Source organism: Mirounga leonina, unplaced genomic scaffold, assembly GCF_011800145.1.
Source record: "Mirounga leonina isolate KUSES-001 unplaced genomic scaffold, KU_Mleo_1.0 Mir_173, whole genome shotgun sequence".
NCBI classification, from domain to species: Eukaryota; Metazoa; Chordata; class Mammalia; order Carnivora; family Phocidae; genus Mirounga; species Mirounga leonina.
In genome coordinates this window covers 28,534,378-28,606,466 of record NW_023270447.1, presented here as the reverse complement: position 1 = coordinate 28,606,466, position 72,089 = coordinate 28,534,378, and positions in this window count along the sequence as shown.

Below are 72,089 nucleotides of genomic sequence, written 5' to 3'. Positions count from 1 at the left end.
CTGCTTCATGGATTGGGTTAAAGATTTTGATCTTTATCCAAAGATCATCAGAAAGTAACCAGCAAATTTTAATTCTCTGTGGAGAGTGAGGGACAGTGTAAATACAAGGAAATGACACATGTTCAGAATGCTTTATAGAAAGCTTACTTTGTCTAAAATGGGAAAGGGTTTGGAAGATGGGATATGGGGAGATCACATGGTAGAACATTACAGTAGTCATAATGAGAGATAATGGTAGTGTTTATTAAGGTGGTCATGCTAAAGATAGGGGAAAGTGGTCAATTTAGAGATATTCTAATATTTAGCGATATTCCATTTTAGGATTTGGAGAAGAATTAGAAATGAGAGTGAGGGAGAGTTAGGTGATAAGAAAGGCTCATATATTTCTTTTTTTAAAGTTTTTATTTTACTTCCAGTTAGTTGACGTATAGTGTAATATTAAATTCTGCAATATAGTGATTCAGCACTTTCATACAACACCCTCATTCACACATCTCATCACAAGTGCACTCCTTAATCCCCATCACAAGTGCTCATCACAAGTGCACTCCTTAATCCCCATCACCTATTTCACCTATTCTCCCACCCAACTCCCCTCTGGTAACCATCAGTACATTCTCTACAGTTAAGAGTCTGTTTCTTGGTTTGCCTCTGTTTCTTTTTTTCCATATGCTCATTAGTTTTGTTTCTTAAATTCCACATATGAGTGAAGTAATATGGTCTTTGTCTTCCTCTGACTCACTTTTTTTGTTTAGGATTATACTCTCTAGCTCCATCCATGCTTTGCAAATGGCAAGATTTCATTCTTTTTTATGGCTGAGTAATATTCCTGTGCGTGTGTGTGTATACATACATGCATCATCTTTATCCATTCATCTCTCAATGGACACTTGGGCTGTTTCCATAATTTGGCTATTGTTGATAATGCTGCTATAAACATTGGGGTGTATGTATCCCTTTGAATTAGTATTTTTGTGTCCTTGGGCAAATACTCAGCAGTGCAATTGCTGGATCATAGGGTAATTCTATTTTTACCTTTTTGAAGAACCTCCATACTGTTTTCCAGAGTGGTTGTACTGGTTTGCATTCACACCGACAGCATAAGAGTGTTCCCCTCTCCCCGCCTCCTCGCCAACATCTGTTGTTTCCTGTGTTGTTAATTTTAGCCATTTTGACTGGTATGAGGTGATATCTCATTGTAGTTTGGGTTTGTATTTTCCTGATGATGAGTAATGTTGAACATCTTTTCATGTGTCTGTTAGTTCATAGATTTCTGAGTAAAAAACAACTGGATGAATGATGGTGCCATTTCCCAGGGTAAAAAATACAGGAAGATGACCAGTTTTGGTGTGGTATGATGGTGGGGGTAATAGTTCTTCTTGATCTACTGCTTGATTTGCCACTGAGTCATAGAATTGAAGGAGACAATGATGTTGATGAAAAACTAAAAGGACCTACCTCAGACTAAGACTTGAGGAACACCGCTATTTCAGCTGTTGGGAGAATATGGCAAAAATGCAAAGGAAATAGTATTAGAATTTAAAGAAGAGGAAAGAAAACCTGGATAGGGTGATGTGATAGAATCCAGGGAAAGATAATGTTTCAAGAAGTTGTACCAAAGGCTGCCAATATGCTGAGGCAGATGAGAGATGGTAAATGTCCTTGGGTTAAGTAACCTACAAGTTCTTGGAAACTTTAGTTGAAGTTGTTTTGATGAAGTGCTAAGTGGAACTCAGATAATAGTATGTTGACTTGTAAATGGGACGCGAGGCAATGAAAATAATGAGGAATGAGAATCCATTTAAAATTTTGGCTATGAAGAGAAAAAACAGAATGTTAACTGGAGGTGCACATTCCTCTAAACTTTGCCAAATCATAATGAAATATCAAATAATAGAGTATTTATAGGTATCATAACTTAACATGTAACACTGATAGGAATGATTTTAATAGGTAATTTTAATAATATTTAAATGTAAACAACAGGAGAATGAGGAATATCATTTTCAGTTTTGTATCCCCATTTTTGTCCAACAGAGTTAGCTGCAGCAAAGTAGGCACTAAACATTCGTGTGATTGAATGAAGCTCAGCATTCTGCTTATGTTTTAAAGAGTAGACAGAACATTTTAGAAGTTCCTGCCTTCCAGTAGTTTTGAATTACTTCTAATTAGAAATTATTTTATCACTATCCTATGTGCTTTTTTTTAGAAAGTTCCCAAATGACTTCTAAAAACAAAATATAAATTATCCCTTAGCGATTCTTATTATTGTTATTTGAAAAGAGAAAATGTTCAAAGTGATCTCTGCAAAGTAGTTATCATAAATAAAATGTACATGATTGGGGCAAAGAAATTTGCAAGAGTTTGGGGCTAAGTAACTAAATGAGTATTCATGTAATCCATAACATGCTTTAAAACATTCATAAATATATATTTTCCGATAAACTTGAACTTACAAGTAAACAAAATGATTCTTTTTAAAAACTTATAAATATGTATAGCTACCATAAAAATGTACAAATCTGTGTAATATATAAAAACTGCTTAAATAATCCACAGTATTTACTGGAGAGCCCAGAACAGCACCACAGTCACTAATACTACTATACAACATGGTGACAGTTTACAGGGCCAGTGCTGAACAAATCAAATATTCAGAGGCTCACTTAAGAAAATAAGATGGTCCCCAAGACTCGCTAAAGGCCTAGTAAAGGGAATTATGGATAGGTAGATTAACATACGAACATAGTAATTAACATCTTTAGATCATCTTATAAAAATATAAAAAACAGGGCGCCTGGGTAGCTCAGTCGTTAAGCGTCCGAGGGTCCTGGGATCGAGCCCCGCGTTGGGCTCCCTGCTCGGCGGGGAGCCTGCTTCTCCCTCTCCCACTCCCCCTGCTTGTGTTCCCTCTCTCGCTGTGTCTCTGTCAAATAAATAAAATCTTTAAATATATATATATATATATATATATATATATATATATAAAACAAAAGACCTAACGCAGCCCTCCATAGTGTAGCTCCTTCATACTCCCCGATTTTAGAATGAAATGTTGATAACCACCTGGGTGGAAATGCATGGTATTACCTTGTTCATGTTCAGAAAAATAATAACAGTTGTAATAATAACGATAATTCCCTGAGCTCTTCATTTCCCCCCCCCTACTTCTTCACATCAAACACTGATACAGAGTTCCATGTCTGGGACAATGTGAATATTTAAAACACATTTTAAAGATGAACTAAAGCTAAATTTTAAAAGATATCAGATATGACATTTCTATGAAATACAACTCCAAAGGAAAAGGAGTTGTATTTTTGTTTGCACATTTTACCCAGAAATAAAACTATACTTTTGGATTATAGTTAATACCTTTGTACATTATTTTACTCCAATATCTCTTAAGAGGCTTCAAATATTTTCTAATTAATCAATTAGTTAATATAAGGCCAGTAGATATCTTCCGGGTATATGATGGCTAAAGATGCTGAAACGTTAGGCATTTGAAATCTGCTTGATGAGTCCTTGACTCAATTCAAGTATCATTTATTAAAAATCTTAACCTGTGCATGGCTATCTTTCTGAAGATTTGAAAGATTCTTTTGAATGATACAAGTGGCACTTGCCCTCAAGGGTCACCCAAATTTTAGAATAGTAAAGACGTGTGTAAAATTGGCTAATATGAGAAAACTATATTACGTACAATGAGGGAATAAAAGAAAGATTAATTCTTACCAATAAATGTCCTATGAAAGAGCTATGATTATTGAACATGTACTCTATGCCAGAAGTAGGCAGTAGGTGTTCAATAGCATCCATTAGTCTCATTTGCTAGAAATTGGTGCATTAATAATACAGTTGAAGATATAGTTCCATATTTAACACTTTGTGAAATCCTTGATAAAATGTCTCAATAAATATTTGTATCAATGCATAAATATGTTATAGTAACAATATTAAATAATGATTATTATTAAAAATATTTTTAATCACAATGCAAATTTCCTATCTTGCGATATAAACGATACCACAAAAGCCTAACTTAACTGAACACAATAATGATTACTCTCTTTAATTTGGCCTACATATTACATAAAATTTACCTAGGTTAATTGGGATGAAAAATGAATATGATGAACATATATTATAAAATAGTTTATCGCTATTTTGTAGATTGCTTTTGACAAAGGCTTAGTTTTTTTTTGTTTTGTTTTGTTTTGTTTTGTTTTATGGAGAAGATGGGTTTGTAGAAAGGACCTGATATATTCAAAATGTAATTGAATGTCATCACAGTTAATCATTTCAGGTATATTAGGAAGGAGGAAGATCACCAAAGGGTAGAATCACTGTTAAGGTTGTGTTCACAGAGTCGACCATCAATGACCTCTCTTCCTCTATTCCTCCTAAGACAGGAACTGTCTCCAGGTCTCCTTTGACCTCGATGAGATTTCAAAGGAGTGGAAGGGGCACCGCGAGGGTGATCAAAGAAATGAGTGTGCATAAATTCCAACCGTACTGTAATGGAAATGCACGTGTGGATTCTGTTAGAGCTCTTCTCATGATCTCACTTTATTTTTCATAATTACTCTCACTCTTGTTTTATGTTTCCAGATCCCTTTGTGTGGTTATCTGTGTGTCCATTATTGTTTTTTTTTTGTTTGTTTGTTTTTAAGATTTATTTATTTATTTATTTATTTGAGAGAGAGAGAATGAGAGAGAGCAAGCACATGAGAGGGGGGAGGGTCAGAGCGAGAAGCAGACTCCCCGCTGAGCAGGGAGCCCGATGCGGGACTCGATCCAGGGACTCCAGGATCATGACCTGAGCCAAAGGCAGTCGCTTAACCAACTGAGCCACCCAGGCGCCCCCATTATTGTTTTAATAAGTACATCTTAGGAGGCGGTATTCATAATTGGAATTTGTTGGATAATCACCCCTCTTCTTTATTAACTTCTGTACTTCATAATTCTCTTAATAACTCATCTCACATCCTGCTGCCCAAAAGGTCAAGAGCTGCTTGCCATTTAGAAGTATCTTAACTCTTTCTGGTCACTAGAAAAAAGCAATTTATTAAACGGATTCTGGGTACTTGACATGAGTTAATGCAGTTTGAAAGAAGAGATTTGTTTCTATCTCACTCAAAGGATCAGGTCAAATAGCCTTTCTCCCTTCCATTTCCTACAATTGCTGAAGATATAATTTGGACTCAGTTTTAGACTAAATCCGTGGATGGGGAGGGATGGGAGTCTGTCCAAGCCCAGCTAGCACTACATTTAGTGCTTATGTTTTATGAGGCACAGGGTTATAACATCCTGCTCCTAAGGTTAAGCTCTCAAGATGGGGGAAAACTTTCTCAATCAGAGACCTGAGACTTAAAACTCTTTCCCCACTCAGAGGCATCTCATCCTCAGTATGAAAGCATTTAGAAGGAAATGCAGAAGTTATTTTCACACTTAAGAACCCCTCAGTCAGACAAAGAGCTAGTCGAAGGTCACTCTTTTTGCTTCGCTCTTTTTAGAATTTCCCGTATGTGAAATGGTCAGAAATTTATCCCCTTCCTCTCCTGTTTTCTTACTTTAATAGATCTCTGGGTTTTTTAGTGACATTTCTAAGTACCAATATCTCCACCAAGCAAAAATTGAATTCCTATGTAATTATACTGCTATGCAATTATAAATTCCATAGTAACCACCAATACAAATTTTTTTTATCTTGTAAATGTCTAAATCATTTATGTTGTTTACACTCACTTTCTTCCCCTACGTCCTTTCTGTGATTTCTTGGTTTGTCCATTAATTAAATTATTCATCCTCAATTCTCGTATATGATAGTGCAGGTGTCACGGCAAGGTAATGTTTGAAATTTTTGTCTAAGTCGCCTAAGATGGAGCAGGTGAGTTGCTCCAGCTCAGCATTACACGAATGAAAAAGAGCAGAGGCTTGGACCCAACAGGGAAGTGAAGCAGAGGTGAGTTAACTGTAATCAGGACAAACCAAAGAATTGCTCATGGTTTCAGGAATGGGCTCTTAAGCCAAAATCCTGTAGGGATCTCTGAGTCAGAGTGGAAAAAAAAAACCAAAAAACCAAAACAAAACCATGATGTCTTGTGTATCAGTTGTCAGCACTGAAGCAATGAATTTTGCCAAGTGAGAATTCTCCTCTCTTGTACCAGTCTTACACACAGTCGAAACCAAAAAATTCAGAGGAAAATAACAGTTGGAATGCAGGGCCACATGAAGTGGGAAGGAGGATTGGGCACATTACAGGAATAGCTTTAGGAATAGTTCGACTAGGCCTAACTTCATGTTACCAACATTGGGGGCTGCCTGCTGGAAACAGCTCTTTTCCTCTGCACATATTTCTGCCCTCCACCTGAGTCAGGTGTTCTCAATTACCAGTTCGGCAGGCAGAGCACGCTGGGATTGCTTCTTGCATTCACAGACACGATCTTCAACCTTTGAGCTTGTGGCCAAAACGGAAGTCAAGCAAACAGACAAAATCCTGTCTCAGTGATAAAGGTGCTTTCTTATGAAGGGACTGGATATCAGCCCCCTCACTCAACCAGCTTCCCTCAGTTCCTACGGGTCTGCATGACAGATCAATAAGGGTGAGAAATGGGACTGTAGCAAGATCACGGGCTGCATTTGGGGTTTCACTATCCATTTGATTGATTAACTCCAGGGATAATTATATGATGGCAAACTTCCATAATGATTACCCTGTGCTAATCTCTTCATTTATTTTATTTCAATTAATTTTCACAACAACCCTGGGTCACCTCAATTATATCCCTTTTTATATGGAGGGGAAAAAGTAAAGCACAGAGGGTTTAAGTGTGCAAAAAGTATTTCCCGAATACATGACTGAATACATTCAGTCAATATGAATATTTGTTGGAACACCTTGAAGTAGTCTCTGTCTTCATGGAAATCGTGTCTTATTCCATAGAAAGTAAAGATGTGTGGGAAGGAAGAAGTGAACATTGCATTCTGGAGGCTGACGCAGGACTCAAAGGAGAGCAGGTAACAAGGGCAAATTTGAGTTGTGAAATCAGTTGCAGTGAGAACAAGCAAGATTCGAGTCTGGGGAAGTCAGAGGAAAAAGGGTGGGGGGTGCATTTTAAAGCATGAGATAGATGAGCTCTGGTTCTCTTGAATGGATGTTTGATCTCTGCCCTGTTTTATAACACCAGCTGCCTGTGGGTGGCCCCAGGGTTTAGTGTGACCAGAAGGGGCCCTGAAGACTTTGAGTAAATTCTTTCTGGAAGAGAGGTCAGGACCAAAGATCTTGAGAATAATTCCCGTAAATGAAGTGGGGATTTTGTTATTGTTGCTGTTGTTGTTTGTTTGCATTTGGAATAATCCACCTTGTCCTGAAGGTAGATTATTCTGAAATTCATACCTTTCGGGTTCTTGTCTGTTTTTCACTTTGGCTTATTTTATTTTATTTTTTTTTCCTTACTCTCTTTTCATGTGCCAAGAACTGGCTTGTAAATTAGAACTTGGTTAGTTATTTTGCTAACTAGTGATGACTCCTAGATACTTATTTAAAATTTAAAAAAATTAAGAAAAGGAAAAGAAATTCCAGCCCTGTCTTGATGACTAGCCGCTGGGCCCTACCAATATTTACCTACCATTTTAAAATCATTGGACTGAAGAGCATCTGCTATTTTCTCTAATTTTAGTCCTGACATTTATATTCTATTGTAGAATGATTTCTAGGATAACTTTTGTGATTTATATCCCATGTCTGCCTAATGCAGTCACATCATTCAAGTAATGCAGTGCTTTTTAACACCTAGCATGTGTGCAATTTGGTTACCTGGAAAAAATGAAAGATGGAAATGGTTTCAGTTACCCAGCACTGGCCATGCTTCCTTCTTTGATATAAGCATTAAGATCCTCATGATCATAGGATTATTCTGCTCCAGGTCCACAAGGTCATGTGGGCCTGGAGTTGTTGACCCTGGAGAGCCTCAGATCTTCACATTTCTTGTCTCAGGGAGAGACAGACTTGTAGGTCTGTACCACAGGACATGAATCTAACATGACAAATGGAAATGAAACCACAGAGCTCAGATTTTTTTATGTTTTTCTCCTCTTCTCCTCCACTCCCACCTTCTATCCACCAAAGAAAACCTGCTCACACTACTATCAGATTAGAACTGGAATAGAGACTCCTATTTTGCATTAGCTTAATTTCTTCCCATAGTTCTAGTAGAGTAAGGGGATTTCACTGTTGGCTCTAACTTACTACTTTGTCTTACTAAGGGAGACACAGTTATTCTACCTACAGTATAGTTATGTTTTGTTTCATGACATATTTTAGACAAATCATACTCAAACATAGCACCCTGATTAAATCAATGCAAATTTCTGCTTCTATACTGAAGGCTAAAAATTCCTACTATTTGAGTGTTGACATTTTTCTTTTCAGTTTGCTCATCTTTAAAATGGGGGTCAAAATGGGACCTACTTCAAAAGGTTTTGGGGAGAATTCAATAAATTTATATATATACATCATTTAGAAAAGTCTGGCACATGGTAGGTTTTAGGTATTATTATTGTTGCTGTTGTTTCCTCATACCAATTCCCAAAGTTACAGATAAATGAAAAGAGCTTTCAGAAAATACCCTGAACAGTTACTGGTATCTCCTTTATGCATTTCTGCATAGAATTTGTTTTTATAGCACAAATCTTGGACTCAGAAGAACCTGGGTTAGTGTCCCACCTCTGTTACTCACCAGGTGAGTGATCTTGGGTAGATTATTATCTTCTCTGAACTTCAGGATTTTTTGTATATAAAATGAGTATATGTATCTGTAATTAAATGGCTTGTTGGAAAGAGTGCATGCAGCACTGAGTACAGGTAGTAAGTTGTGAATATATGGTAGCTGTTATTACCCCACAAAGATTCTTCAGGTAAAATTGAGTTATTCCCTGAATATTTCAACTGTCCAAGTCTAGAAAAGTTTAGTTAAATATACAAATCCCTAGGACTACAATGGAGCAGGCTCTGGTGTAAATGCAGACTTGAGATGATTTTTTTTTGTTTTTTCTTATTCAAATGGTAGTTGTTGCTTCCATGATATACCCTCAGTGTTATCACAACCTCAGGGATAACTCATAGCCCTCATAGAGTCGGACCATCATAGATTCAGGATGTAAGCTTGGAGTGACAATGAAAAAGGTCAACTTCCTTTGATATGGCATCTTTAAAATCCACCTACTAGCAAAGTAAGAAGGGTTCCCCTCTCCATTTGTCTGTCTCTCTTTCTTCTCTCTCATATGTGTATACATACATACTCAGTCATGCACGCACACACACACACACACTTAGGTATGCTGTGCTTTTTCCACTATGATTTTATAGAAATATTGGATAGCTTTGGATTCTTCTCTGCAAAATACATTAAGTTAAAATGTAAAGAAGGGATTCATTTAAAGACAGAGAAATATTAGGGATCTGCTGAGAATGACCTCTTTTGGAATAGAGATGGGAATGATCAATACTACAAGGAAATAGTTTCTTTCTGATTATGATGTATAAATGTGAATGCACGAAAAATTATGTAAATCTTTGGACACTTTAATAAGAAATGGTAATATTTTACAAACATTAGGAATAATAGTGACATTTTGCTCTCAATCATATTTAGAATAAGACCTATTCCAGTAAATGTATGCTTCAGAGTCAGTCTAGGGCATCACTCTAAAAGGCTTTTTGCTTCACTTGAGGGAGGCAGAGTAAGTTGACCATTTACACATTCATCATTGTATATGGCACATATTAATTTAAAACCATTGGTTTGAACACTCAGAAAAAATAATACAAAAATTAATCTCTGTTAATATTTTCCCCTCTCTTTTTGCTTTAAGAAGACTCAGTGTTTCCTCATGATTTTTAACCTCTAAGTTAATTTTCTTTAATTTGGGATTATAAATGAAAATCCACCCTCCCAGGTAAAAAGTGTGAACAATACAGTAGAAAGCATAGACAAAAACTCAGGTCCTCAAAGCCATTTACAATGCTTGAGTTAAACTCACTGTTCTCCCAGAAAAATCAGAGCAAGAGATGAATGTGCTGAGATGTGGAGGAATAAACATATTTTAACAGGGCAGAGAGGAGAAGGGTAGACATGAGGGTTGTTTGTTGTAGTAGTTGTTGTTTGATGTTTATTACCTGAGGTACCTCTCATTTTGGAGCAAATAATAGTTTAATTTAAAGCAATTTAGGCATAAAGAATGTCACTTACCATGTCACATTGTCCCGAGTATATCTGTTTTTTAAACACAAAGAATGTGGAAAATACCATTCTAACTCTACAAAAAGGTAATTAGTGATCTGTTGATAATTTTAGAAATACCTCTATATTCAGTTTTCTATACTTATAAGACCCGAATAAAACAAATGATTTTGAATAAGAAGTATACTTTGGGTGACATTTTACCATCATTGGTTATCATAAGATTTGCATATTAGCTTACTCATTATATCCCGCTCCATTTGCTTATGCAAAATTTTCCTGTTTCTCTATTCTTCAAGTACTTGAATTTTTAGACATACACTGTTTCCTGTATATGGAATAGGAAAGCCATAAAAAAGCACAAAACATGGGGAGTAACTCTTGAGTGTGTTAAAAAATATATTGTGTGTCTTTTATGTTCTTGACAGTTGATATTCATCATGGGGAAGCAAAGTTTAATTCCATAAATTTTTGTCATTCAGTCAAAGTGCGTCAAAATGAAAGAACGATAAATTTCTCATTGTTGAACTAATCCAGTAGTTCTCAATGTTGACAAATTTGGCCCCTAGGGGACATTTGTCAGTTCTGGAGACATTTTTGTTTGTCACAACTGGCAGAGGGGATGGGCAATGATACTGGTATCTAATTGGTAGAGGCCAGAGATATGGCTCCCACACTGAAAAAATTAATTGGTTCAAAATATCAGTAGTGCCAAGGATAAGAAACCTGATTCAGTCAAACCCAATTTAATCTGTAGGAGGAAAGAAGGAGAAAACTAAGTAGGACCCAGGAAAAAATGGCTCAAATCAGATCTGGGGGCATTTCTGGGTATAATATAAAGTAAAATCAATATATTGATTTCATTTTCTATAGTATACATCCAGCTCCTTATTATCTGCAATGGAAATTTTAATTATCTTTTGCATTTGAATTTCTTTTAGATTCTTTACATATCTGTCTCCACATTAATCTCTTTCCTTCTTGAATTTTATAGGGAATTGCATTATATGTTTCATACCCCCTCCAAAGAAAACAGAGGATGTTTCTGAATTAGTATTACTTGTAGAGAAATGATAGTAAGTGACATTCTCAGAGTGTTCAAAGCATTAGACCAGGGGAAGGTAATAGAAAATAGATGTCTTGATCTCTGTCCCTGGTTCTTGGCACAAAACTCCTAAAACCCTTGTGGTTTCCTAAGTGATAAGGGCACTAGGGTCATCTTTTGTCCTGAAGAGATGACTCTGGGTGGGCTCCTGGATGGCTCCTGGATGGGGCTTGTCACCAGAAAGCTCAAGCCATGATTAGAAGCTTGGAATATCTAGGCCCCTCCCCGCTTCTCCAGAGAGGGGAGAGGGCTAGAAATGGAATAAATAATTGATTGTGCCTCTGTGAGAAGACCTCCAGAAAAATCCCAACGTTTGAGGTTTGGTAAGCTTCCAGGTTGATGAATACATCCACATACTAGGAAGGTGACTTGCCCAAATCCACAGGGGCAGAAGCTCCTACTTTTGGGACCTCCAGACCTCGCCCTATGTACCTTTTAATTGGTCATTTTGTATATTTTTCCATATTCTGTAATAAACTGATAAATATAAGTGGTCCTCTGAGTTCCGTGAGCCTCTTTAGCAAATTAATAGAACCCAAGGAGGCACACATGGGAACGTGCAATTTGTAGCCAAATCAGACAGAATTGTGGGTAACCCGGGGATCTAGTACTTTTGATTGGCATCTGATGTGGGAGGCAGTTTTATGGGATTGAACGTTTAATTTGTGGGACTTGACACTATCTACAAGGTTTCTCCCCTAACAACTAGTGAGCATGTGCTTTGAAGCCAGATAGACCTCAAAGAAATGTTGTTCCTGCCATTTATAATTGCTTGGCTTTGGGGAAGCAATTTACCTTCCTCCTATCTGTAAAATGGGACTAATAACATCTACTTTATAGGATCACACAAGTTAAGGAATATAAAATGTATTACATATTGTTTAGAACATAAGCACCCAATAAATGGCTTTTTAAATTTTAGTGTATTTATATGTGTACTTATCCACCCCTCCCCACCACCATCCCATAGACATATTTACTCATCCTTAAATAAATATAGCCATAACTAAGTTTAGCAGTTGCCAGGGGATACTATATAGGTTAAGTGTACTTACTATATACTTAACTGTCCACTTGGGTCTTGACTGCTTCTTCTATCTCAGTTCTAAATCTCTGCTCCTTCTCTGCTAAAATAACATAGATTCTTACTTCAAAACACCACCAAACTGTATTTTTTTCTTTCTCAACCACTTCGCTGGTATGAATCAGTAAAATTCTCTGATGTGTTTTAGAAGCATTTTAGCTGATAGCTATACATAAACTCAGATTGGGAATAAATTACCTTCAAATGGGAAAGGCATGGTATTTCCATTAAGATACTGGAGAATTATTTTTTCAAATACAGTTCTCCAAAAAGAAATGTTTACCACCTAAAATGTGTTCCAGAGTTAACAGATCAAATTATTTTTTTTCAATTTGAATCGGTAAGATTTCCTGAATGTAACATACATAATAAAAATCATGCATACATACATAATAAAACATACATGAACATACATAATAAAATCAGAAAAAATAAATGTATAAGAAAATACGCTAATTATAAATAAAACTGACCCAGAGAAATGGAAATGTATATGTTTGCATTGCATTTGTTTGTATTCATACAACCTAAATGGGATAATTAAGCAATCAACTTTAAATAACTTGACCATTTAACCACATTGTGCGGATATTGTGAGAGTCTCTTTGATTTAAAATGTTTAGATAATCAATTAAATTACATGTATAGAAAACAAAGCCAAAACAGTAATTAATTAATAATACTTAGAATTCGCATTTGAATAAGAGTTCATCATATTGTTACTCACAAATATTTTTTTCATATAAGAAGAGTTTTTGATCATCATATTTTAAACTATTCCCAAATTCTTAATCCAATAAGTACCAGCGGAGAGATTTTTTTGTGATACTCATGGAACAGAGTGACACTTGAAATTTTACCAGTTGGTACCATGTGGACACCAACCAATGAGTCAGTGGTACCGAATGTGGCTGTTACAAAGAATGGAGCAGAATGGACACCAGTGTTGGGAATCCAGTAGAACCACATTAGTGCATACAGGCTGCACATCAGCCCTGTTAATGGATTAAAAAAAAATAGGGCTATTAATATGCATATTCATATTTTGCCTAGCCTACCATTCTCAAAAATATTAGGAGTGTAATAAAGTTCATTAGTTTCTGTTGATACATGTTTCGTAGAGCCAGAAGAAAAAAAAAAGTTAAATGTCAAAGTAGCGAAGTTTATTGTATGTAGGAATGTAGTAAAATTTCAGAGCTTAACCAACACATTTTTTCTTATCTAATTATCATTATTATTTTTTAATTGGAAGTTACACAAATGTCAGACATTAAATCTAAGACAAATGTCAAATGGAATCCCACACCTGTACGGTAACATCCCAGGCATCTACGTGTATTTTCGCTGATCATTAGCAATTAGTAGCATTTCTCTGTCCATGCAATTGTTCTACTGATCTTTTTTTGGGGGGGAAGGGGAAGTTTTCTTTTCTTTCTTTTTTTTTTTTTTATCATGTTATGTTAATCACCATACATTACATCATTAGTTTTTTTTTGTTTTTTTAAGATTTTATTTATTTATTTGAGAGAGAGAGAATGAGAGACAGAGAGCATGAGAGGGAGGAGGGTCAGAGGGAGAAGCAGACTCCCCGCCGAGCAGGGAGCCCGATGCGGGACTCGATCCCGGGACTCCAGGATCACGACCTGAGCCGAAGGCAGTCGCCCAACCAACTGAGCCACCCAGGCGCCCCACATCATTAGTTTTTGATGTAGTGTTCCATGATTCATTGTTTGCATATAACACCCAGTGCTCCATTCAGTACATGCCCTCTTTAATACCCATCACCAGGCTAACCCATCCCCCACCCCCCTCCCCTCTAGAACCCTCAGTTTGTTTCTCAGAGTCCATAGTCTCTCATGGTTCATCTCCCCCTGATCTTTCCCAGGTGATTTTTCAGTACCCTTGATGCATTGGCTTGGAGTTAAAATGCTATTGGCTTTTCATCTTGCAACCATTACATTAGGGTTTAGCCTGACTGAGCTCATTAAAATCGCCGCTGCACACCTGGGCTGTGTTTACCCATGTGAGTAAAGTGGAGCACAGAGCAGCCACTCATAATTCAGGCCCATGACACTCTTCTGACTGAAATATTTAAATAGTTGAGACTAAGTGTTTTCTCTGCTTGAATTACAAGGATTACTTTAGTTTTCCACTTGAGTTTAAGTGAAGCAGTCTGAGCCCATCTGATCATGTTGGATGATCTATCTGAGTGGGAATCATTTCCTAAGGCTGTCACCAAAGAAGGAAACCAGGTAGTTCTTTCTTAGTTCTTAGCACATCGCTGTATTGAATCCCCTTTGACCATCAGTCAGATAAGGAAAAGGAGTCTTACCTAGGTTCAGTACTTCACCCTATTAGGATGACAGAGGGGAGCCTGGAATTCTAACCTAAGGCCTCCTGATCCCAGAGCGCATGGTCCCAAGAAGACCCTACATTGCTTTTAGGACCAATGCTAAAGAAGCCAGGAAGTTGAGATCGCTTAAGATCATAAGGTCTTCTCGCTCCCATTGGTCTATGATTGCAACAAAAGCATGTTTCCCAGGTATAGTGTGATCTAAGCACACAACCCGACACAGAGCTTTTGCTACCATCTCCAGGAACAGACTCAGCCTGAAAATGTCATAATCAGTTACTTGTGATTAGTGCAATGTGTCACAGCAGTATAATGAAGTGCCCAACAGAGACAGATGTCTAGAACAAATGCTTTCAATAAATAGTACCCATAATTAAATTATCAGACAAAATCAATGATATAAAAATGTCTTTAAAACATAATTGCATTCCCTTCTATTTGCATTCTACCTGGACTGCCGAGCCCACAGCCATGTCCACGCATGCCCGTCTCACTGTGGCTTATACTTGCCAATGCCTCTCAAATAGATGCTTTGGAGGTGTAACTATTTGGGCACCAACAAAGTGTAATAGCAATATGTATATTTAAGTGGTAAAATATTAAATTAGTTTTTTTTTCCTTTTCTCAAGACTTTTATACATGCTGGAGAGTAGGTGATTTTTCACCTCATTATCAAGTGTGTGTAGGTGTGTATGTGTATGTATGTTTTTCTCCTAGTATAGATTTTAATAACGATAATTAACTTTAATAAAGCCCGTTACATGCCAGGCGCTGAGTCTAAACACCTCAGATATAATAACCATGTATCCCCCATACAACTCTATGAGGTATTAATATCTACATTTTACAGCCAAGGAAACGAAGCTAGGAGAGGATAAGTAACATGCCCAAGGTCCCTCACCTAGGAAATGGCAGAGCCAGGACTGGAACTCAGATAATCTGGCTGCACATATATCGATTAAGAGTTTTACATGGTACTATTAAAATGTAGTTAGAGAAACTTAAATTTATCCTTCGAACTTAATCTTCATTGTCTACTTCTGAGGAATTTTAGTTTACAAATGAACTTTAAGGAGAATGAAAAGACAAAAATTAATTTTGTCTAATTTCAGTTACAAGTGATTTTTTTAACTTCTGAAAAATGAGAAAATCCAAGTTATATCATTTATTAAAATGAAATGACTTTTAATAAACATTTGCCCATAATCATATTAATGTTTACATATGTTTAAGGAATACGTTTAAAGAAGTTTACATGTAGCATCTAAATTCAGTTCATAAGATGATGCAAAAAAAAAAAAGAAAAAGCCGTAAATAGCAGTTGTAGACTGTGTAAGCCACACATGATATACCACTTATACTCTGGCTCCAGATCTTCTATGAAGATACTTGTTTGGCAGCAGTAAGATAGTTTCAGTCAGTCACTTAGTAAATCTATGGTAAGTTTAAAAATAATTTCTAGGATGTCATCTAACGATAGTTTTCAAATTTTCAGATATCCATAGATCAGTTACCAGAAAAAAGTTTTGTTGTTTTTTTTTTTTTCCTAAAATGTGAACTCCAGCAACCTTAACTGCCTACGCCATTAATTTGGAAATGTCGTGGTTGTAATTACCTGTTTCACATCTGAATGTGGCCTCTATTTCCAAAAACTTGGGGAAGTGCTGTTGTGTCCTGTAATTCGGTCAAAGATGGGAGATTGTGGTATCTGGCTCTGCTCCTCCATCTCGGGGATTTCTGATGGATCCGATATTCCTGCATATGGATATAACATGCATGTTATTATATGTTTATTATATGTTTATATAATGTTGGTTTGATTTTGTTATGGGAAAAATTTATACATATATATGTATATATATAGCTACTACTAATCAGCTAGAACTGGCATGTGACTCGGAGCCTACTTGTCATCCCTATATATTACAAAATAAAAATAAAATAATAGAGTTAGATAATGGCAAAAAAAAAAAAAAAAAGGCTAGGCTCTAACAGTACCAGCAGATGAGTAACTGCTTGAAGCTGCAAGGTTCTTAATGTTTTGCTTTTTGAAAAGCTGAAAGTCCGGGTTTCTCATAAGAACTCAGCCATGTAGGATAGCGATGCAATTAAATTTGATCATATATGAACACTTGCAAATGTCTGCTTTGAATTAGGATTTTCTGTTTGCTCAACTTAGATTGCTAATTGCAAGTCTCTTGAAGGCAGAGACCACGTTCTTCATAATTGTCCTCCTCTACATGTTATTATTTGCAATTAATAATTAAAAATAATTGAATAATTGGTTCTGTAATCATTAATATATTCTTTATCAGTTTTAAAGTGTTTTATTTTCTATAAAGGTCTTTGCTGAGATCTGAATAAATATGTGTGCACATCTGGCTTACAAATGAACTAGTATCAATAGCAACTAAAGCCCCCTGAGCCTGACCTTCCCCCCTAATGACATCTACAGCAGATGTCCAACTTTGCATATAAATTTAATCTATTACCAGACAGTCCCATTTTCAGTCTTTAGATAATCGAATCTAGTTTAATGTCAAAATTTCAATCTCTCATCTTTTTCCCCCCCCGTGGCTTGATGGTGATTTCTATTTTTAATGGTGTAGCTAGTCGAGAAATCTATTACAGAGGAAGTTTGATAATCACTTTAATGACTGACATGTGATAGGGTAATAATTGATTGATTCAGGTAAAATATACTGAAACATGCTGTATATAACCCAAGAATTTATATTTTATTTTCAACATGTTACTACCATGTGCTCTCATTTTTCTTGGCTCCTTTTGGTTTAGTTTTTTTAAAAAAATGTATTTTACAGAAGAAGCCCCTTTTACTAGCTCTAACAATTCAGCATCTAACTTCCACATTTCCATAACTTCAATAACACTAGAGTCATACCTCAAAATTATTACTTTTATCTTTACTTTCTCTCTAAAGAATTTCTGAGAATCAGTTATCTGAAGCAGATGGGATATGACGAAGATCTCTTTGGTGACTGAGTTTGTTCTGTAAGCTTGCGACTTTTTCTTCCCTCTCCTTTTTCTTTTCTTTCTTTTTTTTTTTTTTCTAATTTAATTTGAGAGGTTATTCTTTCTGGTCATTGAAACTATGATGAGAAGAAATGAGGAAATAACTCATTATGGTCATTATTGTAAACATTTGAGTTGGGTCCCCCTTCTATTTCCCCTGCATTGTTCTTCCAAATCTCTTTTCTTGACATGATTATGTATTCCTTCACAAGGCTCAAAATATAACAATTCTTTCTGGGGAAAAAAAAAATCCTTGTAGGGAAAAAATGGAGGAAAATTGATGGGTTTTTCTACCTTTTTGAGGTCAGTGTTCTCATAGTTCCGGCTACCCATTGATATTTTGCAATAAGGGAAGCCCTGCCTTAGAGAATTGTCATGAATCACCGGACTCACTTCAGGTTTAAATTCTCCCTTCCTCCACAGCTCAACCTTCAACCCTTCCCCAAACCCCCTATCCTTACAACTCAGGCCTCACCCAGATTAAGAAAAATACCAGTGGAGAAGGAAATTGCTTTTTTCCCTCTTCCTTCTCTCCCACCTCTCCTGATTGGGCATTTTCTTGGTCCAATAAGGGCAATCTTTTGCTGTGGGTGTTGCTGTAACCTGGAAATGCAATGCTTGGAGTGGCCAATTCCCAAATGTTAGTGTTTTCCTCCACAGAAACTTTGATTCATTTTTTTTTTCAAGGATCAGCCCTACTCTTCTCCTTTGGAGGGCTTCTCAATGCCTACTCAGCTAAGTGACATAGTCCCTTGCTATATATCACGTCATCAGCTCTTTCTCTAACTATATGTATCACACAGACTCCTTATGCTGAGGACAGTCTTGTTGGTTGGTTCTTTTCAAGATTCCTCACTTGTGCCCATCTTCCTTGGTTTCTATAGTATCCTAGGAAACCTGTACCCTTTTGTATATGTGCAGTTGACTTTCACTGCCAACCATCTGTCATCAGTGGTAAATACCACAATCTTCCCTCCCTTTGCTTTTGGCAGTCCTGTGTCAATCACTGGTCTCTGTGATACCCAAGTTCTCCTCCTATGACTCAAAGTGGGAAGTGGAGGAGTCTCTCTCCTCATACCACAAAAGAGCATGGAGATCCATGCAGCTCTCTGTTACATCTCTTCACTCTCAGTCTTCTCTTTCCTGATAAATCTGGTCTTCATTTCATAAGGTGAAAGGGCATAAGACACTATGGTGACAAATTAGTTTGGACTCTTTCTTAACATCATAGAGGACAATAAGAATTGTTTTTTTTTTTTTTTTCCTTTTTGAATATGCAGGCATTTGAAATTGATTGTTTTCAGTTTTGAGACCTGAGCTAAAATACCAAATCAAGAAAAAGACCTGTTTGGCATCCTGTCATACAAGCAATGAAAGGAAGTCCAAAGAAGTGTAAAAACGTTAATACTAATGAGAGTGTCCTAGATTGGCACTACTTTTCTGGTTCCAGAAAGGAATTGGCAAACCATAGTCCAATCCTCATTCAAGTGTATAAGGAATTGGATGATAAGTTTTAAAAAAAGATAAGAAGTACGGATGGAAAATGAGAGACAACAAATACCTGATCCATGTTAATTCTCTAGATCAAACTTGTAACACCCATGGGTTTGCATTCACTTTATCCAGTCACACAAAGATGAAAACATTAGGTCTAAGATGGTTAAGTAAGTTGCCAAAATCTAACGAAATTTCTTTAGTAAGTAATCTAAAATCTAAATCAAAAATCTTCCTTAGTAACTTTTCTTCTACTCTAATATAGGTAGAATTCTAACCAGAATGAGCCTTACCTGGCAATTATGTGCAACCTGATCATATTATTAATATGTTTGTTGTGGGAGCTGTAGTTAATTGTAGGAAGCATAATCATCTTTAATAATAAGGCATCAATGATGGAGTACCACAGTGTTTTCTGTGTGACTGGGATTGGTGACTAGTGTGCATCATGATGCGAGCCAATCGGGAAGGTGAGGCCACAAAGAGAGAATAGGGACTTTAGTTTTGGGTGACATAATATCAAGAGCATTCCAAAATAGTGCCTCAGGATTTTGAGAATTTAAAGGCAAAGTGTTTTTCTGAGACATAAGCACAGCAAGTTAGATATGTTGAAGAATACTAGATATGTTGTCATTACTGCATATGGATATAACATGCATGCTATTATATGTTTATTATATGTTTATATAATGTTGGTTTGGTTTTGTTATGGGAAAAATTTATACATATATATGTGTATATATATATAACTTTTAATTATGGAAATATATATATATTTTTTCCATATATATAACTTTTAATTATGGAAAAATATATATTTATATATATATTCTCCATATATATACATATATAACTTTTAATTATGGGAAACTTAAGCATATACGCACTAAACAGAAGAGTATAACAAACCTTTATGTACTCATGACCCTGCTTTAATAAATTACCAATATCCTGCCAGTTTTGTTTCATCTATACCCCCTCCTACTCCCCATCTTCTCACTCAATTGCTTTTTAGGTAAAATTATATACTTTGAAATACTACATACCTAAAAATGATACATTGATGTAACCCATGCCCTGAATTATGAGTGTTTTTATGAAGATATTTTGGGTATAAATAGTAGTTAATAAGCTTTAGACTGGCTTACAATTCCATTTCAACTTCTGCGGATAAATCAAGAAACTTATTTGACGCCTGGACAATAAATTTAATAAAACTTATTGTTTGCAGGCAATTTTGAGTGTTGACTGAGACTGTCAGAAGTAACAAATAATCTTCTTTATATAGCTCAGTGCTGAGTAGGCTTAAACAGCCTCGCCTCTAGAATGCAATGTAATTATAAGACATGATTACAACTGATTATAATCAATCAGCATAGTCTTAAGTGTAATTTATATTGCTGCAGCTGTGCTTAGATTAAATCATCACATAAGATACAATTTCTACTAGATATGTGAAATTATTTGAACAAACCCAAATACAGTAAACTCGTAATACCATAAATGCATAGTAAATTTTGCCAATTGCATAATACTTTAGGACTCCATTTTTCACAAAATAAGTTTCCCCCTTACAGAGTTTAGTCTTGATTTGAAAGACAAAGCTGTTGTTTCACCAAGTTTGGCAGATGTGACTTTTGGCTGTTGGTTTTGCCTGTGCTGATGTTTTATGTGTAATATCTAGTGTGATCACTATTATATTTGAAAAGAATACTCTACCAAACTTTTGTAGTTCTTTCTTCCCCCCAGTTAAATATGAGACAGAAGAAGGTCTCTAACTTTCATTTTCAATTTCTATAACAAGGCCATTTCAATCTTGGCCTGAAAGTTGAAACTCTGATTCACCAAATGTGTATAGATGGAGATTAGAACTGATGTATCTGGTGCAGTCCTTGCTCTCAATACACTTCAGGTGAAACTTTTAAAAAACAAAGAAAATAAAGTTAGCAGAAACATACTCATAAATACAGAGAACAAACCGATGGTTGCCAGAGAGGAGGGGGTGTGGGATGGGCAAAGTGGGTGAAGAGGAGTGGGGGGTATAGGCTTCCGGTTAAGGGATGAATAAGTCATGAGAATAAAAGGTACAGCACTGCGAATATAGTCAATGGTATGCTAATGGCGCTGTATGGTGAAAGAGGGTGGCTACCCTTGTGGTGAGGACAGCATAATGTATAGACTCGTAAGATCCCTATGTTATACACCTGAAACTAACGTAACTTTGTGTGTCAACTGTACTTCAATTAAAAAAAAAGAATATACATTAAACACTTGAAACCCACAGCAATTAGAAAAATGAAAGTAGCTTCTAGAGTACTGGGCAGAGAGCAGGGGCCCATTTTGTCACTTACATTTGACCTTTGCTTAGAAAGTTGATTTCTCTGAGGCTTAGTCGCCTCATGGAGGAAAGAAGGGAAATCCTTGCCTTTTTCCTAGTATATGGCTGCTGTGAGGGTCAATGATATAACTAATTAAAAAGTTCTTTGAAATCAATTAAAAAGTAGTAATGTCATTCTTAAATAATCTATTGTTTTGTTATAACTGTTTTCATTTTGTTCCTTGAGCCAAATGTTGTAAAAATAACAATATATTAAAACCGCAACAAAGATTTTTTTCTCTATGTAATTTCTCTTCTGAGAGTACTATAATTAACATTACCCTGTCCACTTTTTAATCACTCTGTGGAAAGTCCTTTATGTATATAGTAATTTAATAAAATAACCTGAAAGTGTGAAGAGTAACTCTGGCAGCCCATAGGTGCAGCTGTTTGGCTGAAATACAAGTTCACTACCAAATAAAAAATACACTTTAATGACTTCAAATCTGAAAAAAAAATATTCAGGATTCAGAGTTAAAATTCTGCAATATTTTGTGTAGACTCACAAAGCATTACTAAATTCAAAATACATACTTGGCCATTTTTTTCTTTTAAAATTTTGTCATGGAAAAATTAATTTTGCCTTTCAAAAGATATAAGAGGCTCTGTATAGAATATTTATAGCAGCCAGATCGTCCTTCAGCATTAAGAGTTTCTTTCTTTTTTTTTTTTTTAGATTTTATTTATTTATTTGACAGAGAGAGACACAGCGAGAGAGGGAACACAAGCAGGGGGAGTGGGAGAGGGAGAAGCAGGCTTCCCGCAGAGCAAGGAGCCTGATGCGTGGCTCGATCCCAGGACGCCGGAATTATGACCTGAGCCAAAGGCAGATGCTTAACGACTGAGCTACCCAGGCGCCCCACATTAATAGTTTCTAATGCGTATTTAAGATGTTTGTGTTTTTTTAAAGCTTTAAAGGAATCATTTTTTTTTCCTAGACTAATAAAGCATCAACTTTCTCTGAACATAAAAACTTAGCCTTTAAAAAGAATAGTGATATTGATTTGGGGTACTGATTACATTTTAAAAAGCAGAATAATAAGTCTCACTATGCCATAACACAGGGATTCTTATTTAAAATCAAACTCATAAACTATTGATATACCCCCAGGTAAACACTAAGTTTATATGGAATGAAGAAGATTGGTAGGAGCAAAGCACAGATAGTAAATACAGAATCTACAGAGGCCATCTGTCAGGAGATATTAAAAAATTACCTGCATTTTTATAAATATTTGATCTTTGCTCATTTCTTAGAACTATTATGTTTTCAAATAAAGAACACAAAATAATTCCACTCAAAGTCTAGACTATTTTATAAAAGAAGTACATATAAATTATTTTTCATAAATTTCTTGCCAAATCTTTTCCTTTGAAATGTGGGGGCGTAAGAAGTGCTGGTCCCTGCATCTTTCTTCCTGGGGATAGGTATCTCAGAGAAGCCCGCGGTGTGAAGGAATAAGCAGGAGGTGGACACAACAGGAGTAACATCAGCCCTCAGCGGTAGTGGGGGCCATGTTTTCTCCAGGTAGGACTCCCTACCTCACCAGCAAGTCTTCTTGGTTTATCAGGGTTCTCAAGCATGCAGAACTGGAAGCTACCAGGCCTTCATAAGGCATAAGCCAAGAACTTTCACTTAGCTCAATGTCCCTTATGCCACATTCTGTTGGTTAGATCAAATCACAGCCTCAGCCCAAATCAAAGGGAATTCATAGAGGTATGGTTTCTTTGGGATTGCCAGTGTAACAGACAACCACCTATAGCTAAGTGTTGGTCAAGAGGTGTATTAAATAAATATATGAGAATAGAGGCCAGCGTGCAGATACAGACACAGGTGGAAACAGGTGTTTCAATTGAAAACCAGCCTGTGGGTGCTCCCCTCCCCATCATGATCAGACCCTTACCTCCCCACCGAGTACTGACTGCCTCAAGGAAGGCCAGGTGGGAAAGGGTAGAATCTGAAAGATTAAGCATTTTCTGGGAATAGCTTGAGTCATCCAAAAAGACAAGTTAAACTACAGGGAAAAAGCAATACACCATGAGTTGTTAAATTTCTATTTAACAATTTAATTTCCATCACCTGGACAACACAAGAGGAAGTTGAGCTGTTATAGAAAATAATGGAGCAATATTTTTACACGTTCTTGACCACAAATTTTATACGTTCCTGAAATACTGTTATGTTTTGCTAACATGTTTATTTTTCCACTTCCAAAACAATGACTCTATACTATCTACCTCTTTTCTCTGATTTCCTTACTCCATCCTTTCCCTACCTGCTTCTCTGATTCTTCCTCTACCAGTTATCACCTGCCCCCCATTCCATTCTGCCTTCTGCCACCTGACTTGTTGACTTTACTCTTAAATCTGGTTGCCAGATTTAGCCAATAAAAATACCAGAGGCTAGTTAAATTTGCATTTTATATAAAATAAGAAATAATTTTAGTATAAGTATATTCTGTTCTAAATATTGCATAGGGCGTACTTACAATAAATTTTTTTCGTTGTTTATCTGCAGTTCATAGTTAACTGGTTGCCTTGTACCTTATCTGGACTATTTATACTATTACCTTGTTTATGTAATTTGAGATTCCCCCCTCCCCCCGAATTATCCAAGCAAGTCAAAGAAACATTCTCCTTTATGGAATACACATCATTTTGCTTTCTTTTTAGATTATCCTAATAAGACAATATAAAAGGTCTTTAAATATGCCAACCTCTGGATTCAAACACACAAGCTGGGAACTTCTTCAATTCCTGTGAAATTAAGATTCACACTTTGATTTCCTATACAAAAGCTAGGTCAGTAGGCCTCCCTGTGGCTATTTTGCAAACATAATACTAGCTTAACTCCAATTAAGATAAAGAGAATTCTTTTGATAGAAATTCAGGCTAGATTTTAAAAGACTCAAAATCCATGATATGCTTCATCACTCTTACTTGAAGTGAACATAAAAGTCTCTCTCTCTCATGGCAACCCCAAGGCCCATTCCATTTCAGTTCTGCCTAATTATCATACTTGACATCAAACCCCAAGCTAAGTTAATGATACAGTGTTTTGGTTATCTATTCCTGTATAGCAAACTATCCTAAATTTTAGTGGCAAAACCAAGTATTTTATTTGCTCACAATCCTACAATCTAGACTGTAGATTCTACAACCTAGAAGGGCTAGATTTAGCTGAGTGGCTGTTTTGCTGGCCAGCTTGTTAGAGGTTTATTGAATGGATGTATTCAGATAGTGGGTTGGCTAGAGACTGGGGCTTAGCTAGGACCCTGGAAGAGCTGGGCTTCTGTCTTTCTCTCCACATGGTTATGGACCTCTCCTTCTTTGTATGACCCCTATATGTGCTTGCTCCATGTGTTCTCCCTAGCGGAACAGCTAGTCTTCTTGGTTTATCAGGGTTCTCAAGCATGCAGAACTGGAAGCTACCAGGCCTTCATAAGGCATAAGCCAAGAACTTTCACTTAGCTCAATGTCCCTTATGCCACAGTCTGTTGGTTAGATCAAATCACAGCCTCAGCCCAAATCAAAGGGAATTCATAGAGGTATGGTTTCTTTGGGATTGCCAGCGTAACAGACAACCACCTATAGCTAAGTGTTGGTCAAGAGGTGTATTAAATATAATATGTTAATAAATGTATTAAGTATATATATGTTAATGTAATCAATTGTTAATAAAATAGCTTATATTATCTTTCATTTCTTTATTTCTTAGATATCTAAGAATCAGGGAAAGATGGGGAACCTTCAGTGTCTAGCACACAGAAGTTACTTTAATGTGGGTAAAACTCTAGTTTCTCATTGAATTTTTTAGATACTAGTTTGTTTATTTTTTATTGTGGTATAAGTGACATACAGGTAATCACACAAAGTTACACAAATTCATGAATTTATACATTTGTATATTATATTCTAAACACTATCCATAAGAAAAATATAGTACTTTTTTTTGCATTCCAGAGGCTTTTTCTGCCCTCCCTTTCAACTGCCCCTAAAGATACCACTATTAAGATTTTTGTCACCATAGATTAATGATTAACATGTTTTGCCTATGATATAGTTTATTTTGATAAATGTCCATGAGTACTTAAAAAGAACGTGCATTTATATAGGTCAATCAGCTAAAGTTAGTGAGTTGTGTTTTTCAATTTATCAATATCCTTAATTTACTGTTTTTTTCTTTTCATTCTATATGATATTTAGAGAGGTATATTAAAATGTCTAATAATTTTTGTGTATCCGTCTCCATCAACTTTTACTTCATAAATGTTAAAGCTATGTTATTAGGTAAATACACGTGGTTTTGAGGGGATTTAGCTGCTTCTTCACTGAATGCTTTATTCACGCTTTTAGGTGAGAACTACAACATAAGGTAAAGTGATCTAGAGAAAACAATTTTGTGTTGGCACAATAAACACAGTGATCACCTGGAGTATTTCATGCTATAAAATTATAATCACGGATCTTTCTCTATTTAGTTAAAGTGAATATAAACTGACAAATACCGAACATAGTCTCTAAAATTCCAAAACTAAAAAATTATATTGCATTTTTTTTATTTTGGATGATTTTTATTTGTACACCTGTGGCTAAACTTATGCACTGATCACAGGTGTTCCATACCATCCTTTCTCCAAATGAGTACATGGTAGCCACTTCCAGTTTATTTAAAGGCCATTTTAAACACCCCTCAGGTTCCCTACATGAACAGATGCCTCAATTCCTCTACAGAGTTCAGTTCAACTGGAATAGATGCTCTTTTCAAGTAGAAAAGTTGTGTCCAATAGTGTGGCTTGCCTATTGACTTTTCTGTAAATATTCTGACCATAATGTTAATAAATCATCCCACCTGATTATCCTCTTTTTCCCTAAAGATTTATTTATTTTAGAGGTGGGGAGGGGCAGAGGGAGAGGGAAAGACAGAATCCCAAGCACACTTCCCACAGAGCAGGGAGCCAGAGGTGGGGCTCTATCTCACAATCCTGAAATCATGACCTGAGCCAAAGTCAAGAGTAGGAGGCTTAACCAATTGAGCCACCCAGGAGACCCAATTATTCTCTTTAAAATAATAACACACACCCTACTGGAAGGACTTGAGCTTTTTTCCTGCCATTCATCTTAGCAAATGTTCTGGATGTTAATCCTTTTAGACATAAAACTACTGCTTTCAATAAAAATTTATAATTGACATTTTCTGATTCTTCTTCCCCATCTTCATTTCTGTTCTCCCAAGATTTTCTTACAAAGTATTTCACCAGAGATGTTGAATGAGGCTATTTGTGAAATGTCAACTCTCTGAGAAGCTCATTTAATCCACTCAAGATCAAGGAGAGGCTTGGATACATTTTGACAGAACCACTCATAAAATAATTTTTTCAATTCTTATTTCCTTAATTTTGGAAGGTAGATAGATATAGATGCAGATATAGATATTTATTTTTTTTAAGATTTTATTTATTTATTTGACAGAGAGAGACACAGCGAGAGAGGGAACATAAGCAGGGGGAGTGGGAGAGGGAGAAGCAGGCTTCCCACTGAGCAGGGAGCCTGATGCGGGGCTCGATCCCAGGACCCTGGGATCATGACCTGAGCTGAAGGCAGATGCTTAACGACTGAGCCACCCAGGTGCCCCTAGATATAGATATTTGTATACACATACATACCCTGTGTAATGTCAATGCAATATCATCAAACAACTTATTTATGTGGATTCATACACTATATATATATATATATATATATATATATATATATATATATATATATATATAAAAACGTAATTTCCATCAAGTCACATAGGATGTATTTTCTTAGAAGTGCTCAGTAAAATTACATAAAATGATACAAAGTTAATTACAAAGAACATATTTTGCTCACCTCTCTTGATAATTACAATTTGCTCTTTTTGAGAGAATCAAAAATATAAAATCTCAAGATACGATATGATGAACACATAGCAAATTTTATAAGCTAAATTCTGTACTTATATTTTAAATAAATATATATTCCATGATTTAAAGTATGATAATTTAGTGATTATTTTGATACATTTTAATTATAAATTTTATTAAAAAAATGGGAGTTAAGCTATGTGAAGTCTGATCATAGATCTGCTATTATTCACCTAAACATTTAACTAGCCAACTAAACTTGCTGAGCATACAATTATTACTTACATTCCATGGGCATAAGTATCTGGAAAATGGAAGGACTAGATCTAGCTGATATTTTTGGTAATCATAATAATAAACACTTATCAGTTCAACCACTGAGAAATAAAATGCTAATAAGCAGGATATAAGGAAATGAAATGTATTTGACAAGGAGAAAAAAATTTTTTTTTTTTTTTTTTTTTTTGCAAAATTTTAAAGGAGAAAAGTGGGAAGGAGCAAAACATTAAAGAAAAAAATGGTGTTTTAAAATATAAATTCCACTATATTTAAACGTAGTTTAGGTTCTAAGTTGTTGAACAGGAACAACGAATTGGTCCTCTAGTGAGAGAATCATAGATTAAAATGTACTTACACGGATGCTCAGCATGACCATCGCAATCACGAACTGGGTTAATTAACTGGTTCTAAGCAACTTCGTAAAGGTTAAGTGTAAGGAAAAGGTAACTAGTAATTTAAAATTCACTTGCTCATTTATTCCTTTCTAGTTCTATGAAATGAAATGATATACAGATGGAGAAAAAAACTGGCCACTGAAAAAGGAAAGGGAATTCTTTCTTCTATCTCCTCCCTGATTGACTACAAGTATCTAGCTTCTTCCTGGCATTTGGAGAAAGACATTTCTCAAGGAAGTGCAAGTATCATGTGGAAGTGAGTTGATCCTGACAATTCAGTGACCACACTGGCGTCATGCACTGAAGGGTAACAGGGAGCCCGAAATCGGCCCTGCCCTCCATGTACCCCGGCGGGTCTTCCGTTCGAGTTCTGCCTCAGTCCAGAATCCAGTTTTCCGTGAGCACTGGGGAATATTTTCTGATTGCTATAAGGAGAGAAGAATGAATTCAATATAGGTACGTTTGTCTCTTTGACTAACAGCCTGTTCTTACGTGTACCAAATACATGTATTTTTGTATGTGTTTAAATAGGTAGATTGTATATATAACAAAACCTACATGCATGATACTGAGAGCTCAGTTTATTTCAAGAATGATTTACTGGATACCTCTTAATCCTCTAGATGGCTTCTAAGAGGTAGTCTAAAAGGAATAAGGCATGACCTCAACATTCAGCTTTTACAATGTAGCACAGCTTCTTTTTTTATTTTATTTTATTTTATTTTATTTTATTTTATTTTTATTTTATTCTTATGTTAATCCCCATACATTACATCATTAGTTTTAGATGAAGTGTTCCATGATTCATTGTTAGTGCCTAACACCCAGTGCTCCATGCAGAATGTGCCCTCCTCAATACCCACCACCAGGCTAACCCATCCTCCCACCCCCCTCCCCTCTAGAACCCTCAGTTTGCTTTAGAGAGTCTATCGTCTCTCATGGTTCGTCTACGTCTCCGATTTCCCCCGCTTCATTCTTCCCCTCCCGCTACCTTCTTCTTCTTCTTCTTTTTTTTTTCTTAACATATATTGCATTATTTGTTTCAGAGGTACAGATCTGAGATTCAACAGTCTTGCACAATTCACAGTGCTTACCAGAGCACACACCCTCCCCAGTGTCCATCACCCAGTCACCCCATCCCTCCCACCCCACCCCCCACTCCAACAACACTCAGTTTGTTTCCTGCGATTAAGAATTCCTCATATCAGTGAGATCATATGATACATGTCTTTCTCTGTTTGACTTATTTCACTCAACATAATACCCTCCAGTTCCATCCACGTGGTTGCAAATGGCAAGATCTCATTCCTTTTGATGGCTGCATAATATTCCATTGTATATATATACCACATCTTCTTTATCCATTCATCTGTCGATGGACATCTTGGCTCTTTCCACAGTTTGGCTATTGTGGACATTGTAGCACAGCTTCTAATGTATATTCCTTGTGTGCACGATCTCTCTCACTTCAACGTTTTCTCTTCTAAACAGGTGTGTAGGTCCATCCAGATAGTTTAATTTCCTTTTGCAGAAATGTGTATTATTGATTAAATAACACATATTATTGATTATCATTGTTAAGCAACTACTATGTGCTTAACACTCTGCTGGGCTCCTTCCCATAAAAGAAAATCTCATTCACTCATCAAAATGATTTCCATGTTATATGTGGGGAAAGTGACTAACCGAACATGATTCAATTGTAATGTGATTGCGTCAAAAATTTACCAGTCCCCATGGCCGTAGTTCTAGGCTCTTTCACTAGATTGTAGCTGGGCTGTGGATTATGGCTGACTATGGCATTCTAGGGTATTTCACTAATGTTGTGTTCCTGAGTAATTACCATCCTGGAATCTGAAGCCAAATTTGACTCAACTACCTTCATGCTAGGTGATTTTGGACAAACCACTTAAACTTTCTGTGCCTCAGATTTCTCTGTTATAAATAGGGATGGTATTTACTTCCTGACATTGCTCTGATGATTAATTTAGTTCATATATGTACAGTTAATAGAGCAAGAGGTTCTTACTAATAGGTAAGAATTAACTATTATTAGCACTAACTAAACACAACCTTTGACAGGGGCATGATATGATTGTGAAACAATTCCATAGGGTTGTTGCAATGATTAACAACACTAACTACATGTAATGCTTGGACCAGTACCTGACAATAAATATCAACTATTATTGTAGTAATGGAATGTGATTAACAGCATGGTATTAATTACATAATACATTTCAAGCACACAAACCAAATCTATCATGATGTTTTTCTTTGTTATTTGAAATAAGCTATTTCAGAGCTTATTCTGTCCACACTCCAGAATGGAGAAATATAAACTTAGCTGTCATTTTGTTTGTTTTGTCTTTGCTTTTTTTTTTTTTTATGACGAAACTGATAGAACTAGTTTTGTTAAAAGGAATGAGTCAAATAAAATTCTAATTTGTAAACAAAGAGCTTGCATGGGCCACACGAAATACACAAGGAGATGGGGGGACTTCAAGAGGCAGGCTTCTTCATCAGCACATGCGAAGGGAATGGGTTTTAAGGAACACGCAACTCAACACCCTCTTTCCCTCTCATTTGATGAAGCCATCTATTTTCCTTCAACAAACAACAGCTATATTTCTAGGCTTTCACCCAGGAGATGCAGTTGGAATGGGTGTGTAGTAGGGCTGAGGGAGCACTAGGTGACTTACCTTGAACTGTTTGCACAGGAAACACAACCTGGATATCATAGGACTGTTGGTGATGGATGGCTGCAGCCCCTCGTGCCCATCTGTTGGCACTGATAGCATGAAACTCAATGGTTCTTGGTTTGCATTTTATGGTGCATGTTCATGCTTCTGAATAAAAAGCAAAACTATATACTTTTATTTTATAACAATCTATAAATATTCATTTGTTACTAAAATGGAGAGAGAAATGGCAGGAAAGGATAGAAAGAAGGGACTTTTCAGCTCCCATTCTAGCAAGGCTTTGTTAGGTGATACTCTTAAGTCATTTCATCCCCTTGTGCTCAGTTTCCCACTGTGAAGTAATAGGAATGCACGGACCTATCACTACAGCTCATTCTACTCAGCTCCTATATGCATATATATGTAATTCACACCACTCACTGTGTTCAGTAATATGTGGATAATTTTATATTTAACAAAGAAGCTAATTAAATGGGATAGATTTTCTTATGATTTGTAAATGAAGAAGCAATATATTACAATATGCATTATTATATTGGTTATGAAAGAATTGATAATCCCTCCAAAGTGGTCCTTTGGTCTACACTGTGTAATATATAGTGGTCTTAAATGGGACGTTTTCTGTAGACCATAATTCGATAGACATTTTTCTATCGACCAATGCTAAATCTTGATTTTCCTTTTATTGGAACTATGTTGCCATCTGCCATCTGCACCATAGGACACCAGTGACTGTTTATAAGAATATAGCTTTTGAGCTCTAGAACATATGATTGAATAAAATGTGGTTGTGGCTGAAAAGATAGTGCATATCCTAAGGAAATAACCTTCCATAGATCTTAACCAGGGAGTGAAACATGCTATTTTTAAATTGCCCATTTGCTTTATTGAACCTGAAAAGCATTTAGTACCTGAAAAACAACAATGGTAAGATAATATCCTGTTTAATTAGAACCAAAGAAGGAAAGCTTCCCCCTTCACTGTTATGTTCTTACAACTTACATGAGTGTGGAAGAAATATTTAACTTGTCAGTCAAGATGCTTGACAAAATAATCATATTAATGAGTCTTAGGCAGTAATGAAAAGATGTGCCTGGCATACTTGTTTGTAAAATTTGCCAGATTCATTAAAAGTCAAAGTTATATTATATTAGCAATAATCTACATGTTGCTATAAACACAAGAGCTTGGCTATTTCTAGTTGTAATTACCAGTAATAAACTTGCCTAAAATAAAGCGAAATAAGCTAAGTAATACAAGAAAAGTGCAAAAACACAAAACCCCAAATCAACAACAAAAACAAACCTTAGGGATAATTTTGGGAAACACTGAAGGAAAAGTTCATGTCCAAAAATCTCCTTAAAAATGGATAAAAGTCGGGGTGCCTAGTGGTTCAGTCGGTTGAGCGTCGGACTCTTGGTTTCAGCTCAGGTCATTATCTCATGGGTCGAGAGATCGAGCCCTGAGTCAGGCTCGGCACTCAGTGGAAAGTCTGCTTGAGATTCTCTCCCTCTGCCCCTCTCCCCACTCTCTCTCTTTCTCTCAAATAAATAAATTTAAAAAATGGATAATTTTTTTTTTACCTATCAGGACTATATATATATATATATATATATATATATATATATATATATATACACACACACACACATATACTTCTAATATATATATGTATAAAACAATATTCAGGAATATATATATACCTTTCTAAAATAATATTTCTGGGCCATAATACAAAAAGTGTAATTTTGGTGAAAGAACAACTTATGGGCTTTATTCTCTATTAACATGGAATCATTTTTAGATCATATTCCAGGCTGGCTATTTAGTGAATATATACGATTATTTATCATGACTCTAAATATGCCTTGTCAGCCATGTGTGAAATGTAAACCTCGGAATCATTCCTTCACAGTTCCCCTATAGCTAATTCTGTTCTTATATACTGCTTATAAAAACCCTTCCCTACGTTATGGGCAGCTAAATGAAAGGCTCATTGATTGGACACAGCTATGGGTCAGGCACTGTAACTGTATTAGTAAACAAAATAGACATATCCATGAGTGTGACACTTGGAGCTCAGAGATGAGTAAATTAATGGTTAATGTGGAATCAGAACTAATAATTTCTACTCATCTTTAATGATTTCCATTCAAACATCATTTCCTTAAGGAAGCCATATAGGAAATGAGAGCGGAACGTTAATTGAACTGTTAAATGATGATGTCAATCTTTTCTTTTATGTTTTCGGCCATATTTATAATTATTTTAAAGCTCTTTACTATCGATTCCATCATTTCGGTTACTAAGGTCCTGAATTAGCTGTTTTGTTTTTTTTTTTTAATTATAGGTCACATTTGGTTGCTTATTCATATAAATAATCTTGATTATATGTAAAATACCTTGCATGATACAATTTAGCGGGTTTGGATTCTGTTGTGTTCTCTTTTTTTTTTTTTTTTTAAGATTTTATTTATTTATTTGACAGAGAGAGACACAGCGAGAGAGGAAATACAAGCAGGGGGAGTGGGAGAGGGAGAAGCAGGCTTCCCGCGGAGCAGGGAGCCCAATGCAGGGCTCGATCCCAGGACCCTGGGATCATGACCTGAGCCGAAGGCAAACGCTTAACGACTGAGCCACCCAGGCGCCCCTCTGTTCTGTTCTCTTAAAGGACATTGAATTGTGTCCTGGCAGGCAATTAAATTGCTGGGAGAGAGTCTTAATTCTTTCAGGCTTGATTTTATTCTTTGTTAAGGTAGGTCGATTTTGTTTTTGTTATTTGTCCCAAGGCACGGCCTTTACACCAGAAGGTGATTCTTATTCTAAAGTGTGGCCTCTCTGGGCATCTCAGCTGAAAGTGCAAGGTGCTAAGCAAGGTTTCCCTACCCTGGCTGACAAGGAATTTCCCTATCACCCATGTCATCTCCAGCTGGTCTCGGCCTCAGCCAGTCTCAGGAAATATTTGTTTCTCGGAATCTTGCCCTGGGCATATGTAGCCTGTCTTCAGCCAACAACTCATACGGAGCCCCAGCACAGACTTCTGGACCTTGCCCATTTACACAGCTCCCTGCCCTCCGGCACTCTACACACAACACAGTACTTCTGAAGTCATCGACTCTCTCCTTTCGGCTCAGCAAAGTGCTATGCTTGCCTTAGCTTCCAAAACTGCACACAGTTAGAAGACTGGCCTTGCCAAAGAACCAGGGAAGACTGGGGCTCGCTTCCCTTCTCTCAAGGATCGCAATGCTGGAGCACCATTATCTGATAGTAGTTACCACATACATTTTCATTAGTTCGATCATTATTTAGGGTGGGAAGGAAAGTACAGTGCCAGTTACTCATCATGGTCTTACTTATTTTATTTCAAATTCATTAGTTTAACAAAACAAACGAGCAATGGAAAAAAAAAAAAAAGAGAGAGAGAGAGACATACCAAGAAACAGACTCTCAACTATAGAGAACAAACTAATGGTTACCAGAGGGGAGGTGAGGAGAGCGAGGGGTGAAATAGGTGATGGGGATTAAGGAGTACACTTGTCATGATGAAAAACAAAATAATAAAAAATTCAGAAGTTTAAAAAAATAAGAGAAAGCCATTGAAATGAATCTACACACACACACCATATATAATTTTATCCTATTCATGCATATGATAGCATTTGGTATATAAATATTAGATTATATAATTTGATTTCATAAATTTAACCAGAGTATATGTGTGTGATACATGCATATGTACTAGAATTAGTATATATAGTACATAAGTATGATTACTGTGCAATTCTAGCATTCCCTATAAATGCCTCGTCATTTGGGCACTTGGAGCAAAATGAGACAGGGAGAGCATCTCCTTCCTGATACTATATCGTTGTCTTCTTTTCTCATCAATTCATTTCCAAGGATCAAATTCTGTATTCCATGTCCATACCTGTTACATATTGACTCCCTTCAGATTGAGCATTAACTAATTAGCTATTGTAAATTTATGTCTGTTTCTGTGACTATCCAAAGTTCAATCTCTAAAATACAGCCATTATTAATTACATTTTTACAATTCTGCAGTGTTGTTTTCTGTTTGTTCTGTCTCATGGTCTTACAAGTGCTAAAGGTGTATCCCTCTCCTAATTCAATATATTTATAGCAGCTGAAATAAGGAACTATTCCACACATCTCTCTAGATTTAGGAAAGAAGTGAGTAACTTAAATTGTCTTGCTACCTAGAAAACATCCCTAGTCCCTTACCTCCAGTACCCAGAATGCACTTCATTTCAACAGCTGTTTTCACTTTACACCAGCAAAGTGTTCGCCTTCCCTTTGTCCCATTCCCAGCTGCTCCTGCCACGGTTTCCTTATAAACTGACTGCTAGCTAGACTCCCTGAAGTCTATTTTAATCCTCATTATATAAGCAGTGAGGGTGACCTAAGAAGAACGTCCCCAGGCTTAGGCAGAGTTAATAGTCTACAAATTATTCCTCAAAAAACTGTGGTGGATCAGTCATAGTTTCAGGCGCTGGAGATACAGTGATGAATCAGGTTTCTGCACGTAAGGGGTTTGCATTCTTGATGAGGTGAAGACGATACTGAAGATAAGCCTAAGGGATCTAGGTCAAGTGCAGGTATGTTCTATAAAATGTTAGACAACATAGTCAACAGTCTGATGACTATGGGGAGGCAGGGGAGCTGTCTGAGATGTGATCAGCTCTGGTTCCCTGATAAGCTCTTTACCTTAGGGAGGCACCTGTGACAAGAGAGTTCTGGCGCCGGCAGCTTGGCTCCACCTCACAGTAACCGTCACCTAGAGCATGTATTTAACCTTTCGGACCCCCGGTTTCTTCCTCTGCGACGAGTTCCTTTGCTCTGCAGCACACCCTCCTTCCCCAGGTCACTTGTCTTGATTTTGCCATGTTTATATCTCACAGTGTTGTTTTTTTTTTTTTTTAACATTCCCTATTGGCTTTTAGGAGAGTTTTTCAAATTTAGTAATGTGTTTTTCTCTGTTGAACCCATCTGTATTAGGTTCCTATTCCTGCTATAGTGAGTTACGACAGACTTAGTGGTTTACAGTAAGACAGATTCACTACCTTACCATACTGCAAGTCAGTAGTCTGAAATGGGTCTCATTGAGCCAAAATCATGGAACTGGCAGGGCTGTTCTTTCAGGGTGGAATTTTTTCCTTGCCTTTTCCAGCTTCTAGAGACTGCCCATGGCCCCATTCCTCCATCCTCACAGCCGGTGACATTGGAATGAGCCTATCTTGCTGTGACATCTCTTGCTTTCTCCCTCTTCTGCCCCCACCTTTTACTTTTAAGAATCTTTCTGATCACGATGGGCCCACTTAGATAATCCAGAATAATTTTACTATTTTAAGGTCACCTGATTAGCAACCTTAGTTGTATCTGCAACTGGAAGTCCCTTTTGTCATATAACCTAACATATTCACAGATTCTGGAGATTGGAAGATAGACTCCTCTAGAGAGGGGAGCATTATTCTGCCCAGCTCACCATTTTTCTATTCATTCTATCTGATTTTAGTTCTAAATATATGTGTGGGGGTGAATTTCACTTGGTTTTTATTTACATTTTTTATCTTGCTTTATATATTGATAGAATATATTAGGCCATCATCAACCAAGATATGGTTTCTTTGGAGTTTACTTTATTACCCTGTTCTGTCTTGTTCAGACAGTTCTGTCTTGTTCAGATGAGGTGGCACCACAAAGGATTTATTTGTTTTATAAATATTGAATTTTTAAAAGACAGCAAGTGTCAATCTATGCACTACACAAGAGGTCTGACCTTCATTTCATATTTCTTTCTGTCATTGTAAATAACCCACATTTGTTAATAAACAATTTGAATTATTGTTCTAGAAAAGGTATATACATAGGATAGCTTACTCCCACAGAACATTTTATGATAGTTAATTATAAGAATGTTTTAGGGTAGAAGTTAAGCATTTTCATCTATAAGTTCTTCACCCTTATCAAGGATCTGGAATATAACAAGCACTAGATCAATAGTTATTGAACAAGTAAATGAATTGGTTAATTTCATATCAAGCCCTAAAGAATAAAGTGGGATGAGAAAAAGAAACATATTTCCAAGTGTCTTTACAATTGACAGTTGTCAAAATAGCCTGATAAAGTGTGAAATGTGTCAAGATTCATAATATGGTATGTATTTATCATTATTGATTTATTTGGTGATCTGTATTACAAACTATCAATATCATTTAATGTATATTATTTTATTCCATGGTGACAATTTTCTTTTGTGAATTAAATTTTTTGACATAATTCTCTGGTTATTTTGGCATCATGTAAACATAAACTTTTTTTTTTTTTTTTTTTTTTGGCCATCCAAGTTCCCTTTGTTTGCCGGGAAAGGAATGCACAGGAACCCTTCAGGGGAAGAAATGGGAACAGCTGTCCTATACAGTGCTGGTTCCAATTTGGGTCTTTTTAGTCCAGTGATACTCTGGGCAACTCATGCACCAAACTGGAAGACTTTGTTGATCTTCCTTCGTATAACAATTTTTAAGAAAAATCCATTACACATATAGACTGCATTTTATTTTTTTTAATGGTAAGCTTCACATAAGCCAACTGAAAATTTACAATGAGGTGGAGATTACTGTCAGGAAAATGTATTTTATTCTCTATTCCAGACTACTAGAGCTATTTCTCCACAGCAGTTTTCCCTTCTGAAGCTGAACAGCAGTAAGGTGAGTAATTATTAGAAGCACAGCAAGTTCCTGGATGCAGCCCGTGTGGTGAAGAGCTTATTCTAAGACATTCAATTGCACGTAGAGAGGAAAAGAATTTCCAAAGCAAGGAAATGTCTTTGAAGAGTTTATGACCCTAAAATGATCTCAAAGCAACAAATTTAACTGCTTATAACTCTCTTTGGAAAGTACAATATGGCCTGCTCCAGATATATATTATAGCAACCATTTTTTTCAAAGGGATGGCTAGCTACATAAAGACTCAAGTTCCAGATAGAAATAAAACATTTTCTTAGTTATGCACAGAACATTAAACCTAATGTTAATAATCAGAACTTCATTTATGAATTATAGTTGAGGGAAAATTTCATTTAAAAAAGCATACATCATTTACACAGAACTTTTCTGTACCTTTTTTGAAAAGCACTTACTGATTCATTAAGTTCTCTCTTTTTCTTTCTTTTCTAGGCCCAAGTGGCCAGCTCTCCGCTATGTATGATGGAAAGGCAACCTTAAAGGAAGAGGGTTATGAAGAAAATGATTTGTTTCAGTGTATGGCATTGTATAAGAAGACCAGAAAATTAGGGTTGCATAAGGACCAAACCTTCTTTGTTCTCAAGCATTTAGGTTATAGAACGATTTAATTTAAGTGCAATAAGAAGCTGGACTCTAAAGGGCACAGTGCTTTCTAAAACATAACTACTTGTGGTAAGGGTGATTTATTTACTTTCATTTCATATTTATCTTTCAGATGCCTTAATCACAGGGTGCTTATACTTTTTCCAGGTCATGAGTTTTAATTGCCATTCATACTTTAGCATTAGCACATAATTTTACACTGTTTATTTTTGCATCACGCATGACCTTCAGGACATAGATGAATGTCTTTTGAATCTATTGAATGTCTGAATAAGATGTACATTTTTCTGTATACATAACTCAAGGAAATAGTTTGAAGAATATTATTACCAAGACTAAGAAGAGATACAAAGACAAATATGACATTACATTTCCCTTATGTGATTAGTCTTTATTTCATAATTTCATTTTCTAATCTATTGCCTCTCTCCATTCTCCTGGGAGTAGGGCTGAAAAATCCAAAAAAAGTGATTTGTTTGCACTATAATGTTGAACTTTGGAAGCGAAACTTTAGGGAATAGACTGGCAGTAGACTGATGATGAGTAATTCACTGGAATATAGAATATCATATGGAGAGTTAGAATAATACAAGCGACAGCATTAACTTTCGACTCAAACTATGTTCTAAAATTTATTCAGACCAGAACAAGAAAAGTGCAAAAGAATATTTTGGAAGCCCTGTTAAATATAATTGATGCAGAATGAGTATGTGTGTGAGTGTATGTGTGCATGTTTATTCCTGATTGTATATTTCTATCAATACTAAAAATGCTGCTGGGATTCACTTAACTACTGGATGTCAGTGTTGTTCCACTATTAAAAAAAAAAAAAAGAAAAGAAAAAACTTGATTCCAAAATTCCTTATAAAAAGAATATATTAGAATTTTGCATTTATAAAAAAAAGGATTAAAGGTCCATTGAAAGAGTTTTTATCCAGTCTACTTTTTTATTCAGCTTTCTCTTTTTTTCATTAATAAAATTAGTTTAGTTTAATCCATCTGAGGCTCAAAGAATTAATAAGATTTAAAAATATTTTATCTGTAGATATTTTAATTCACATATTAGAAAATACTGAAACCAGGTGAGGAGAGATGATAATGCCTTTAAATATTTATCTATCTATCTACCCTTATACATTTCACGACACTGTTTTCTTTCTTTCTTTTGTTTTTTTTGGCTGGGAGCAGATTTGAAATTAGCCTAAAGAAAACATCTGAGATATGTCACGGCAACTACACAAAAGTGAATTTTAATACGTATGTGTTTTATGTTTATGTACAAATATTTTGCTTTTAAATATTACTTTTTTATACAGTTAAAAATGTTGACATACTCTATAGCATACTCTCAATCTTTTTCATTATTGTCTCTAAGAAGAAATTATAATGATACTAACAAAAAATATTAAATACCTAGGAATTCATAGATTTGAACTATGGAGGCACAAAACTATTTAATATCTATTTTTTTTCACCCTCCCAGGACAGTCCTTTCGCCCTGGGGATCAATATCACCTCTATTGAAAATCCCTGCTTTGGGGCACCTGGGTGGCTCTGTCTTTAAGCGTCTGCCTTAGGCTCAGGTCATGATCCCAGGGTCCTGGGATCGAGCCCTGCATCAGGCTCTCTGCTCAGTGGGAAGCCTGCTTCTCTGTCTCCCGCTCCTCCTGCTCGTGTTCCCTCTCTCGCTGTCTCTCCCTCTGTCAAATAAATAAATAAAATCTTTAAAAAAAGAAAAATCCCTGCTTTATAGTGATCATTATATTTCTATTGCCTCATGATGGTTATTTTTTCCCAAGCTTTACATTTTCATGTAGAATAAAAATGACTGATTAATACAATTACTCTTGTTATTTTTGTTTTCAAAGGCTAATCTGGTGAAATAATTAAAAAAAATAAAATTAGTTATTGATTATTACTTAATGGTTATTTTGCTAACTTCAACAGGCTATTTTCAAAATATTTTGATTTAGTCACCTCAAATCTCTCATAAAATAAAGACATACATACATACAAATAGAAAAACATTACTAATTTAAAAAATAAAGCTTTTGCTTTGTGAACTGCCTCCTTCCCTTCCAAGCTCTGTTTTATCCTTAAATTGTGTGAATATATGGTCTAAAAGTCACACATAATATATTTTTGTCAATGAATGTATTCAGAGTTGATTTTCCCAGTACTGTAGCCTCCATCTGTGCTCCTATTAGCATTTATGTCCTTTTCTAACACAAGCCATTTCAAGAAAGGGAAATCTGTTATATTTTCAAACAAATTACACTTGTAAATGAAATAAAAATCCTCAGGGAGATTTGACTTCAAAGTGTCTAAAGGCCAAAAGTGGTTATTAGATTACTAGTAGTTATTAGATTACTACTATATATATATATATATATATAAAGACTACTACATATACAAATGATTTAAAAGCAAATATATTTTAGAAAGATACAATGTGCTGAATTTGACTTCATATAGCAAATCATTTTATATAACTGCCTTCAGGTAAAAATATAGAAGAATTAATAATTCTTAACACTTTTTAAATAACTAGCCAATAAAAATTCCATTCTTCTCTCTTATCATTAGAGAATTTCCAATCATTAAAATATTATGGAGATTTTTTAAAGAACAATGTATTTAAAAATAAAACAAGTCCTTAATACCAATTACTATATACCCCTAATGAATGATTCAGTATATTTTGCAGTTGATTTAAGAATAACAACTGACTCCTGTATTTAATCTGTTTAGTTACTTTTCATGAGAAATAATAGTATGATTATATAAAAACATATGCATCTATAAAGCTATGTACAAACTAAACTGTTAAATTCTTTATAATTTTATTTTGGGGACTAGAATTGAAACAGTTAACTTTTTTTTAAAGATTTTATTTACTTATTTGTCAGAGAGAGAGCACAAGCAGGGGAAACAGTAGGCAGAGGGAGAAGTAGGCTCCTCCACCAATAAGGAGCCCAGTGTGGGACTTGATCCCAGGACCCCAGGATCATGATCTGAGCCAGAGGCAGACACTTAACTGAGCCACCCAGGCATCCTGAAACAGTTAACTCTTAATTATATGTAATAAACAAGTGGTGAAAACATTAAATAATTTACCTGAAGCCTTGATTAAAAAACAAGCAATTAAAAAAATTTAAAAAATTAAAAAAAATAAAAATAATTAATATTTGTAATTTACCTGAGGCCTTGATTAAAAAACAAAGCAATTAAAAAAAAATCTTCATATTTAGTTTTGTAGCAAATGTGATTTTTTAAATGTGACTTTTTAAAATGGAAGTATAGTTGACACACAATCTTACATTTGTTTCTGGCATACAAAATAGTTATTTAAATAACTCTACACATTATACCGTGCTCCCGAGTATAGCTACCATCTGTCACCATAGAACACTATTATAATACCATTGACGATATTCCCTATGCTCTACCTTTCTTCTCTATGACTTATACATTCCACAACTGGAAGCCTGTACCTCCTACCTCACTTCACCTATTTTATCTGTCTTCTCACCCCCTTCCCCTCTGACAACCAACAGTTTGTTGTCTGTTTATGGGTCTGTTTATGGTTTGTTTTGTTTGTTCATTTGTTTTGTTTTTAAGATTCCACATATAAGATCCACATTAAATCATATACTTTTCTTTCTCTAACTTATTTCACTTAGCATAATATCCCCTAGGTCCATCCATGTTTTCACAAATGGCATGATCTCATTCTTATGCTGAGTAATATTTCTTTATGTACATACGATATCTATATATGTGATATAACATATATATCACATCATCTTTATTCATTCATCCATCGATGGATATTTAGTTTCTCTATCTTGGCTATTATAAATGATGCTGCAATAAACATAGAGATACACATATACCTTTTTGAAAGTGTTTTCATTTTCTTTGGGTAGTGGAATTATTGTATTATTGATACTGTACCTAGTAGTGGAATTATTGTATCATGTGATATTTTCATTTTTTATTTTTTGGGGGAACCTCTATACTATTTTCCACAGTGGCTGCACCAGTTTCCATTCCCAACAACAGTACAGGAGGGCTTCCTTTTCTCCAAATCTTTGCCAACACCTGTTATTTCTTGTCTTTTTGATATTAGCCATTTTGACAGATGTAAGGTGATATATTGCATTGTGATTTTGATTTGTGTTTCCCTGATGATTAGTGATGTTGAACGTCTGTACTCCTTTTGCCTTACATAAGCACCTCATCTGATGGTAGTTCTTACTTGCAGTGTGGTGTAAAACTTCATTCCTGAAAGAATTGGGTCATTAATAGTCATGCCTGGATTGGGTTGTTGTAGTTTTTTCATTGGTCTTAATCACAACACATGGTAACTGAGGCATTGTGATTTATAAGAAATATGTATTTGGTCATTCAGATGACCAAAGTCTATTTCTCATACATATTTGGTCTTTGTCCATGGTTCCTGGCTTATAACTCCCCAAACAGTTGACATTTCCTGAGTGATAAGAGGAATGAGGGCATCTTTTGTAATATTTTGTCTCTTGTCCTCATTTCTGGAAACTACTTCAGAGCCAAAGGTGAAATGGCTATCTTGTTATTCATAACAAGTCTCTTTACACCACAACTGGGTCTATGTTAACGATAACCAAAAAGAGAGGTTTTGGAGAGCTTCTAGGTTGAGGAGCTTCCACAAGCCACTATACTGGGCCCCAAACTCCGAGAGGACAGAGCTCTTTTGTTCCGAACCTCATGTGTGTATCTTTTCATCTGGCCGTTGGTCTAGCTTTAATATCCTTTGTAATAAACCAAAAGTCTAGTACGTAAACAGGTTTTCTGAATTCTGTGAGCCACTCTAGCAAATTAATCAAACCCAAAGAGGGGATCGTGGGACCCTCTAATTTATAGCCAGTCAGTCAGCAGTACAGGTAACTAGCTACCTGGACTTGCAACTGGCATCTAAAGTGAACAGCGGGTCTGTTGAACTGAACCCTTTACTTGTGAAATCTGATGCTATTTCTGGGCAGTGTTAGAACTGAGTTGAATTGTAGGATACTGAGCTGGTGTCCTGAGCATTGCTTCCTCCCTTCCTCCCCCAAACACCTTGGAATTGGGTCCAAAACCTACTAAGGGATGCCCTAAGAGATTTGTATTTCAGACATACTTTTCCTCACCTCCGTATCTAATCTAATTTATTCTTCGTAGTCAGGATCAATCACTCTAACCAACCCAGTAATTTCCTTTGGTGCCTGCTGATTCAGAAGCACCCAGGAGCTCAAAGTAGCCAGGTGGCAGTTTTAATTTGCAGTTCAATGGAATTAGTGTCATGGAAGCATTTCTCCTTCTGGTGGAAGCATTGCTCTTTCTGGAACTTAGATCTCTAAACCAGCAGAGCATACAGTGTGGGAACAGGAAGCAAAATTTTACTAGTGAGCCTTTAGGGGTAACAGTGAGCGGTACCTTTCCTATTTCCACCCTTTGATTCCTCTCAATCCTGGCTATCAGAGAAACAGCATCATATATTGGATACTGATTCAGAGCATATGCAGCCTCCCTCCATGTGTCCTCTGCTTTTAGAGTTTACTCTTTGCTTGGAGTAAAATACTAAAACAATAGAAGTAGTCCCCTGCCATTTTCCACCAAAGATCTTCCTAAAAGTATAAATAAACTTTTTTTTTTAATTACAAACAATTAAACACCTGTGAGCTAGCATTAAAACTGAAGGTGGAAATTTTTAAATAACTGGTGTATAGTAGCTGATGAATCAATAAATATTGCATTGAGATAAGTAGAGTTCCATAAATTATTTTTAGGCATCTGCTAAATGCTAAGGGTTTGGGATACAGAGATAAACAAGCTCCCCTATCTGAAAGGGAAATCCTCCTACACTCTCGGTGGGAATGCAAGCTGGTACAGCCACTCTGGAAAACAGTATGGAGGTTCCTCAAAAAGTTGAAAATAGAGCTACCCTACGACCCAGCAATTGCACTACTGGGTATTTACCCCAAAGATACAAATGTAGTGATCCGAAGGGGTATGTGCATCCCAATGTTTATAGCAGCAATGTCCACAATAGCCATACTATAGAAAGAGCCGAGATGTCCATCGACAGATGAATGGATAAAGAAGATGTGGTATATATATACAATGGAATATTATGCAGCCATCAAAAAATGAAATCTTGACATTTGCAACAACGTGGATGGAACTAGAAGGTATTATGCTAAGCGAAATAAGTCAATCAGAAAAGACAAGTATCATATGATCTCACTGATATGAGGAATTTGAGAAACCAGACAGAGGATCATAGGGGAAGGGAGGGGAAAATGAAACAAGACGAAACCAGAGAGGGAGCCAAACCATAAGAGACTCTTAATCTCAGGAAACAGACTGAGGGTTGCTGGAGTGGAGGGGGGTGGGAGGGATGGGGAGGCTGGGTGATGGACATTGGGGAGGGTATGTGCTATGGTGAGTGCTGTGAATTGTGTAAGACTGATGAATCACAGACCTGTACCCTTGAAACAAATAATACATTATATGTTAATAAAAAAAATTAAAAAAAGCTCCCCTATCCTCACCTCTTTTCTTCCATCAAGAAGAGATTAGTTTTAAAGTATTTCCACATTTAAATAAAAAATAATGCTCAATTTCCTAAAAACAATGCAAAATTTAAATATCACATAATGGGATCTGAATTACTTTGATAGTTAAGTAAAATACCTTATGTAGAGCACTCATGAGACAGTCTGCACATAGTAGGTGCTCGGTATGTATAAGTGCCCTGAATCATTAAATATTTGTTGAGTGTCTTTTATATTTCAGGAACTTTTAAGTGCTGAAGACACCAAGGTAAACATGAAAGCCATGACTTGTGACTCATAGATGAAGACCACCTCTTATGGAAGAAGAATTCACAAATAAGCTGAGTGTTAAAAAAAAAAAAGAAGAGGAAGGAGAATAAGAAGACAGGAAGCAACTGTAGGATGCTGTGAGAAGTTATAGTATGAATTCACATAATTCATGCTACCTACAAATAAAGATTTGTTAAACAGATTTTTTAAATAGATTTTTAATAATAATAATAATAATAATAATAATAATAATAATAAAACCTCAGAGGGTAAAGTAGCAGGGATGCTAAATGTAAAGTTAATTATGGATGAAGTAGTCAAAAGAGTTAAATTTTGTTGAATAAAGATCCAAATAACAAAATCATTAGGGAGGAGGGAAGGAAGGTTAATTAAAAGTTATTATCAAAAATCAATTTACCCAAGCATGAAATGGAAACAGTCCACTAAATACAGATAATGAGAAAAAGTATATAATCTCTATTGGTAGCTAAATAAGAGTAGAAGAAAGTCGTATGGGAAGTGAGCAAATTTAGATTCTCTTTCTATCTCTCTCATTAAGTGAGAAGAAAAAAAGTAATTTTTGAGAGAATCTACTTACTGGTATTTTGTTCAGTGAAAATAGAGAAGCAGAGATCCCCCTCAGACCTTTGCCATCCATCTCCATATGAAATCTTTAAGGCAAAGAAAATTAAATAACAGAGTCTTGCCAGATGTAGACTGGTGGCTCCAGGTGGCTCTAGGGGGCTGGATTTGACCACTACATTAAGCTTCAGATCAAAGCAAGCTCTGTCTATTGCAATCACTCCACTCTTTAACCTAATCTGTTAATAATTTGAATTAAAGTTTAATTTTATTATAAATGCTATCAACTGTCACAGTGTTCCAAATATTTATGACATTATTAAGAGAGGGATCAAAAGGGTTTTGATAAAACAGTGTCAAGAAAGTCGAAGGAAGCCAAGCAGGCGTCAGCAGTGATACGTATCTCAGTGCGCCTGAGGAAGACACAATGTGAAAAGTGACACTGGGGTTAATGAGGTGTGTGTTGGTGTGAGGTTGACCTAGTCGAACATGTGAGAATTTATAGAGTGGCTCTAAAGAGTTCTTACCCATTTTGCATGTTGTCTATTCTTGTGTGATTTAATCTAAATATTTTCATAAGAATGGCAGAATGCTAATAGCTAGTATGCAAGAATATTTGACAGCACTGACTCATAATTATGTTGGCAGCATGATTAAAATGAAATCGTAGCTTATTTGATTTAAATGAGAGTTAAAAAAAAAACTCGAAATTTTTGTAGACACTTGTTAATGGTTATGACATTATAACCAACTTCTTCTTGAAGCTCTGTCTTTCAGCCTCAGCATATATATATATTTTTTAAGATTCTTCTGTTTCTCATCTTTCCTCTTCGTGATCTTTGCATGAACCATACCCTGTTTGGAATGATCTTTCCAACAACATACTTACACTTTCAATCTTTAAAGTTCAACTCAAATGTCACTTTCTAAAACAAACGACAAACAAAAATACATTATGATACAACCTTCCAGATTAGGGATTATTCCCCTGATACACACTCACATATTTGATTGTAGTATGATCAAATTGTAATTAAAATTAAAAATCCATAATGTTTTGCTGCCTTCATCTCAACTAGAAAACAAGCTTCACAAATTTATAAGTATAGGAACAACGTCTTATTCTCCAACTAACCTCCAGTTCCTTGCATATGTTATTACTTATGGAGAAACAAACAAAAAGAAAGAAATTCCCATGACTTGAGGGGGCCTTTTCGTCACATTCGCATCTTGAAAATTTAGCATAGGCTCTATCATTTAGCGGCTAATCCACAATTGAAGTTATCCATAAACAAACGTACTCCACTTTTCACATATTGGACATTCCACAGTTGCATGGAGTAGCATCTGATAGCTGGTACTTTGCTCGACACTGTAGGTGAAGTCCATACACTACAGGAGTTCATAATCTAGCAGAGCAATACATAAAAGTACATGTGGAACAAAACACATGATCAAAATAAAAATAAACGTAAAGAAAATAAATTCTATTTCAGCATTTGTGAGGTTAAAACCTCCCAGTTATTTTGTCTTTGAGCATGATACACTTTTCCAAAGAAGCTATCAAATATGTCTATAGTTGAGTATGCTGAGGTATAGGAGCATGCTGCTCTTGAATCTTTTAGCCTGGAGTCAGGTCAGGAATACCAGCTGTGATAAATTGTAAAGTAAGTATGTACAATTTGACAAGCCAGGCAAGGATTTGCCTATTGGAGTGTCCTAAATCTTTTGTTCTTAGTTTTGTCCCTCAAAATGTTCAAAGGTAGCTAAACAGCATGCAAGATCAAACATAGGGAGTGTAGCAATTGCCGAGTATATATATTTTTTCACTTTGTGGGTGCATTATTCACAGCATTGTTGTTCTGATCATCAATTTGCATTGCATTCTTTTCCCTCATATTTATGGATGCCATTTTCTCCCCTTGAAGTCATGCCTGCTTACTCTATCACTTCCCACCTCAGTAGGTTAATACAATATACAGGGGAATAAACACACCAGCTGTGTCTACACACAGACACTGAATCCGTTGAGTCAGCTCCAGGACTACAACAAGCAATGGATTTTAGATGGGAGGGGAAACACAACAGCATGGGTGTGGCTAGAAGGACAGGGCAAGAAAAAGATTTGAGGACAGGGTCTATCTAGGGACAGGCTTAAAAGTCAGTGGTCCTAAAAACAAAAACAAAATTGATCAGTTTGCACATGAATTCTAACAGTCTGAATTCTTATCATTTCTAGAAGCTCTGGTTCAATATACGAATAAAAGGATAAGAATTCACCATAATCTACACTAAAATTCTTCTTGATGTTATAAGGAAAATAAGTCACAATATTTCTTTTTTTTTTTTTTTAAAGATTTTATTTATTTATTTGACAGAGAGAGAGATAGCGAGAGCAGTAACACAAGCAGGGGGAATGGGAGAGGGAGAAGCAGGCTTCTTGCCGAGCAGGGAGCCCGATGTGGGACTCGATCCCAGGACCCTGGGATCATGACCTGAGCCGAAGGCAGATGCTTAACGACTGAGCCACCCAGGCACCCCCACAATATTTCTGTTACTCTAATTTCAGCAGAACATTTGTTACATTAAAAAGCAAAAAACAATGGAACTGCTTTCTGAGTCCACTAGCATCTTCTCTCCCCCAACCCTCGGACTATTTCCCAGCATTTGATGACCATGTAGTTCCTATGGGGAAAACCAGAATTCTTGCCTCATTAATAAAATTTAGTTTTATTAAAAGCTGTTTATTGCCTTGCTAAATTGCCACCAGCTACTGCCCTATGGACCCTGAAGTGTCAGTTTTTCTTTTTCACACATGTGCTTTTGATTGTTTTCATTGAAAAAGGTCTTCAGTAGGGTTCAATATCTTTGCTTATTAGTGACGTTAGTCTCACCCTGGTTTTAATGCTTATAATGGAGAAGAGCCTATAGTACTTTAAGTGTTAGGTTCTGTGTCCCAAAGTGGACTATATTTATATTATAAAGAACAAGGATACGGGAGTTCTTCAAAGGGAAAATGAAATGTATTGTTACATAATAGGGTTTGAATGAGCAAGGATTAGGGACAATATTAGATAAAAGAAAGAAATGAGAAGTTATGCAATAGTCAAAACTTTTGAAAAATGATTTAGCTGTCAATACCTGCGTGCCATTTTTTAAACTACTTTGTTTTCTACTACTTTATGTCACCCATGTTAGCTTTCCCAAGGAGTTTTCTAAGTTTAGACCTTAACTTAATATGCATGTCCTCTAGTAATACCAACATAGCTAGAGAAGTAGGTGACTAATTACCAAACTCAATGCGATCCACACTTTGAGTTCAGAAAATAAAAGCCTTAAACGTTACCTTCTATGAGGTTAAAATCTATCCTGGCACAGGCAGAGAAAAAAAAATGGGGGGAGAGGAGATCACAAATAATTATTTAAGGACAAACAAGAAAAGGAAATGTAAGTGTAAAATCCAATTCATGAACTTACATGTTGGTGTTATCTCAGGCTTTATTTTTGCCTCCTTGGCTTTTAACTACAAAGCATTCTTTGTCTAGGTGACAAAACACACAAATACATAGTTTCAACTATTACTTATACCCTTAGAGCTTGATAATAACCAAATCTATGTATGTAGCATGAATCTCACTCCTAAACTCTCCACTTGTACATCCTATTTCTTATGTAAATGCTCCATTTGGATGGATTCTAGCTGCATGAAAATCAACATACTCAAAACCAAATTTATCATTCTTCATAAACATTCTTCTCTGACTGCCTTCTTTTTTCAGTAAATAACCACAGTCATTCAAACTGGAAATTATTCCATACTGTCCCACTCTGTTTCATGCCATTGTTTTCCATTTCATTTCATATCTTAAATCGTATTTTAGTTCAATCAGTATTTACTGTATGGCCATACTATGTCAGAGAAAGCTGAAAACAAGATGGTAGAATGTACAATCCAGACATATGTTTTATAAGAAATTAAAAATATAAGAGTTACAGTACATAAAGAGCTGTAAGAAAATATGTAGCAAGAATATTTAATGTAGGGTTGCCTGGGTGGCTCAGTTGGTTAAGTGTCCAACTCTTGATTTGGGTTCAGGTCACCATCTCAGAGTTATGAGATTGAGCCCCGCATCCAGATCAGTGCTGGGCGTGGAGCCTCTTTAAGTTTCTCTCTCTCCCTCTCACTCTGTCCCTCCCCCCTTCTCTCTCTCCTTTCTCTCCCTCTCTTAGAAAAGAAAAGTAGTATAGACTAAGGAGTCTATAATCTTCTACATATTCACTCTCACTTAATGACATATTTCTTATTTTACTGGAAAATGGAAATTATTGCTTGTACATCCCCTTGTACATCTTGCTACTTTGTATGAACCACTCCTGCATTTATAAGCCAGATCATACACTTGTGTACAAAGTTCCATTCCCTGAACTCTACTCTCTGGAAATTCTTCCTTCTTTCTTGCATCATCACCATTTCTCTATTTTCATCAAGAAATTTCCACCAGCAGCCACAAGACAGTGACTCAGAGGATGGTCACAGCCTTGATTTGGAGAGCTGTGCTGTACATATTCCTGCTCCTGTACCAGTACTTTCTCAGGAGGATGTCATCTCTCCTGTTGGATTCTGGGTAGGTTCCTGGGAAACCCAGAAGTGAAGGAATATTAAGCAACAGAAGCCTTGGTAGGCCAGACAGTTAGACAACCTCCTCAATGATGCTTAAGTGTGGTTTACCAGAGTCACAGGGGCATGCATGTCAGAAGGGTGAGATCTTCAGAATTCTTAAGGATCAGTTAATAGTGCATGGGAATTTGGGACATTTGGAGAATTAAATGGCTTTAGCACCAACTAAGCAAAATAAATGCAGGAAGCAGAACAGGAGAACCCTTGCTGTGCCAGTCATTAACCTTTTGTTTATTAGATGATCTGGGAGTGAAGTGGGGAAGAACTGGGTTAATCAGTTCATAAGGAAGTATTTGGAAGCTCAGGGCAGCAGCTACAGTATCTGAATATTTCAACCATCTTACCAGTACATAATGAAAGTACATCAGCACTGCCCATATCTATTATTCTGTGAATTAACTTATTTATACATACTTGTGTTTTCTTCCTCCACACTACAATGTGGTTTCCATAAGATTTTGTAAAATGCTGTATTCCCAGTACTTCAAAGGGTGCCTGATACATAGTTAGACCTTAACACATATTTATTAAAGGAATGAATTAGTGAGTGCTTCCTTGAGAAATGCCATTTAAGACTTAAAAAAAATGTTAGCCAGGAAAATGAATAAGGGCTGAGTGACTCCTGCTAGAAATGAGGATACTAATTGCAGTTTCCAAAGCAGAAATGCATGATGTGTTCCAAGATTGAAAGAAATCCATATGTCTGACATTTAAATAAAGTGGGTTAGAAGGGGGTTAACATATCATGGGGAGCATTAAAAATCATGTAAAATATATCAGACTTTATTATATGGATAAGCAGATGCCATTAAAAGACTCTGATCAGGAAATGGTATGATCAGATCTCTACTTAAAATGATCTTTGTGTGTGAAACGGTGTGAGGAATGAACTACAGTGGTACAAAAATGAACAGAGAAAGAAAGAATCCAGGTCACGATTTCTTGGCTAGGGTAGTAGCAATGAGAGTGGAGAGAACTGAATAATTTTGAGTTTTTCAGAAATAAAAATGGGAACATAATTAATGATTGGATGTGGATGTGGTTGAGGAGTGAGGAAATAAATATTTGACCAACTTCATAGGAGGCATGCCATTTACTGACAAAGAAGACACTGAATATGGGACGTGCATGAAGAAGAAGTTTGACTAAGTTATGGACATTTTGAGATGAGAATCCTTTGGGACAGTAAAGTCAAGTATGTAACTAGATATTCAGATATCATGTTTGAGAGAAAACTGGGCTGGAATCTTGTATTTGAGAGTCACCAGCACATAGAAGATAAAGTTCTAAGGATGATTAAAATTTCCTAAGGATGGTAAAGAGAATGAGAAGATAAGGAAGCCTAGGCAGAGCCTAAAGAAGAATAATAAGCTCAAGAGAGGGACAGACACAAGTACGTAGGTGAACATAACTTACAAAATACCAAAGAAGTTCAGTAAAGATGGAGTCTATTAATAAATGGAGTTGGGACAAATAGTCATATGGAAAAAGGAAAAAAAAATTGGAACTACAGATTATACCAAACACCAGGGTAAATCCCAAATGTATAAAAGAAAGAAAGAAAGAAAGAAAGAAAGAAAGAAAGAAAGAAAGAAAGAAGAAACCATACAAGCACAAATAACCCTGTTATCTGAATCTAATCCATGCTGCAAAACATGCTGAATGGCAAATTTTCAGATAGAGGGAGCCTATATCCCAATATATTAAGTGGAAATAATAATATCACATTCAGCCTATCCAAAACCTCCAGCTAATTTCCCTAAATGTCAATAAACACTCTAAAACAGTAATAAAACAATCCTCCAAGGACATTTGCATAACATAAAGCATTTAAAACATCAATTACCTAATAGTTTAACACTAAGTGAACTTATTAGTTGGTATGCTTGTGTTCAGTATGTAGTGATTTTCTATGGTATTCTATACAAATTATGCTTTATTTTTATATCGCAATGAACATAAGTTGTCATGTAAATAAACCTCATGAAATATTTTGTTGCAAACATATAAAAAAATCCAAATAACACTTAGCAAAATAAACAAAAAGACAGTTTTTAAAATATGGTATTTACCACTTGAAGTGCTCAAGTGTGATTTCATGGCAAGAAAGACAGAATCTACAGGCACTGTTGTAGCAATGGTGGATAAAGATTAGTGAGAGTTAGGGGCACCTGGGTGGCTCAGTTGTTAAACGTCTGCCTTCAGCTCAGGTCATGATCCCAGGGTCCTGGGATCGAGCCCCACATCGGGCTCCCTGCTCAGTGGGAAGCCTGCTTCTCCCTCTCCCACTCCCCCTGCTTGTGTTCCCTCTCTTGCTGTGTCTCTCTCTGTCAAATAAATAAAATCTTAAAAAAAAAAAAAAAAAAGATTAGTGAGAGTTAGAACATATAAACATTCCTGGCAGGAGGTGCAATCCTACAGGGACAACAGCTGAGACATGACAGCAGTGCATTCCACATTCTCTAACGAATTCTCAGGAGTTACTTTAATGTTTTTGTGAAGACACATATGTAAATTCATCATAGAGGATTTTCAACTCAGAGAGTTTGGGATGAAAAATAAAAACTGTCCAGTTTGAGTACCTTAAAAATAAAGAAAATTAGTTCATGACAAAAATAATACCATAAAGAAAATAAAAATAAAAATAACCAACTTAGAAAAGATATTTGTCATCCATGTTACCAAATGTTAATTTCCTTGATAGAGAAGTAGCCTTCTAGTAATTAAGACCAAGACAAAAAAACTCAATAGAAAAATGGTAGAAGATACAAATAGTTCAGAAGAAAAGATATGTATGTATACACACACACACACATACATGCACACACACACATATCCTTCCAACAAATGAAAAAATGTTTCACATTTCTCATATAAAACAAATACAAATTAAAACTATACAGAGATAACATTCTTTTGACATAGCAAATTGGCAAAAGTCCAAATTTTTGCTGGAAAAGTGTGAGAATACACTTCCAGACATTGTTGTTGTTGCTATGTGGAGGAGTATTGGCAATATCTCAAAAAACACACACAATCCTTAACACTGCAATGTCCATTTGAGGAATCTAACTGGGATATGCATATATACTAAAAATATGAAATGATATATGCGCAAAGTTATTTACTGTGGCATTCTTCATACTCTCAAAGCATTAGACGCGACCCACATATCCAGAAAAAAGCCTGACTTATGAAGTCAGATCTACACAATGGGCTACTATGCAATCTTCAAAAATAATGTACTAATATGAAAAAAATCCAGAATATATTGCAAACTTAAGAAAGCAAAGTATAGAATAATGTGTATCGTATACTAACTTTTGAATAAGTGAGGAGAATAAACAATGCATATGTTATTTTGTTTAAATTAGCAAAACACACACATACACACATTTATAAGGATCATAAATAGTCTAACAAAAATTAGGGAAGGAAAAGAAATATGGTGGAAAACCAGCAATGAAAACAAGATATTCTATGTATATCTTTGTACAGTTTTACTTTTATTATGTATATGCATTGATTATTTTTAAACCCATATGTGAAAAACAAAAGAACCTGTGAAAATGATTATATATCAAAACAGTAATGTAGTGAAGGGGTTCAGAATAAGTCTTCTCAAAATGTGCCACTTTGGTATGTGGACTATTCTGAGCTAAAGACAATCAAAACCCAGCAGACTCAAGAAAAATTTTTACCTTTTCCTTAAGCTACTAAAATAATTTTGATGGTGGGGAGGCTCAGAAAGAAAGCTATTACAGAGATAGTTAAGCTATGAAGTTAAGCTATTAAGAGATAGTTCTTTTTGTTTTGTTTTGTTTTGTTTTTTTCATTTGAATGACCTATCTGTATGGAAGACCAAATATCTAATTACTAAACAGCTGCTTTTCCTATAGTCCTGTGAATCACCCTCCTTCCCTTTGAAGCCCCAGGCCCCTATCCCATTGCTTAGCTGAAGATGGCATATAAGCCTCAATTGCCAGGTTTGTCCTTCGATATCCTATTTTTAGGGAGCCCCCATAATTACATACACACATACATGTATGTACATGTAATTACATACATGTAATCATTATTTTTCTCTTGTTAATCTGTTTTTATGTTAATGTTTATTAGATCAGCCAAATGATCTAGAAGGATAGAAGGAAATTTTTTTCCTTTCCCCAACAATAGACACAGAAAAGACTTATTTCAAGGGCTGTTAGAGTACAATATATTGAATGAATTTATTAGTGGAATGTATTCTAAGTAAATTAACTAACTAACTAACTAAATAAATTCCAAACTTACATTACTTTGTAAAATAAAACAAATGAAAGTAAATAAAATTATAAATAAAAGACATAACATAACTTGTTAAAATTGGATTGAAAATATAAACTTATGATTTAATAAATATAAATATTCCTGCTACTTTAGTAAAATTGCCTGAAAGTTTTTATCACCTCCCATAGAAACAGACATCCTGACAGAATGTGTTCTCTAATTCTACTCCCTGTTGAAAGAAACTGGAATATCTTGTAGAAATGGCTAACTTTATTCTGGGGGAAGGAAAGGTATATGGTAAACCTGGGACATCTTTTTATATCAGAAAACCAGGAAAACTTTCATTTTTTTAAAGCAGTCATGTCAAAAATATGAGGGGGTCACCTGGAATGGGTTCCCATGCTCAAGCTATGACAATAGAGAATAAAAAACAATAATAAAGGTAGAGTATTGAAAGATCAAATCCACAAAAATTCATAAAGTTCACAATAAATTCTGTTTCCTTTGTTTCCATTATTAAAGAGGCTGGAAACATTAAATACTCACTTTTCCAGCCTGCCTACAGTTAGAGGCTTAAGGTGTAAGCCTCTAAATAAGTGAATGGATTTCTTGGGGTGGCTTAGGAAGTCATGCTTTCCAACTGATTTCCACTCTTTCTTTATTTGTACTGCTTTGAAACAGAAGATGCCCAGAGATTCAGTAGCTCTTGCTACCAGAAAGGCCAGACAGAAAATACCAGATATTCTTTCTGATCCTGACATTATTGACTCAAGAAACCCACCCTAACATCCACCCACAGCTAGATTCTTATTAAAGAAGAGAAACAGATTGTTATTATCATTGAGTTTGATTTTCTGTTGCTTATAGCTAAAATATTCATTGTTCTCTTACATTCGATGTAGAATCTTAATCAGGTATAATATATTTGTCTCTATATTATAACCTGTTGACTGTGACTATCACTGAGTGAACTCTTAATAATGCTTACTGAATGTATAAATCAGTGAATGTTGAATTTTTATACTTGCTCTACATAATTTCAAATGTTGTTTAGGGTAAATTACATTGTATTATTTTATCTTTAAGAATTCTGAAAAAAAATTTTTTTCTCTTTGATTACCATAATAAGGAATACTGATTAAAATGAAATTTGGTTAGGGGCACCTGACTGGCTCAGTGGGTAGGGCTATGTGACCCCTGATATCAGGTCATGAGATTGAGTCCCACGCTAGGGGTAGAGTTTACAGAAAAAAAAAAAAAAAAGGAACTTGGTTCTACTTTCCTAATTGGATTGATTTGTTGTTTGTTCATTTATATTTTGCCAAGCAATTAAACTTGTATTTTTCTGATAATTTCCATTTACCTTTCTATTGATTCTTAAAAATTATTTATTTTTGAAAAAGGGAATAAAACCCCAGGAATAATTTATGACATACAGAAGTGAAATTCATACTAATACTACATAAGATCTGAAAAAATTAGCATAGCATAATAACACCATTTTAACAACAAAAAAAGGGGTATCGAGTATTCAACACTATTAAAAAAAAAAGATTATATGTGCTATAGGTCATCCAAAGCATAATAATGGTGCCAAAAATAAGTATTAAAACTGCGTTGGATCTAGCACTTACTAGTCAGAAATGAGAACAACAGATCAGCCACATGCACACATACTAGAAAATTATGCATGAGCATGTGTGTGTATTAAGTAGCACAAAGACATTGTAGTGTATTTTAATCATCCCGTATATGTTATTTTCTGAGCCTGTATTTTTCAACGTTATGGGGGTTTATTTTTTTTTTCTGTTACTGAGATCTAAAATATTAAATCTGGCTTCATTATTGACTTAATAAATATTTTCTAGGGAAAATAATAAAAAAAACCCACTAAGGACATACTATGGGTGTTTTTTACATGGTAATTCTTTTGTTCTCAAAATGTTGCATAACTGTTGAAAATGATATAGGGTTTCAAATTGTTTTATTCATTCAACTTTTCTGGCAAAGAATATTGTAATGGCAACACTCTGCCAAGTCTTCATCTGAGATTACTAAATAAAAATTTTGTTTCAAAACAATGCTCAGAAAATCCTCAACAAAAATAACATAACCACTTTTAAACTCAATGTGATCTATATAAAGAAAACTATGCCATTCAGTCTTCAAATGATCTCTACATATTTGCTTATTTTTGAGAAACATGATAAGGTTTTTGTTTAACAGAAAGTCAATTTACTCTTCAATAAACAAAATTTTCTGACATCTTGAGTAAAAACAGACTTTTTCAGTTAATTGAAAATGTTGGAACCATGGGCATCTTAATCTGAAAACATTCTTAAATCTGTGTAGTCCAATTCTCATTTAAAAGGAAGAAAGGAAGTTACACTGATTTGAGTTTAAATGATTGTGAGATTGTCTTTATCTTATTTATCTTATTTAAAACCTCTCACTTAGTGGTTTTTTGATACTTTAGCAAACAGAATTCTTAATACTGGAGACAAGTTCCTGCTTTAAGGTTTGGCTATATAAATAAGATCATAAATAAGATAGGGACTCCATAAATCTTTACCAAAATATGTCTTCTTACTCTACCATAATTTCAAACTATTAAAATATCATTAAGTAAAAGCTTAACTTACTACTTTATATAATTCCTGAAAATGTCAATTTCATAACAAAAGAAATGTCAATTTTGGTTATTTAATCTGTCAAAAGCATCACATTTTATTAATTTTGAAAACAAAGAAAAAATGGTCTTAAAACTCTATCATAATCCAGTGTATCATTCTTTTATGAACTTATTAAACAAATATTTGTGAAATGCCACTTTGCACAAGGGGCTTTACCATGCAAATAAAATACCCAAAGTCCTTTTACTTGTGGAACTTACAGTCTTTGGGAAGAGGCCATTAATAAGCAGACATGCAAATATCTATAACATATCTAGTGTTGGCGAGAATTAGAAGAATGAGGAATCAGGGTAGTGTTCTAGAGAATGATGGGGGGAAGCGGACACTGCTGTATTTGAGGGGATATTTAGGGTGGACCTCTCTGTTTGGATGACAGTGAAGCAGACACTTAAATGAAGCAAAGGAACCAGCTGTGCAGATAGCTAAGGAATGACTTCCAGACCTAGGGAAGAGCACCGTTAAAGGGCCTGAGGCAAGACTATTCTTAGTATATTGGAAGATCCTCAAGAGACCAGAGTGCCTGGGCCAGAATGACCTGGGAAGAGTGGTAGGAGCTGAGGCAAAAGCTGTAGTAGCTTGGGACCCCATCGCCCAATGCCTTCGAGAACATGGTACAAAGATCAGATTTTTCATTTCCAGTTTGATACGTCAAAGATTACCTATTTTGAGACAAATACAATGTTATAAAATCACAAAACACAAATACTTTCATATAGTTTCTGCCAGAAGCAGATGAAATTATAAAACAGAAAGAAGCGGATAATTCCAAATCAATTACTTTCTCCTTCTCCTTCCACTTCTCCTTCCTCCGCCCCCTCCCCCACCTCCCCCTCTTCGCCTTCTTCTTCTCTTTCTCCTCCTTCTCCTTCTTCTTCTTCAACTCATTACATATCTGAAGACTAACTGTATGCTAAACTCGGACCTAGGCAATTTTAGTACAATAATGTTAGTTAATGAAGAAAATTATATCCCAATACACAATTTATCGTCTATGTATCCATTAGTTCAATACATTTGCGAAGGAAAAACGTATCTGTATAGTCCATTTCTACCTAGGGAAACTCCTTAACTATGCTAGAAAATTGCTTTTAGGATTAGGCTCATTTTACTAATCTAGGCAATAGATTTTGAACTCACCAAGGAATCTATAAGCAAAATCTCACAGCAGGTGCAGCTGCCGGTGGCAGCGAAGCTTTCCAAATAGCCACCGAAGCTGCCAGTGTGGAAGATCTTAAGTCATCTGGTAAGTATCTCTAATGGACAGAAATCGCTTTGGGGCAAAAAATTCTCTTTTATGTAGAGAGTAAGAAAGAATGCTATTATGCTATTAAGTTTTTTTGCGTGTTTTTTTTTTTTTTTTTTTTAGTTTCAAAAAAGTGGCAGATAGATTTTTTTTTTTTTCTGTGAAAGAAGTCTAAAGATGTTTCTTTAAAATAAACTCCATGGGGCGCCTGGGTGGCTCAGTCGGTTAAGCGTCTGCCTTCTGCTCGGGTCACGATCCCAGACTCCTGGGATTGGGTCCCGCATCAGGCTCCCTGCTGGGCGGGGAGCCTGCTTCTTCTCCCTCTGCCCTGCTGCTCCTCCTGCTTGTGCCCTTGCTCTCCCTCTCTCTCTCTATTTCCCTCTCCCTCTGTCCCTCTGACAAATAAATAAAAGAAAATCTTTACAAAAAAAATAAACTCCAAGTGTTCTCTGATGACTTGCACTGAAATGGATCTGTGTTGCATTTGTAATTACTGATTAATTTAGATGTAAAGTGATCCAAATAACTGCCATAAATTTAATAGCATGAGATTTGAATGTGTGTCACCTAACCTGAGACACTGTGTACCTTACAGTTTCTTCTAAGATGTAAAATATCATCTTCTGACACCTGGAAAGATCAGGCAAAGACAAATAGATGGAGGAAAGCCCTTAAAAGATTTATGCAGGTAAAAGAGAGGAATGTTGTGAAGTTGTTGTTTGAAAAGAAGTTTCATTTCTGGGGCGCCTGGGTGGCTCAGTTGGTTAAGCAACTGCCTTCGGCTCAGGTCATGATCCTGGAGTCCCAGGATGGAGTCCCATATCAGGCTCCTTGCTCAGCAGGGGGTCTGCTTCTCCCTCTGACCCTCCCCCCTCTCATGTGCTCTCTCTCTCTCATTCTCTCTCTCAAATAAATAAATAAAATCTTAAAAAAAAAAAAAGTTTCATTTCTGACCACTCATTGACTTTAACCAGGGGGTTGTAGTGTTTGTGAGACAAGGTAGTCACGTAAAGGTCCTGCATGCCCCTAGGATTTCTGGCAGATTTTTAAAAATCACACTCCTGAGGATGTGCTGTGAACTTTCCCTTCTGCCCTTCTTTAGAATCACACATTTGAATTATCATGGTCTATTACAGTTAGAATACTGCTGGCTTTGGTCCATCTTGCTGTTCTTGGACCACAAAGAAGTCACTATTGATGCAAAGATTTGAGAAGAGACAGAGGAATTTGGTCCCCTGCTCCTGCACTTCTCCTTCACTATTCCCTCTGGCTCCTGGGGGGGGTCTGTGTCCGTACAGGCCCTTTGCAGAACCAGAAATGGGTGTCATTGCTGCTAATTTATACACGCTATTGAAGAAATTAGGTCTGTCAAGTCTATCATTGTGCTACTATTTTTAAGATTATAGCAACACAAATTCTTAATGTGCTTATTAAATCTAAGACATTGGGTTACATTTTTAGGGAACTGACAGTAATAACAGAGCTAAACCACAAGAAAAATAGTTAAACAAATATAAATTAGAGATATGAAAAAAATCTGCCTAGGCATAAAATCATTCTTTTTATCTTTTAAAAGAGAGAAAGGAAAAAGGGAAGAAATGCATTAGGTGGAGGAACCTAATGAAGAAAATTTAAAGTAGAAGTGATCAATACTGGGAAGCTCAAGAACAGAAATGTGCTTATGTTCCTGGAATAGTAGATTGGGTTCTCATTTCTACTGGGCCCTAAGAATGCACCAACTTTTGTGGGAATGAATCCTGGAGGGAAAACAAACAAACAAACAAACAAAACAAAACAATGCTTTGTATTAATTATTTGTTTATAGAATTTATAAAGAGAACCCAGAATATTTTAGTCTCCTGAAAGTGTTTTAAAATTGGAAAACTTAGTGGATTGTAGAAGACATTTGTCATTCTGATTATAAAATTTTAAAAGCAGTTCAAATTTGGTCCATTAATTTTTATATCGAAAAGTGTAGTATCAGTCAGCATCGCATAAAAAAGAATGTGAGGAGAGCCTTCAGGTATAGAGCATGAGGCTTAGTAAATAAAACAGAAAATGGAAAAAAAATAGGTCACTGGAGCTTTGTGTAGAACTTAGAGTAAAATCAATTTTACTATGATTAAAGAAGCATAAGATAGGGATGAGAAAGGTGATAAGGGAGATAAGACGGTCTGGATAAAGAAAAAGGACTTTAACTTATAAACTTATATTCTCTATGAGCAGGACTCTTGCCAGCTGGAAACACACAAAAGACACTTTGAATGTTACTGCAATCCAGGTGCTAGTAATTTTCTCTCTAAAAATTCACCCTGTATGTGCAATGGTTTATGGTACTCAATACCCAAGGACACTTCTCAAGAAAAGGAAGAAATAACACTTATTACCTAAGTTGAATATATTCATTTCAAATAAGCCATTCACATTTAACATAAAGCTTGTTTTAAGTTCTTTAATTTTGCCTTCTTGAAACATGAATTTTATGATTATTTTCTCATAACTGTTAAAATATTCTAATTACATGAAACGCATTCACAACAATCATAGAGTTAAATTCTTTGCAGAGCTTAGAGCAAGAGACAACACCTGCCTATTATATGTGCAATGAGGATTCAAGTTAGCTACAGACTATGAAGGTTGTCTAACTCTAGTGTCCATAAAAATTAGGACTATAATTTAATTATTTTTCTTTCTTTATTATGGTCATGTAATATTCTATATATAGAAGATTACAGTTAATATAAATATATGTTATAAAATATAATGAAGCCACCACTCAGGCCAAGAGCTAGAACATTTCCAAATTTTGGCAGCTACCTATGTTCCCTATCCCAGAATTAACATTCATCCAGAATTTTGTGTTTGCAATTCCCCATTGCTTTTGAGAATATGAAAACCAAACAAGAAACTTGGTTCAATCAACTGATTCACCCTCTGCTTATTTCCTATTGATTTCAATGCCTGACATAACTGCATAACTGGCACTATCTCCAAGCCTCTTGTGAAAGAGGAGAAATAAATAAATATGTGTTTTTACATATATATATATATATATGTGTGTGTATATGTATATATGTGTGTGTGTATATATATACATATTTATATATATACATAATATATACATATATTATGTACATATATATACATACATTATATATATATATATATATATATATATATATTTCTTTTTTTTTTTCTTGCTAACTGTCTGATCCGCCTGGGGGAGATGGAGCTCTCTTGGTAGTGAGAAGAGCCAGCAGAACATTTCTCCATTTCATGCAGCTAAGAGCCTACAAATGTGACCAGGGATTGTTCAGAGATAGGGAAATATTATAACACAATTTTAAAGCCAATTGATGACACCCAAACCCATCTTCTTTTATCTTATTCAGGACACTGGTGGACAAGTTATTCCCTGAATTTTCTTATAAACATCGTACCAGAGCAAGCAAGTACAATTTGTAGGCAAAACTGATTTTCAACATGAGACCCACAGGGTGACCCCTTAAACTAAATTCTTCTTCTCCCCTGCAGATGATGCAGCCAATCTTTTAGAAGGGTATCAGAAATATAATGTAAGAACAATAAGCTAATTCTGTTAATTCCATCTGTTTCACCTGAGAAAAACAAGTCATTACTGGATGTTGCTGGGGAACTTTAGGCCCCAGATAGAGGATTCTCCTAGAGTCTTTCTTCATTGAAAATGAAAGGATGCACAATTCCTTGTTTCTTGTGTCTTTGATACTCTCCATCCCCACCCTGCCCCACCCACGCCAAAAACGGACTTGAAGACAGTTATATAAGAAGGGGTACCTGGGTGGCTCCGACTGGTTATGCATCTGCCTTCAGCTCAGGTCATGATCCCAGGGTCCTGGGATCGAGTTCCGGGATCAAGTTCTGCATCAGACTCCCTGCTCAGTGGGGAGTCTGCTTCTCCCTCTGCCCCTCCCCATCGCTCGTGCTCTCATTCTCTCTCTCTCTCTCACACAAAAATAAATAAATAAAATATTAAAAAAGAAGAAGCAGCAGCAAGTGAGTCAACATTTAAGCAGAGGTTTTACAGATTGAAGGAAAAAATAAATGGCTTGTATGTTGTTTGAACATATAAAGTTTACGTTATTTTTCCAAAAGAGTGATATGTGAGGATCATTTTGACAATTTCTGGTAGATGGAAGTTGTATTTTATTGTAATAAAAATCAGTAACTACAATTATATTATGAGAAACAAATATCTTAAGGACACCAGAATTTTTTTCTAATTTTCAAAAATAGGCCATATGTGGTACTAGTATTCCTGTGTATAGGGAAGTCTTTTATGAATATTCATATATATTATCTAATTTAATCATTACAATTACCAAATGAGGGTGGTATTATATCTATTTTTCAGGCCAAGTTAAGACAGGCCTGAAAGGATTTACCCCAAATTCCAGAAATGATAAGGAATAGTGTAATATTCATTTTCAGGCAATGATGTCCTGACATATGCTTAACTAGCAGCTTTCTGGCTGTGGGGAGTGAAAGGGATGGGGAAGGAGAGCTGTCAAATTATGACATTTGACAATTTTCATGCTGTAAATACTTTCACCATGGCAAACTTCAAATTACCTACACGATGTCATTGAAAGTAGAATTTGGAAGTGTGGTTCACTAACACATCGTTACATAGTACGTATACCATAAAGACGCAATCGACACAAATAGCATCAAAAATGCAGAAATTGATAAAATGTAGGAAAAAGGTGATAATGAGTGTTACCTTTTTCCTAATATAGTCATTTAATTATAAGTTTATAGGCATGTGTTTAAGGGGGTGCCAAAATTACTGAAAATTTTCTAAATCAGCTTTTTTAGATTTCTTTTAAAGATTTTATTTATTTATTTGACAGAGAGAGACACAGCGAGAGAGGGAACACAAGCAGGGGGAGTGGGAGAGGGAGAAGCAGGCTTCTCACTGAGCAGGGAGCCTGATGCGGGGCTCGATCCCAGGACCCTGGGATCATGACCCGAGCCGAAGGCAGATGCCCAATGACTGAGCCACCCGGGTGCCCCCTAAATCAGCTCTCTTAAGCTGGTATGAGCCGGCTCTTGAACACCACTATGCTCAGCCTCTTTCTCCTACTACTAAGCCTCTTTCAAACCACCTTCAAAGAAGAGTACTTATATTTCGCTCTTCTGCCTTAGTTGTCCTTAAACTAAATTCAAACAATGAAAGTTAATCTTTCCAACCAAAACACCTGATGTTTCCTCCAAGCTCCTCCTCTCCCCTGATTCACATCTCAGTGAATGGAGCTCCCACCAACTTTGTTGCTAAGGAGTAAAACCTTGGAGTCCTCCTGTATCCCTCTGTTATTCTCATATTTGACCTCCAATTCATCAGCAAGTTGAATTGCTGCCATCCTCAGTTTCTCATTCATTACCAAAAAAAGAAAAAAAGTTACCTGCCAACTTCAATGTTCCCATTACAGTTCTAGGTTTAGCAATAAAGAATGAATAACATAAAAATCCTGCTCTCAGGAAGCCTCTATTCTGGCACAAAGAGACAGAAAATAAACAGTAACCAAATCAAACACTCTTATTAATAGTGTGTCACATGTTAATAAGTTCCCTGAAGAAAAGTAACATAGGGTAGGAGGCTAGAAACTGGCAGGAAGGGGTGACAGATTGCTAGAAGTTCTCTCTGATGAGGTGAAATGAGAGTAGAGAACTGAATGGATATTTGATGGAATTCTGAATGGAAATGCAATTTGAAATATCTGCGGAAAGCCTGTTCTAAGGCTAAATGCCAAGGCCTTGAGGTGGGACCATGCTTAGTATTTTTGAAAAGCGAAAATGAAGTCAGTGAGTTTGGACCAGAGTGAATGCAGAGGAGCTCAGTAGGAGATAAGAAAGAGATATGTCAGTCGCATCCGTGCAAATTATGATAAGAATATCTAGGATAGGGGCGCCTGGGTGGCTCAGTTGGTTAAGCGACTGCCTTCGGCTCAGGTCATGATCCTGGAGTCCCGGGATCGAGTCCCACATCGGGCTTCCTGCTCAGCAAGGAGTCTGCTTCTCCCTCTGACCCTCCTCTCTCTCATGTTCTCTGTCTCTCATTCTCTCTCTCTCAAATAAATAAAATCTTAAAAAAAAAAAAGAATATCTAGGATAAGAACTTCGTTTTTTTATGGATGTCTTAAACAGTGCTATTGTCTTGATATGAGTTATTTTGTAAAGGGTCACTCTGGCTGGTGAACGAATACAGATTGAGGGCAGGGTGGGTGATGCTTTAAAGCATCAAGTTAGGAGCAGTTCCATGGTTGTTGAAATAGTTCAACCAAGCAAGGGTGGTTTCTCGAGCTAGTATGGGAATAGTGATGACACTGAGAAATGATCAGTTTCTAATTATATATTTAAAAAATATACCCTACACCAGAAGGTTCTTGGCTGTGGCCCTAACTTCATTTTATCATATTCTTTTCCTTTCTTCATTTGATTCATCCCCAACAGACTCCTTGCTGTTCTGTGAATTCTCCAAAGTACATTGCTTCTTCAAGTGATCTTTTCTCTTTCTGGAAAGTGGTCTTCCCAGAAGTCTAATGGTTTACTTTCCTTTGCTCCATTTAGACCCTTTCTCAATGTCCCTCTAATAAAGACCTTTCCTCCCTATCCCATCTAGATAGAATAGCAGCCACCATGATTCTTTATCTACTTTGTTCTACTTTAACTTTTCAACATAGCACTTAATATCTCTACTTCAAATAAATTATGTATTTATGTTATGTTGTGGGTCTCCTCCATTCCATGACAATTGATTTTGTTCACCACTGTCAAAACCAAATCCAACTTTCTAAAATATTGTTTCATTTCCGCATTTACAAACTTGAATCATTCCATATTTCCTGAAGTTCTGATTGTCATATGGCACTGATAAATATAATGACCACATCCTGCTAAGTATCGCCATCCAATCACTCAATTTCTTTTATCACTCAGTTTTTGAATTTCAAGAAGGGGAAAACAATCCTGAATAAACCTACTTTTTGGCACAGTTAGACCCTGAGATAATATCTGTCAAGCGTCTATATTTCGGTATGCATTTTCTTAGAGCCAGCTCCCTGTTCCCTACCCAATTTGCCTAGATCTCACCTTGCTATTCTAGGCATAATGATGCAAAGAGTGAAGCAGATTGACAAGAGCTAAATTATTACAATTGTGCTTGGCTTTTGCATGAAGGGAAGTATTGTACACACTCAAGGAGTCAGTATTAAAAAATGTTTGCTCTTTGAGCTTTTATGCTGGGGGATTTGAGGTGTACTTAGCTCAGGAGATTTTTGTCCACATAAAGCACTTTTGTTGAAAATCTGCTTTTCTCCTGCTTGTTATTATTAACCAAAGTGCCTGCTTTTGTCAAAATTGTAAAGTCACTGCTGTTTCTCTCCCCTCTCCCATTTCCCATTATATTCCTTGGCTTCTTTTACCTTCCTTCTCTTTTCATAATGAACCCACCTCGCTTCTTGACCACAGCCGGTATCAACTCCCATTTCATTGTTATGTGCATTTTGGTTTCTGTGAATTAGGCACAAGATAATATAAATAATTGAATTACACTAAGTCGCGATGAACTGACAGCACTTCTTCTCCCCCTAGCATGCACAGTCATTTTTGCCTCTCCAAGTCATTTTTTGATCCAGCTTTGATTCCAGGCAATGGAAAGAAGTAGGTTTTGTTCTGCATCACTTTAACTTAGGGTATATTCTTTAAAAGAGAGGAGAATAGGGGAGAATAAAACAGAATAGGGGAGAATCAGGCCACATTCATGGAAACTTCTCTTATATATTAGTGAGAAGAGGTGAAGGAATCTGATCTCAGGCCCTTTTAAAATCTCTGCACTGCTCACTAGAACATTTAGCCTTTGAGCACTTCAAATGTGGCTATTGCAAATGAGGAAATTAATTTTTAACTGTATATAGCTTTAATTTGTTTACATTTAAATATCCACCCATGGCTAGTCATTCCTGTACTGGACAGCATCACAATTGACTGAGATAGAGAACTGACTGAGTCAGGGAACATCAGGCATATTTGCAGCGCCTTTACTTCTAGGAGATGGAATTGGAAGGAGTTGGAAGTCTTTTTGCTGTCCCACTAGCCTCTCTGAGCTCACACTCGATATATTGCTGAAGGTAGGAAAGTTGAGGCTAGTGTAAGTCATGTATACCTGACAACCTGCAGCTCTATCCAGTCACAAGGACGCATGCGGTTCCCTGGCATGTGTCACGGTGCTTCCTTTGGATATGGCTTAAAGACAATTTCCTGTTTTAAGATGTTTTTCTCTGCCTTTCCATGACTGTTCTAAGAAATGTTTGATTTGAAATAAAGAAACAAACACCCCACTAATTAATTGATCAATTAATTAGTGGCTATGTAACTCAGGAGCTTTCATGTATGGCTATCCTCTACCTTTGATGATTTTTTTTTTCCCCTAGATTACAACACTAATCCTTTTTCACATATATTCAGTCTAAAGTCTTGACTTGTTTAACATGGTAATAAAAGCCAACCTAAAACAATAACTGTGCTTACTATGCAGCAGACCTATTCTAAGTGCTCTGAATATAAATTCCTTTCGTTCCATGAAGTAGATATTACTATCATGCTCATTGTACATTGTACAGGTTGGGAAATAATATGCTCTCTTACCCATAAGCTTACAGTTTGAAGACAAATATTTCAACTATTTAAGAAATGTTGTGAGCTCTTCAAACTCTTTAAAGTATATATCTTTGTTGTTATAAACTTAATGTTAAAAAAGCTGATATATATATATACATATATATACACATATACATATATACATATATATACATATATATACATATATATATACATATATATATATACATATATACATATTTTTTTACTGGTTTATTCACTCAACAAATACTTACTGAGCACCAAATATTGGTCAGGGACTGTCACAAATAAACTGAAGCTGACAGCTATTAAACCCAACATTGAAATATAAATTAATTATTCTAATTGGAAATTCAGTTTTTCTGTATTTAACAATTCAATATTTCTAGTCTCCTATACATATTATAAATTTTTGTCAGAGAAGTGATAGGACAAGGATATAGTCAATTTCTTTCAAATTTGGGGGAAAATTGTGCCTCGTAGTTTCCAAGGCAAGTAGAAGAGACACCTTAGCAATTTCAGCCGAACTAGTCACACAATTTTTATGCACGACATAAGTTTTACTCCAGCTGCTGAAAACTGACTTTCCTTTATTGCTTCCCTAATGATTTTATTTATTAACTTGTATTTTCCTCAATTTACTATTTTTGTAATGTGAGTCCATGATACATTGTGTAATCTATAAATAAGACCCTGACTTTGAGATGTTCGCAATCTATTAAGAACAGTGTGCACAAAAGAATCATTTACTTAGAAAATATCTTTAGACTAAGCCAAAATAAGATGCTTAAAATACCTTTTTTTCCAGAAATTCATAATGAATACATCACATTATGATATTGCTGCAGTCAAATATTCTAATAGATACTCTTACAGACTTAATCTTCTGAGCCAAATGATCCTCTATACTCACTACACTAAACTTGAAGAGGATGGATATCACAAGTAAGACGTTAATACTCTGTGGTATTGTTTCTCCAAACTGCTGACTGTAAATATGTGTCCTTTGAGTTTACATTAGGCAATTATCCACGGAAGTCAAATATCCTCAAGTAACTGGGTAAAATTGCCTTTTGATTAAGCACTTTCTAAAAAGGCAGAATAGCAGCAGTCTATTTAATTTTTAAATTATAATTACATTTTGCACCTTGATTCTTCCATTGAATTACTATCAAATGTCTCTCTTTCCTGAAACCAGTTTAAAGCACATGTATTTTGAGCATTGCTCTTGGGGCAAGAAGATACGGATTTCACTCTCAGGTTTCCCATGTCAATAGTTGCAAAATCATTAACAGGACACAGACAATATATTTTTTGTACACCTACTATGTGCCAAAAACCCAACTCCTTAATTGTCAGTTTTTTGGTTTTTTTTGTTTTTTTTTTAATTAGAGAAGGCTATAAGAATAGGCAACTGGCAGAACTGGGATTGAATCTTACAGATTTCTCTAAGGTATAAGCTCTTAATCACCAAAAATGTACCTTCATCTCCTTCTGCCCTTCTCCCTTTTCCTCACCCTCTTCTTCCCACTCAACATATCTTCTGGCCATCTCTTCAACACCCCTACTAGAGGTCAAGTCATGAAACACATTTCTTCAAAAACAAACTCACAAACCAGGTAAAGGATTGAGCATGAACTTCCCTACCAATATTTTATAGAGAGTAAAATGCACTGTTAGGTTCACCAGTATTGGACTCAATCTAAGTGAATTTATCTATTTAATAGCAATGGAAACACATGAAGAGATCTCCCTCACTCCTAAAACTGTCCCTAAAATTTGCTGTCCAATTTAGCAAATAAAAATATAAGCCATCTCTTTAATTTGAATACTTACACTGAAACAAAAAATGAGTTGCTGTTTATCTGAAATTCAAATTACACTAAGCATCTTATATTTTTACCTGGCAACCGGAGGGAAACAATCTTCCTCTCACAAAATGCAAGCAATCATGATTACGTATTTTGAAGGGGTGGGGAGAGTCAGTATGACCTTTTATTGTTAATCAGTGGCAAAACACCATGCTGCTTTCCACACATCAGAAGCCGTGTGCGAAGTGATGGAGTAGAAGACCTGATGACATTTCCCGTGTCAGGGACGCATGTGGACACTTAGGCTCTGGGAGGATTCCGGCCCTGAGGGCTTCACCCTATGTGTTACATGTTGGATTCATACTAATAACCACAATGTGGCCGGCCCCCCAGGACAGTGCAGACAGCAGGTAACAGAGGAATGCCGGCTTGCAAACTTAGGCCAGCGCTGTATGAACTGCTGATTAGTGTGGTGCCAGTTTTCTACACTGTAAAATCTCTTTTACATAATTCAAAACATTTTTAATATTTTAGATAAATGCTTTCTTGAATTAAGTGCACGTAGTCTCATTTCTGACTCACCTACGATCTTTATTATTTGGTTCCCTCATCCAGAGCGGTGACTGAGCAGCCAGGCCAGCTCCCTCTTTTTTTTCCTGGATCCTTTGAAGAACTTCCAATTTTTTTTCTTGCAATCGGGTCATTTTTTACTGATTGCAAATTTCTAGTGTCTCTTGCCATTCTGAAAACTTTCTGCCTCTGTATAATCTACCCCTTAATTCTTTCCCTAGTCCCCAGAAGTTTTATCCTGGGGCAGACGCAATTTATTCTTCAATGCTTATTCAAGAAGACTTTCCATCTCCTTGCCAAAAAGCAAGGCTTTGCCAAATGGAATTCCTGTATGGAATTCTTTCAAAATCATGTCTTCCAATCAGAGGTGCAGCCAAAGAACTATCCGGGCAGCCACATTAGCTGTCATGCTTTTCAAAGTCGCTGGCAGGCTGCCGAAAGCACAGTCTGCCAAAGACCCCACTTCCATTTTACCCAGAGCACGAGTCTTCAAGGACGTTCTCTCAGCTCCCGGAGCCCCTTAGAAATGGCTCCGGTGGCTCTGCCAGTTTCCTGACTGAATTCGAGTTCCTGCTGCTTTGAAAGTTTGCTAAAGGGAAACATCTGCTTCTCTGTGGGTTTGGTTCGGTTTCCAGTAAGGCTGCGAGCTTTTTTTTTTTTTGTCTTTTATGAAATGTTAGCAATTTCAGCATCCATGTTTTTAGCAGCTTCCCATATTTCAGCCTTTAAATATAAATACATTTGTATTTTATGCAGTTTCTTGGGAGCACTGGAGACTGATCTTTTGAGGCTCAGAGCATCACTATGATATTAAGTAGAGTCTAATCTCTACAATGTATAATGTATCCTCCCTATTGTTTAACTTCTCACCCCTCCCCCTCATCCCCATTAGCCTTACACCATGGACACCGTTCTACTGGGGATGCTCGATTGACCCATACCTATATTTAAGTAAATATTTCACTCGCTTTATAATTTTGGAATGAGCCACCCAAATTTATATAACTCTCTGGTCCTTGGCTTTTTCATCTAAAATGGGAGACTTCTGGGACCGCTCAGTGACCTAGAATGTGCATTCTAATTCTAAAACTCAAAAGTCTATTGCACCATTTGAATACCTGGAATTTTCTTTCTTGATGATATTGCAAGAATATTTTCTCTACAACTTCTTTAAAAAGGTTTTACTCCATAAGGCATTAAGTCAGTAAACAAAAGTAAGGAAGCATCCATGGAAGATAATTAGAATTGAAAGCCTGGGCTTCAGAAACTAGCTATTATTATTGGCATTAAATACCTATTTTTTTAACAAAATTTTTTACAATTGTTATTAGCCGGGTGTATTGAAAAGCATGTAAACATTAGGTCAGTCATACCTCACTCTGATGCTCTACTGAGTCACCTAATTACCTCATTCATCCCACTTCCTTAATAACTTATTATGCCAATAATTTCCCAAATGACATCTATACCTCTGCTCTCTTTCCTGGGCTTCTAATCTATATAACCACCTCTCTATTGGACATCTCTACTAAAATGTTCCATAGGCAGCCTGAACTTAATGTTTAAAAATATGTGCAAAACCTCACTCACCATTTTCTTCCCTAATTCCTTCTACTCCCTTTCCTGTCATTGGAAAAGGTACTTCCATCGTCTAAGTAACACATGTCAGAAATGCCCACAGCATCCTTGACTTCTCTTTTACCCTGACCTCCAGCATCTAAAGAATCACTGAATCCTATCAATTCTGCCTTTTACGTCTCTCAGAAATCTTTTTATTTCTGTCCTATCACTCCCCTGGTCCATGCCCCGCCCTCTCACCGCCAACCCTTTAACCACAGTTCTGCCTCAGGTCCTGCTCCCTGTCTGATCCAGACTCAAGCCAGCAGCTAGAATGTGGCTTCAGTACCATAAATATTAGCATGACCCTACTCTACTTTAAAATTTTATTTTATTTTTTTTTTATCCAAAGTTCTTGATTTAGTTGAGAAGACTTTAATAATCTGGCTGCTGCTTATCTCTTCCACCTCATAAATTGTCACTCTGACTTCCTTGTTCCAGATATATTGAACTACTCACTGGTTTGAGGCCTTTCTTCTTGTAGCTTTCGCATATGCTGTTCCCTGCAGTGGTGTCATTCCATATATATATATATATATATATATATATATATATATATATATATGACTAGTTTCTACTCACACTTACCTTCTTCATCCTGCTGTGTACTCCAGGGGCCAGTTTTGAGAGCAACATCTGTATCTGTCTCTTACTTTCCGGCTTCTAGTAGAATTCAGCCAGCAGGAAGCACAGACAAAAGGTTGGAGGGAGGAGAGTAACGTTGGAATATGTCTTCCCTGGGCCCCCTCTCTGCAGCATTCCCATGGGTTGGCTC